This window comes from Hordeum vulgare, chromosome 1H (assembly GCF_904849725.1).
Source record: "Hordeum vulgare subsp. vulgare chromosome 1H, MorexV3_pseudomolecules_assembly, whole genome shotgun sequence".
In the NCBI taxonomy this organism is placed as follows: domain Eukaryota; kingdom Viridiplantae; phylum Streptophyta; class Magnoliopsida; order Poales; family Poaceae; genus Hordeum; species Hordeum vulgare.
This window is the reverse complement of record NC_058518.1, coordinates 498,663,145-498,735,233: the sequence shown is the minus strand read 5'-3', so window position 1 is coordinate 498,735,233 and position 72,089 is coordinate 498,663,145. Positions and strand designations below refer to the sequence as shown.

The following is a 72,089-nucleotide window of genomic DNA, read 5'->3' as shown; positions in this document are numbered from 1 at the left end:
CCATGGGTATCCAGACCCCGCTGATGGTTATTGGCCAGAGAGGTGTCTCGGTCATGTCTGCCTGTCTCCCGAACCCGTAGGGTCTACACACTTAAGGTTCGATGACGCTAGGGTTATAGGGAATTGTTATACGAGATTACCGAAAGTTGTTCGGAGTCCCGGATGAGATCCAGGACGTCACGAGGAGCTCCGGAATGGTCCGGAGGTAAAGATTGATATATAGGACGGATGGTTTCGGGCACCGGAAGTGTTTCGGGCATCACCGGTAACGTACCGGGACCACCGGGACCACCGGAGGTGGTCCCGGGGGACCACCGAAGGGGGGCTGCGACCCCAAGAGGTAAGATGGGCTAATTGGGGGTGGGAACCAGCCCCTAGTTGGGCTGGTGCGCCTCCCCAATCAGCCCATGGCGCAGGGGAAAGGAAAAGAGGGGGGGAACCCTAACTTAGGTGGGCCTTAGGCCCACCAGAGGGGTGCGCCACCCCTCCCCCTTGCCCTGGCCGCCACCCCTCTCCCATCTAAGGGCTGCCGCACCCCTTAGGGGTGGGAACCCTAAGGGCTGCGCCCCCTCCCCCTCCCCCTATATATAGATGAGGTTCGGGGCTGTTTGAGACACGGTTTAATCTCTCTCTCTCGCAGCCCTACCCTCTCCCTCCTCCTCTCTGCCGGTGCTTGGCGAAGCCTTGTCGGGAGACCTCGTCTCTCCACCAACACCACGCCGTCGTGTTGCTGGTCTTCTTCCCCAACCTCTCCCTCCTCCTTGCTGGATCAAGGTGCGGGAGACGTCACCGGGCTGCACGTGTGTTGAACGCGGAGGTGCCGTTGTTCGGCACTAGATCGGAATCGCTGCGAGTACGACTCCATCAACCGCGTTCTAGCAACGCTTCCGCTTAGCGATCTTCAAAGGTACGAAGATGCTCTTACCCCTCTCTTGTTGCTGGTCTCTCCATAGGAAGATCTGAATAAGCGTAGGAAAATTTTGAATTTATGCTACGTTTCCCAACAGTCGCTTCTTCCTTCGTTCCCTTGTGCTAGAGATTTTTGTAATGCACGCGGGAACAATAGGGGGAGCGATCATCACCTACGGTCGAAATAGTAGTGTGAGGGAGTGTCCACTAACATACACCACCATATCAGTGTGAGACAGTGTGCACCTTATACACCATGGGATATGAGAGTTTTTCAAGGAAGCCTCGACACACCAAAAATTAACCCATAATGATTTTTCATATACACCAATAGCTGTCGCCGATTCATAATTTTTGAATCATGAACACAGGAAATGTCGTCTCACGACGAGGGGATCCCTATGTGTGATTATTGCAGCGACCATCGGGGTATGTGCGGCAATCCTCACATGAGGACTAAAGATGGTTTCACATTTTCGGTTAAACTAAATAATGCAGTTAATCACTCGCATTTTGGTTGCTCAACTTGGGAAGCTCTAGGCAAGGCATATGGATTTCAGGAGGATATGGAAATAACGTTTGATCTTCGTCCTCATGATGATAATGAAGGTGGTATCGACATTTGGGTGGATGTCGATATGCTTCCAGTTTTACCTCTATGTGAGTTTGTCAACTATATTCGTTAAGTAATTTGCATTGTTTTTTTTAAATAGTTGGTTTCACCCGTACTTAACTTGTTTATTTTTAATTGACAACTTATTTCCTGTCTTCGAGTTAAACACGGAAGATAGTATACTGGACACACTACACTTATGGATCATATCTAACTTGGGAGGAGAAGGATTTTCTTGTGACCTTTGTTAATGGTTGCATGTCTACTAGGGACGAATGCATTATGCAGTTGGCCCAAATTATACATTATATATGCCACTAGTGCATAAGTTGAGGTCTGTTGACATTCGCGCAACTCTGTTGGTAAGAATTGCTAACTACACTAATATTATGTAAATTACAGTGCTAATTATGCTACTATTATGTAAATTGCATTGTTAACTAGGCTACTATTATGTTCTTTAACAGAAACTGCCGAATGATGTTGTGTCTCCATTGATGCTTGGTGAAGGCGAGATGGCAATTACAAGACGTATGTGTGTCCCTTTCATTTTTAAATAATTCATTGAAGACAAACCACAAGAAAAACTCCAAATTGAAGCATGGAGAGAAATAAAGAAGGATCATAAGCCACAAGTTGGACACCGTTGGATCTCTTTACTTCACCATGGAGAATTAGGTATTTTTCTGTTTTATAACATTTTACCTAGGAGAGAGGACTAGGTCCTATGACTTATATTAACTTGGCATGATCGATTGGGATGATCACTATTATGGTGTTTTTGTTGGAATTATGCCCTAGAGGCAATAATAAATGTATAGTTATTATTATAATTCCTGTATCAAGATAATAGTTTATTATCCATGCTATAATTGTATTGAATGAAGACTCATTTACATGTGTGGATACATAGACAAAACACCGTCCCTAGCATGCCTCTAGTTGGCTAGCCAGTTGATCAATGATAGTCAGTGTCTTCTGATTATGAACAAGGTGTTGTTGCTTGATAACTGGATCACGTCATTGGGAGAATCACGTGATGGACTAGACCCAAACTAATAGACGTAGCATGTTGATCGTGTCATTTTGTTGCTACTGTTTTCTGCGTGTCAAGTATTTATTCCTATGACCATGAGATCATATAACTTACTGACACCGGAGGAATGCTTTGTGTGCATCAAACGTCGCAACGTAACTGGGTGACTATAAAGATGCTCTACAGGTATCTCCGAAGGTGTTAGTTGAGTTAGTATGGATCAAGACTGGGATTTGTCACTCCGTGTGACGGAGAGGTGTCTCGGGGACCACTCGGTAATGCAACATCACACACAAGCCTTGCAAGCAATGTAACTTAGTGTAAGTTGCGGGATCTTGTATTACGGAACGAGTAAAGAGACTTGCCGGTAAACGAGATTGAAATAGGTATGCGGATACTGACGATCGAATCTCGGGCAAGTAACATACCGAAGGACAAAGGGAATGACATACGGGATTATACGAATCCTTGGCACTGAGGTTCAAATGAGAAGATCTTCGTAGAATATGTAGGATCCAATATGGGCATCCAGGTCCCGCTATTGGATATTGACCGAGGAGTCTCTCGGGTCATGTCTACATAGTTCTCGAACCCGCAGGGTCTGCACACTTAAGGTTCGACGTTGTTTTATGCGTATTTGAGTTATATGGTTGGTTACCGAATGTTGTTCGGAGTCCCGGATGAGATCACGGACGTCACGAGGGTTTCCGAAATGGTTCGGAAACGAAGATTGATATATAGGATGACCTCGTTTGATTACCGGAAGGTTTTCGGAATTACCGGGAATGTACCGGGAATGACGAATGGGTTCCGGGAGTTCACCGGGGGGGGGGGGCAACCCACCCCGGGGAAGCCCATAGGCTTTGGGGAGACACACCAGCCCTTAGTGGGCTGGTGGGACAGCCCCAAAGGGGCCTATGCGCCAAGGATAAGAAATCAAAGGAAAAGACAAAAAAAGAGGGAGGAGGTTGGAAGGGAGGAGGACTCCCTCCCACCAAACCTAGTCCAACTCGGTTTGGGGGGGGGGGGGGAGAGTCCTCCCCCTTGGCTCGGCCGACTCCTTGGGGGTCCTTGGACCCCAAGGCAAGGCCCCCCTCCCTCCTCCTATATATATGGAGCAATTAGGGCTGATTTGAGACAACTTTCTCACGGCTGCCCGACCACATACCTCCACGGTTTTTCCTCTAGATCGCGTTTCTGCGGAGCTCGGGCGGAGCCCTGCTGAGACAAGGTCATCACCAACCTCCGGAGTGCCGTCACGCTGCCGGAGAACTCTTCTACCTCTCCGTCTCTCTTGCTGGATCAAGAAGGCCGAGATCATCGTCGAGCTGTACGTGTGCTGAACGCGGAGGTGTCGTCCGTTCGGTACTAGATCGTGGGATTGATCGCGGGATTGTTCGCGGGGCGGATCGAGGGACGTGAGGACGTTCCACTACATCAACCGCGTTCTCTAACGCTTCTGCTGTACGATCTACAAGGCTACGTAGATCACTCATCCCCTCTCGTAGATGGATATCACCATGATAGGTCTTCGTGCGCGTAGGAAATTTTTTGTTTCCCATGCGACGTTCCCCAACAGTGGCATCATGAGCTAGGTTCATGCGTAGATGTCTTCTCGAGTAGAACACAAAAGTTTTTGTGGGCGGTGATGTGGGTTTTGCTGCCCTCCTTTGTATTTTCTTGATTCCGCGGTATTGTTGGATTGAAGCGGCTTGGACCGACATTACTCGTACGCTTACGAGAGACTGGTTTCATCGTTACGAGTAACCCCCTTTGCTCAAAGATGATTGGCAAGTGACGGTTTCTCCAACTTTAGTTGAATCGGATTTGACCGAGGAGGTCCTTGGATGAGGTTAAATAGCAACTCATAGATCTCCGTTGTGGTGTTTGCGTAAGTAAGATGTGATCCTACTAGATACCCTTGGTCACCACGTAAAACATGCAACAACAAAATTAGAGGACGTCTAACTTGTTTTTGCAGGGTATGATTGTGATGTGATATGGCCAACGATGTGATGTGATATATTGGATGTATGAGATGATCATGTTGTAATAGAAATATCGACTTGCACGTCGATGGTACGGCAACCGGCAGGAGCCATAGGGCTGTCTTTATACTAATGTTTGTGCTTGCAGATGCGTTTACTATTTTGCTAGGATGTAGCTTTAGTAGTAATAGCATAAGTAGCACGACAACCCCGATGGCAACACGTTGATGGATGATCATGGTGTGGCGCCGGTGACAAGAAGATTGTGCCGGTGCTTTGGTGATGGAGATCAAGAAGCACAAGATGATGGCCATATCATGTCACTTATGAATTGCATGTGATGTTAATCCTTTTATGCACCTTATTTTGCTTAGAACGACGGTAGCATTATGAGTTGATCTCTCACTAAAATTTCAAGACGAAATTGTGTTCTCCCCGACTGTGCACCGTTGCTACAGTTCGTCGTTTCGAGACACCACGTGATGATCGGGTGTGATAGACTCAACGTTCACATACAACGGGTGCAAAACAGTTGCGCACGCGGAACACTCGGGTTAAGCTTGACGAGCCTAGCATGTGCAGACATAGCCTCGGAACACATGAGACCGAAAGGTCGATCATTAATCATATAGTTGATATGATTAGCATACGGATGCTTACCACTGAAACTACTCTCGACTCACGTGATGATCGGACTTGGGATAGTGTAAGTGGATCATAAACCACTCAAATGACTAGAGAGATGTACTTTTTGAGTGGGAGTTTAGCATATAATTTGATTAAGTTGAACTCTAATTATCTTGAACATAGTCTAAGTCCACTTTGAATATATTTGTGTTGTAGATCATGGCTCACGCGACAGTCATCCTGAATTTTAATACGTTCCTAGAGAAAGCTAAGTTGAAAGATGATGGAAGCAACTTTGTAGACTGGGTTCGTAATCTTAAGCTAATCTTACAAGCTGGGAAGAAGGATTATGTCCTTAATGCTGCGCTAGGAGATGAACCACCCGCTACGGCTGATCAGGATGTTAAGAACGCTTGGTTAGCACGTAAGGAGGACTACTCAATAGTTCAATGTGCAGTCTTGTATGGCTTAGAACCGGGACTTCAACGTCGCTTTGAGCGTCATGGAGCATTTGAGATGTTACAGGAGTTGGAGTTTATCTTTCAGAAGAACGCCCGGATCGAGAGGTATGAGACCTCCGATAAATTCTATGCTTGCAAGATGGAGGAAAACTCGTCTGTCAGTGAACATGTGCTCAAAATGTCTGGGTACTCAAACCGTCTAGCTGAACTGGGGATTGAACTCCCGCAAGAAGCTATCACTGACAGAATCTTTCAATCACTGCCGCCAAGCTATAAAGGCTTTGTGTTGAACTACAACATGCAAGGGATGAACAAGTCTCCCGGCGAGTTGTTTGCGATGCTGAAAGTCGCAGAGTCTGAACTCCGTAAAGAGCATCAAGTGTTGATGGTGAGCAAGACCACTAGTTTCAAGAGAAACGGCAAAGGCAAGAAGGGCAATTCGAAGAAGAGCGGCAAGCCTGTTACCAATCCGCCGAAGAAACCCAAGGCTGGACCTAAGCCTGAAACAGAGTGCTTCTATTGTAAGGGTATGGGTCACTGGAAGCGCAATTGCCCCAAGTATCTGGCAGATAAGAAGGCGGGCAAAGAAAAATCAGGTATATTTCATATACATGTTATTGATGTGTACTTAACCAGCTCTCGTAGTAGTGCCTGGGTATTTGATACCGGTTCTGTTGCTCATATTTGCAACTCGAAGCAGGAACTGCGGAATAGACGAAGGCTGGCGAAAGACGAAGTGACGATGCGCGTAGGAAATGGTTCCAAGGTTGATGCAATCGCCGTCGGCACAGTGTCACTTCAGCTACCATCGGGATTAGTGATGAACTTAAATCATTGTTATTTAGTGCCTGCGTTGAGCATGAACATTATATCTGGATCTTGTTTATTGCGAGACGGTTACTCTTTTAAGTCTGAGAATAATGGTTGTTCTATTTCTATGAGTAACATCTTTTATGGTCATGCACCGAATTTGAGAGGATTGTTCATATTGAATCTTGATAGCGATACGCATATACATAACATTGAGACCAAAAGAGTTAGAGTAAACAATGATAGCGCCATATTTTTGTGGCACTGCCGCTTGGGTCATATTGGTGTAAAGCGAATGAAGAAACTCCATGCTGATGGACTTTTGGAGTCACTTGACTTTGATTCACTTGACACGTGCGAACCATGCCTCATGGGCAAGATGACTAAAACTCCGTTCTCCGGAACAATGGAGCGTGCAAGTGACTTGTTGGAAATCATACATACCGATGTGTGTGGCCCCATGAGCGTAGAGGCACGCGGCGGATATCGTTATTTTCTCACCTTCACTGACGATTTGAGTAGATATGGTTATGTCTACTTGATGAAGCACAAGTCTGAAACATTTGAAAAGTTCAAGCAATTTCAGAGTGAAGTGGAAAATCATCGTAACAAGAAGATCAAGTTCCTGCGGTCTGATCGTGGGGGTGAATATCTGAGTTTCGAGTTTGGTGCTCACTTAAGACAATGTGGAATTGTTTCGCAGTTAACACCGCCTGGAACACCACAGCGTAATGGTGTGTCCGAACGTCGTAATCGTACTTTGTTAGAGATGGTGTGATCTATGATGTCTCTTACAGATTTGCCGTTATCATTTTGGGGTTATGCATTAGAAACAGCTGCATTCACTTTAAATAGGGCACCATCAAAATCCGTTGAGACGACACCATACGAACTGTGGTATGGCAAAAGGCCAAAGTTGTCGTTTCTTAAAGTTTGGGGATGTGATGCTTATGTCAAAAAGCTTCAGCCTGAAAAGCTGGAACGCAAAGCGGAAAAATGCGTCTTCATAGGTTACCCAAAAGAGACAGTTGGGTACACCTTCTATCTCAAATCCGAGGGCAAAGTGTTTGTTGCTAAGAACGGAACTTTTCTCGAGAAGGAGTTTCTCTCGAGAGAATTGAGTGGGAGGAAGATAGAACTTGACGAGGTTGTCGAACCTCTCATCCCTCTGGATGGTGGCGCAGGGCAAGGGGAAACCTCTGTCATTGCAACGCCGGTTGAGGAGGAAGTTAATGATGATGATCATGAAACTCCAGTTCAAGTTTCTGTTGAACCACGCAGGTCGACGAGATCACGCGCTGCTCCAGAGTGGTACGGTAATCCCGTCTTATCAATCATGTTGTTAGACAACAATGAACCTGCAAATTATGAAGAAGCAATGGTGGGCCCAGATTCCAACAAATGGCTAGAAGCCATGAAATCCGAGATAGGATCCATGTATGAGAACAAAGTGTGGACTTTGGAGATACTACCTGAGGGCCGCAAGGCTATTCAGAACAAATGGATCTTTAAGAAGAAGACGGACGCTGACGGTAATGTGACCGTTTATAAAGCTCGACTTGTGGCAAAGGGTTTTTCACAAGTTCCAGGAATTGACTACGATGAGACTTTCTCTCCCGTGGCAATGCTTAAGTCCGTCAGAATCATGTTAGCAATAGCTGCATTTTTCGATTATGAAATCTGGCAGATGGATGTCAAAACAGCGTTCCTTAATGGTTTCCTTAAGGAAGAGTTGTATATGATGCAACCCGAAGGTTTTGTCGATCCTAAAAGTGCTAACAAGGTGTGCAAGCTCCAGCGATCCATTTATGGACTGGTGCAAGCATCTCGGAGTTGGAACAAACGCTTTGATGAGGTGATCAAAGCATTTGGGTTTATACAAGTGGTTGGTGAATCTTGTATTTACAAGAAAGTGAGTGGGAGCTCTGTGGCGTTTCTAATATTATATGTAGATGACATATTACTGATTGGAAACAACGTAGAGCTTTTGGAGAGCATAAAAGGTTACTTGAATAAAATTTTCTCTATGAAGGACCTAGGAGAAGCTGCTTACATTCTAGGCATTAAGATCTATAGGGATAGATCAAAACGCCTCATAGGACTTTCACAAAGCACATACCTTGATAAAGTTTTGAAGAGGTTCAAAATGGAACAGTCCAAGAAAGGGTTCTTGCCAGTGTTACAAGGTACGAGATTGAGTAAGACTCAGTGCCCAGCAACTGATGAAGATAGAGAGCATATGCGCTCCGTCCCCTATGCTTCAGCCATAGGTTCTATCATGTATGCGATGCTGTGCACTAGACGGGATGTTAGCCTGGCCATAAGTATGGCAGGTAGGTTCCAGAGTAATCCAGGAGTGGATCACCGGACATCGGTCAAGAATATCCTGAAGTACCTGAAAAGGACTAAGGAGATGTTTCTCGTGTATGGTGGTGACGAAGAGCTCGCCGTAAAAGGTTACGTCGATGCAAGCTTTGACACAGATCCGGACGACTCTAAGTCGCAAACCGGATACGTATTTATTCTTAATGGGGGTGCAGTAAGCTGGTGCAGTTCCAAGCAAAGCGTCGTAGCAGATTCTACATGTGAAGCGGAGTACATGGCTGCCTCGGAGGCGGCTAAGGAGGGTGTCTGGATGAAGCAGTTCATGACGGATCTTGGAGTGGTGCCAAGTGCACTCGATCCAATAACCTTGTTCTGTGACAACACTGGTGCCATTGCCTTAGCAAAGGAACCAAGGTTTCACAAGAAGAGCAGACACATCAAACGACGCTTCAACCTCATCCGCGGCTACGTCGAGAAGGAGGACGTAAATATATGCAAAGTGCACACGGATCTGAATGTAGCAGACCCGCTGACTAAACCTCTTCCACGGCCAAAACATGATCGACACCAGAACTGTATGGGTGTTAGATTTATTACAATGTAATTAACATGATGATGTGAGGGCTAGATTATTGACTCTAGTGCAAGTGGGAGACTGTTGGAATTATGCCCTAGAGGCAATAATAAATGTATAGTTATTATTATAATTCCTGTATCAAGATAATAGTTTATTATCCATGCTATAATTGTATTGAATGAAGACTCATTTACATGTGTGGATACATAGACAAAACACCGTCCCTAGCATGCCTCTAGTTGGCTAGCCAGTTGATCAATGATAGTCAGTGTCTTCTGATTATGAACAAGGTGTTGTTGCTTGATAACTGGATCACGTCATTGGGAGAATCACGTGATGGACTAGACCCAAACTAATAGACGTAGCATGTTGATCGTGTCATTTTGTTGCTACTGTTTTCTGCGTGTCAAGTATTTATTCCTATGACCATGAGATCATATAACTTACTGACACCGGAGGAATGCTTTGTGTGCATCAAACGTCGCAACGTAACTGGGTGACTATAAAGATGCTCTACAGGTATCTCCGAAGGTGTTAGTTGAGTTAGTATGGATCAAGACTGGGATTTGTCACTCCGTGTGACGGAGAGGTGTCTCGGGGCCCACTCGGTAATGCAACATCACACACAAGCCTTGCAAGCAATGTAACTTAGTGTAAGTTGCGGGATCTTGTATTACGGAACGAGTAAAGAGACTTGCCGGTAAACGAGATTGAAATAGGTATGCGGATACTGACGATCGAATCTCGGGCAAGTAACATACCGAAGGACAAAGGGAATGACATACGGGATTATACGAATCCTTGGCACTGAGGTTCAAACGATAAGATCTTCGTAGAATATGTAGGATCCAATATGGGCATCCAGGTCCCGCTATTGGATATTGACCGAGGAGTCTCTCGGGTCATGTCTACATAGTTCTCGAACCCGCAGGGTCTGCACACTTAAGGTTCGACGTTGTTTTATGCGTATTTGAGTTATATGGTTGGTTACCGAATGTTGTTCGGAGTCCCGGATGAGATCACGGACGTCACGAGGGTTTCCGGAATGGTCCGGAAACGAAGATTGATATATAGGATGACCTCGTTTGATTACCGGAAGGTTTTCGGAATTACCGGGAATGTACCGGGAATGACGAATGGGTTCCGGGAGTTCACCGGGGGGGGGCAACCCACCCCGGGGAAGCCCATAGGCTTTGGGGAGACACACCAGCCCTTAGTGGGCTGGTGGGACAGCCCCAAAGGGGCCTATGCGCCAAGGATAAGAAATCAAAGGAAAAGAAAAAAAAAAGAGGGAGGAGGTGGGAAGGGAGGAGGACTCCCTCCCACCAAACCTAGTCCAACTCGGTTTGGGGGGGGGGGGAGAGTCCTCCCCCTTGGCTCGGCCGACTCCTTGGGGGTCCTTGGACCCCAAGGCAAGGCCCCCCCTCCCTTCTCCTATATATATGGAGCAATTAGGGCTGATTTGAGACGACTTTCTCACGGCTGCCCGACCACATACCTCCACGGTTTTTCCTCTAGATCGCGTTTCTGCGGAGCTCGGGCGGAGCCCTACTGAGACAAGGTCATCACCAACCTCCGGAGCTCCGTCACGCTGCCGGAGAACTCTTCTACCTCTCCGTCTCTCTTGCTGGATCAAGAAGGCCGAGATCATCGTCGAGCTGTACGTGTGCTGAACACGGAGGTGCCGTCCGTTCGGTACTAGATCGTGGGATTGATCGCGGGATTGTTCGCGGGGCGGATCGAGGGACGTGAGGACGTTCCACTACATCAACCGCGTTCTCTAACGCTTCTGCTGTACGATCTACAAGGGTACGTAGATCACTCATCCCCTCTCGTAGATGGACATCACCATGATAGGTCTTCGTGCGCGTAGGAAAATTTTTGTTTCCCATGCGACGTTCCCCAACAGTTTTTATGACATTTTAACTTGATATGATTAAGATGATGATGAGCTATTAGATGATTAAGAGGATATTGAGTTCTTAGATGATTAAGAGGATGATGACTTGTTAGATGATTAAGAGGACGATAGGTTATATGACAAATATTAGATTAAAGTGGATGGATTCAAGTGACCAACTTGAATTAGAGAAAGATATGATGTTATAATTTGCAACATCATATTTTCCCTCTAACCCAACTTGATCACTTGCACCCATCCACTTTAATCTAAAAGTTGTTTTTTCATAATTATTATTCTTGTTCTATACTAATATGTATAACCGTGTGTAAATACAATATAAATATAAAAACGAAATATGCACGGTTTGTAGTGGCGCGGGTTAAAAAAGTGTGATGCTACTGCTAAAAGTTAGTTGTAGCGCTGGGTAACCGACGCTAGTGCTAAAAGTTAGTTCTAGCAACGCAGCGGTAGCGCGGCTGCCCGCGCTACTGATAGGCTTTTGATCCGCACTACTACTAGGGTTTTCCTCAGTAGTGCATGTGTGTCTGGAGGTGGCGCCCCTTACGTCTATTTATAGATGGCTCGGGAGTGTAGCTTCGAGAGGGGTTGCCCCCTCCTAGTGTCGACACAACAAGGGGAGGAGGGTCCTACCAGGTTCCCCTCCCCTCTAAACCATCTTCCTGGTTTGGCCCCGAAAGCTTTGGGGTGGGGGTGCATACTGGCAGCTTGGCCCTATACCCCATGTGGTTGCTACCCCTTGGGAAAGCCAAGGGTGCTTCCCACTTTGGAACATTCTAGAAACTTCAATAGTCTTCCAAATATCTTTTGGGACTTCCGAGACACGTCCGGAATCATGTGGATATTCCTAGAACCCGTGGAACATTTTCAGAAGGGATAATTAGTTTTATTTGCCTAGTTGGACCCCAACCATTTGTCTTTGCCTAACTTAAAACAATACCTTAGTTATACCCAACCGTCATTGCTTCTCTTATGCTTTTGTCTTTTGACTATTTAAACGCCATTTTTAGAACTTCATAACAAATCCATATTAACTCAAAAAATACAAATAAGATATCAAAATGTTAAAAACATCACTTATTTGTGCATCTCATTTCCATTCATGATTACAATCTTGTTTAAGCCACACGAGGTTACTAATATTATTCATGTTATTAAACCTAATAAGGTATGAGCAACACTTGTGTCATGAATACAATCAACCTAGCCAACGATGCTAAATAGGTGTCATGTCATCTTACAAATCCCTTTTCCTTGTGTGCTCGAGTCATCAAGGCAACCTTGGATGTGCAAAATGCTGAAGCCGGGCTTGAGCACCGTACAATATGCAAAGGAAATTGATGTCCTTAAATTGGGTTTAATCACAAGGTTCGGGAATGAAGTGGACACTAATATTTGTGACCTAATTGCATAAAGGTACCACAATTACGGTTGGGTTGAGGAATTAGTACCGGTTTTCAATTTGTATGCAAATCAGTATCGGTTTTGGGTCCAACCATCACCAATTTGACCGATCCTCACACATTTTTGACAATAAACCTGACTGATGGGCCCCATTCCCTGAGTGCTTCCCTACAGGACACGTGTTAATTTTTATATAACTCGCTTTTAGGTTTTTATTTTTATATATTTTTTAAACACACTACAACGCTGATGCTCATATATACCCACATATATTTAGGAAAATACACTTTGGTTCCTGATTGTATATGCACTCTATACACTTTATAATAATTAATTCAAAAGTCAAAATAGCTTTGAAGTATTTTTAGATTAAACTTGACTTTGTTTTGCACTAGTATATAAACTTTTAAGATAAAAAAATCAACGTTGACTTCTGGACAAAAAAGAAAAAAATTATCTGCTATTATAGGTCATTATTCACACTATTTTGATCTAAATTTGTCTTTTCTGAAAAGAAGTCAAAGGGTAAATTATTTTTGTTGAATAGTGTAAGGTCAAGTTTAGTGGAAGGTCAAGTTTATTCTAAAAAAATCAGAGTTTTTGGACTTTTTGTCGAGTTGCTAAATTATTTTCCATATAAAGTGTATATACACCCAGGTTCCAAAAGTTTCCCTCCAATATATTTATCCCTATGAATACAGACATGTACACCTTATTTTAACAAGAACTTTTGAGATACTCAGCTCACACTATATCTTGAGATCGCCGAGGTCATCACGAAGGTAGTACAAAGCAGATACTCACATATACGCACATAGACTTATCCGTATGAATATACACATACACGAGAGAGGCGTTTTGGAGGACGCGCGTCATGAAGCTCGGAATCTCAGTCATCTGCTCGCTCTTTGGGATATGTGTATCGTGTATTTTCAGTTTTATACTAGCGTTAGTTAACAGGAAATACAGAGGTGCCGTGGGGTAGTGTCTTAGGTTTCTACATGGGCTGTCGCTGGGTTATATCACTACTGGCCGCATTTAAGATGATAGGAACGGCTGCTTACATTTTGATGCTGTTCGTCGTGCCGCACATCTCCTTGGCTGGCACACTAGTTGTCTAGTCAGCGCCTATATGACAGTGAAGAAAATATAGCACACCATACGTTGTTTCTTTCTTTTTAGTTGGCTCTGTTTCTATTTCTGTAGCAGACTGCACATGTATGTGTGAATGATTCAAAAGGAAAAATGTGCATAAAAAAACTTCTTTCCCGCATATATTTTTTGAAAGACAAACAATTAGTCTTATATATAAACAAGCGAAAAAAGGTCATGTATGGCAAGAATAAAACTATTCACATATTTATAGAAAATCATGCAGTTTTGAAAATTTGGTCACATATTACTAAAATACACAAAGAACACTTTATAAAAATACAAGCTAAACAATTTCCAGATACACGGCTTACATTTTTTTAATGTGCAGTCGAGTTTTTAAAAAGAATACAATGAACATTCTTTAAAATACATGCTGAACATTTTGTAAATGTGCGCAACGCAAAATTATAAAATGCGTGACTAATATTATTATTTTTTCACTGTACATACATTTTACATGTATGGTTCATGGTACTAGTCTCATGATGGTTGCTCGAACCAGCCATTTGTTTTTTGTTCACTGTTGTGCGTATTTAGGAAAATGGATTTTACATGTGTGTTTCTAGTTTGAATATGAATACTTATCATATAGTGTAGTCATGAGACAAATACTGTCTGAATTTTATTTTTCTTTTTGTAATTTACTAGTTCATTAGAGGACGATGATTTTAGCTGGGCGCCACCGGCGGCACCAAATCTCAAGATGCACTGAGATACTTTCTTCCGATGCAAATGGAGCAACCGGTCAACATGGAATTTGCAATTTTATACATGGACGCCGGTTGAATGGCGAATTGCGAACAACATTTGTTAGTTTTACATGAGTATAATTTACAAAGATATAAATTGCTCGCTCATGAAAAAAACTATATTTTGGATGTTATGCTGATTAGTTTCATATTTTCTACGCAGATCATCATGATCATTTCAAAAAGTCAAAAAAGGTTTTCTTAGTCAACTAGCCAAACAAATTCTAAAGGAAAAATTCCGAAAAAATTCAAAGGAAAGTGCAGTTAATGCATTTATACCGTGTTGATGAATCAACTAACATAAGTGATTATGCAGCATCCATTAATAAATAAATAAATAAATATGCACCATCCACTAAAAAATAAATAAATATGCACCATGAGGCATGAGTTGATCACGCTAGGTTCAATGTGTGGGGTGAGATATAGAGCTTTTTCTATATGTGATGTGCTTGCACACCAATACCCATCGCTGCACTGGTTGGCACGTGACGCATGTGCCGTGCATGTACAACAACAAGGACTCGGGATGGGCTTGCGTGTAGACTTGCAGAGGTGCGCTGCACTGTGCATTGTCACGAAACACGGCATAAAATGAATACCTGACAAGGTGAATACATGCAATAAATATGGTGTATGACCTGATCACGAAGCATGTTGGCGGCCCAGATACCGAGCTCCATGCAGCTCGAGCGCCATCAGGCATTTTCGCACATACACACTCTATCTTTATCAAAACCTTTGAGATACTAAGCCGACACTACACCTTGAGATCGATGAAGTCACCACATGTGTTTTTGTGGTTGATGGGGATGTATCTTCACACTGAATGATTATCACTAGAGAAACTTAAATAAATCCGAGAAAGCAGGAGCATCGGTGCCAACACAAGAAAACGTAGATGCTCACATACAGTCACCCCTATAAATGCACCCACACACAACTTACTCCAGAATGTGAAAGTTAGCCACAAATTTCACAAAATCATAAAAACTTATAAAATACCGAGTTGATGATAATGGTGTGTCTTTCATCCTCCGCTTCCAGCCATCTGATATGCATTGAACATACGTCATATGAGGTTGTCTTTTGCAAAAAGCCCATGGTGACTTTGCTCCACATTTATAGAGAATCTTTTAGGGTGTGTTTAGTTGCATTCAATACCTAGCATGACTGTTCCCACCTAAGACATGGTCAGTGTAAATATGTTGAGTAGATGCATTTGCTGTTGTTTGGTAGTAATCTATGTGTTGATACATGCTGAGGTGAGACTTTGTTTGGTAGGCTACACCTAAACATACATGTTGGACTGAGACTGTGTTTGGTAGCATGGCTCGCACCTACTTCATCGACCTTCCTCCCGATCCCCTCTGCTCGCACCTCCTCCACCCATGGCGTCGCCCAACCTCCACCAACCACACCCCCACCACCTCCCGCCGGCAACCTAGAAACCCCGCGCCGCCCATCAGGTTTCTCCCCTCACCCGACTCCAACCCACTCCCACATGTGCCTCGATCCATGGCGATGGATCCGGGCGGATCCAGCCCTGCAGCGCCCCTAGGCGACGGGAGCGAGCAACAAACGTCGCTGACCCGGCGTGTCCTCGTCGGAGACACCTCCTCCGCCCACTATGTTGGATCCTATCACGGGGACGCGGTGGAGCGGCCACTTCCCACTACCTCGTCGTGATGGGATGGATGGCAAGGTAGTCCATGGCAGGGTTGGGCGGCGAGGTAGATCAGGGGCGAGGTAGACCAGGGCGGCGGCGGCAAGGTACATGGAGGAAGGGGGTCGGCGGGGAAGCACATCAGACGACAACAACCATTGGTTCATGGGAGAGAGGAGGGGTGCGAGGGGGTGGCTGCTAGATCGGGGAGGGGAGGCGGAGCGAGGAAACAATGCGGGAGTAGAGGTCGTTCGATCCAAAGTGGGTTGGGGAGAGATTTCACGTGGGTCGAACCCAACATAGCTGTGCCCAGCTCGCCTGTATGGGCGAGCTCTCCTTAGCATAGCTGGGGGCCTTTTTTGCATCAGTTGGACTATGTTGAGGAGAGCCCATACACTCTGCCAAACACCCAAAACTGGGTTGGAGAGGGAAATTTGACCCTCATGCATCCTTCGTGCAGGCTACCAAACAGGCCCTTAGTATCTCTAGACCAGCATCAGCTGCCCCCACCTCATCCAATCAAATAAGGAGAATACACTTTCTATGAAACCTAACATATAATTAGTGATACATCCAAATCAGTTATTCTTTAAATTTTGTGAACAAGTTTGAATATACTCACAACTTGCTACGCATGAGCACTTTGTGAATCTCAAAAAAGCACAAAGGAATTGTATTGATCTCCCATCCAGCAAGTGACTTGCGAGGGGGGGGGCGTGTTTCCTCATGTATGTATACATGTCAGTGATGTCCCTCAGACAGGGTGGCCGTCTTGAGAAACTACAACCGGCCTTCTCCAATGCCCCCTATATGTCCGGCCTTCAGTGACCGGTCAGAAAATTACAACCCAATTGTTCACCTCAAACCGGTCCTATTCGTCATGGGATCACCTCCCACTATTGTTAATGGAACTATTTTGACCTTGGAAGATGTAATGTGTAGGCTTGACGCTATTGAACATAGAATTTCTCCTAATGCACAAATTGAGGGGTTAGACCAAAAGCTTCATAATCATATTACTCAATTTGGTTCACGGGTAGGAATGACTTTGAAAACTTTAAAGGAGAAAACTACTATTATTAACGAGTGACTAGAACAAAGTATGAGTAGGATTGATGAAATGGAGGAGGTTATTGATAAATTAGGTTCCGCTTTCACACCCTCCAAAATTAATGGTGGTACCTCTCGTAGTAAAATTACCAATTTTAGGTATGTTCCTAAGTACATTAGTACTCCTCCTATAAAAAGGGACGAAGATCTTAACATGATTAGTGTGCATCCCGACTTTATAAACTTGATAAAAGATTCAATTTTCAAGTCTCCTATGGTTTTCGATATTCGTGGTTGTGTTATTGAGGCGCTTGATGTCAAAGATGACAACACTTGATCATATGCATTATGCCGAGCTAGGGGCACAAAACAATAGCGCTTGTTGGGAGGCAACCCAATAGTTATCTTATTTTTTGCGTTTTACTTTATGCTTAAATGTAATGAAATGGTTATTTACAGTGTAATTATTGTGTTTTTGTGTTTAAGTTAGTTTTTGTGTTAAGTTAAACCTTTGGGATTACTTGTATGATTAGTACAATTGATACGATGTAAAAACAGAAACTGTGACATCCAGTGTAGAATTTTATGATTTTACTAGAACGTCTTTTTAAGTTGAATGTTTTAAATAATATTTCTATAAAAATTCCTTAGGTCGTTCTAAGTTTTCAGAATTTTTGGAGGTACATAAGTATAGGTTCATTATGGATTAGTACAGATTGTTCTGCTGTAGACCGATTCTGTTTTTGCTTGCATAGTTTGCTTGTTTTGATGATGCTATGAATTGTATCGGGGGTATAAGCCTTGGAGAAGTAAGAATATGGTATCTATTATGCAATAATGAAATATGAATCAATTTACAACAGTACCTAAGTAGTTGTTATGTTGCTTATACTAACAGATCTCGGGAAGTTTTGTTGAGTTTTGTGTGATTGAAGTATTCAAGTTTTGGTGTTATCGCGATGGACAATGGAATAAGAAGCATCAAGAACCTAAGCTTGGGGAATAAGTCACCCAAGGTAATATTCTAGGAATACTCAAGAGTCTAAGCTTGGGGATGCCCCGGAAGGCATCCTCTTTTTCATCTCAATTCATGAGTATGACACTTGAAGCTAAATTTTATTCATCACATGATATGAGTTTCCTTGGAGCATCGTTTGCTTTATTTTTATTTTTATTTTTCCACAATAAAAATTTTCTGGACATACCAACTTGAGAGATATACACATCTATCATGATTTGTTAGAATACTCTTTGTGCTTCACTTATATCTTTTGATCTAAACAATTGTTCTAGTGCTTCACTTATATCTCTTTGAGCATGGTGGCGTGTAGATTTTATAGAAATATTTGAACTCTAGTTCCTCACTTATATTTGTTTGATAGTTAACTAACAACAGCGGTAATTTTCATGGGTCATAAACCTTGTCCAAAAATAATAGGTATTCAATTGATGATAATCAAAATCATCATGTAGAAAATAAGAGAAATTGCAGTTAATGATATTGATGTGGTAATATGAAAAAGGAGTGAGTGCATCATTATTGATTTGAAGGAGTAGCGGTACTGAGAGATGTGAATTCCTTGATTCTCTGAATATTAAAAAGGCATGGTGGGGATGTGTGAGCATTTCTATTCCTCGTTGAAGTCCTAGTGTTGTTTCGAGTTGGGGTCGCGCGATGGTTAACTCCTCCCAACCCTTTCCCTCGTGGCATGTGGCCAGTGCTTTAATTTGGGATGAAACTAATAAAAGTTTGCAATAAGTATGTGAGTTATTCATGAATAATGTGAACATATGCAATCTTACCTCATCATACTTAGCTTGCCTCTTTGATACCGTGCATTTCCCATTTTCACCTAGAGGATTGGTGTGAACTTTGCCGGTGCATCCAAACCCCATGGCATGATATGCTTTCTGACACATAAACATTTCTTTATCATCTTCAAAACAGCCACCATACCTACCTATTATGGCATTTTCATAGCCATTCTGAGATATATTCCCATGAAAATTCCACCGTTACATCATATGACTAGTTCATTCATCATCATATAGAGCTAACATAGCATTTTTTGCAAAGCCACCATTCATAACACTTCTGGATACATGTCACGCTAGATCATTGCACATCCTGGTACACTGCCAGAGGCATTCATATTGAGTCACATCGAGCTTTCATGAGTTGTAAGTAAACACGTGTGATGATCATCATTATTAGAGCATTGTCCCAGTGAGGAAAGGATGATGGAGACTATGATTCCGCCACAAGTCGGGAAGAGACTCTGGACGGAAAATAGATATGGGGGTGGCCAAATGAGCTCACCAATAAAAAAATGAATGGGAGAAAAAGAGAGAAGTGACTTTGCTACTATCCCTTACCACACTTGTGCCTCAAGGTGGTACCATGTTCCTCATATAGAATGTCTCATGATATGTCACCTTCATATGCTAGTAGGAATCATATTATCATTATTGTAAAGTTAGCTTGCATATTACGATGACGGGCTTCCTCAAATGCCCGAGGTCTTCATGAGCAAGCAAGTTGGATGCACACCCCACTTAGCTTCATTTGACATTTCATACACTCACATCTCTAGTGCATCATTTGCATGGAAATCCCTGCTCCTTGCATTGACATATACCGATGGACATCTCCATAGCCCGTTGGTACGACTACTTGATGTGAGACTATCTTCTCGAATTTCACCCATTTGATGTCTACCACCATGTTCTATTCCACCATATGCTATGTCCATGGCTCACGCTCATGTATTACGTGAATAATAAAAGGTTGATTCACTTTGAAAAAATATGATCCAATTGCCTCACTTTAGGACCGTGGTGCTTGACATTTGTATTAATGCGGTGAAATGGAGCCATGCCTTGCCATTCACTAAGATTGATGGGGGTAAATATTCTTTTAGGATTGTATACTTTGAAAGATTGATGATTTTGCTTCTTGTGCTTATAATTATTACTATGTTAATGTTTGTTAATTCATCATTTCTCAATCAGCATACATTCTAAATATTACATATTGGATAGCATGTCACATCAAAAATTCTGTTTTTATCATTTACCTGCTCGAGGACGAGCAGGAATTAAGCTTGGGGATGCTTGATATGTCTCCAATGTATCTAATTTTTTTGATTGTTCCATGTTGTTACATTATCATCTTAAGATACTTTTGGGTCATAATGCACCAATATATATTATTTTTGAGAACCAACCTATTAACCTAGTGTCCAGTGCTAGTTGTTGTTTTCTGTGTGTTTTTTGTTTTGCAGGTTTTCAGTACCAAACAAACTCCAAATGCCACAAAAAAATTGGTGATTTTTTCTGGACCAAAAGAAGACCTGGAAGCTTCGGGACGAGACCTAGAGCTGCACGAGGAGCTCACAAGGCACAAGGCGCGCCGAGGGGGGTCGACGCGCCCTGATGCCATGTCGACTCCGTGTTGCCCCTCTTGCCCCATCCTCTGGCCTATAAATTCTATAATATACCAAAAACCCTAGAAGCATCCATGAAACACTTTTTACGCTCCCCAAGTTTCTGTTCCACGGTGAACCCATCCGGAGCTCCATTGCGGCACTCTGTCCAAGAGGGGATCAATAACGGAGGGCCTCTTCATCAACCTCGGTGCCCTCCTGATGATGTGTGAGTAGTTCACATCAGACCTAAAGGTTCATAGTCAGTACCTAGATGGAAATGTCTCGCTCTCTCTCTCTCTCTTGAACTTCAATACAATGATCATTGCATCTTCACTTTGATCTATCCGATGTAATTCTTTTGTATGGTGTGTTTGTTGGGACTCGATGAATTGTGGGTTTATGTTCAGATTATTCATGAGAAGTGTTTGAGTCTTATCTGAATTATTATTGCTCTTATTTGCATGATCATCATAGCTTCGTAAATCTATCTGATGTATTGAATCGCTTTGGCCAAGTAATTTGATCTCTCTTTAGTGGTAGATGTGCATTATAGTGGGTTCAACCTAACGAGTTTCTTTATCCCACTGAGAAAAGGAGACAAGTTGCATCTTCGTGTTGGTGCCACTAAGGATAAAACGATGGGGTTCATTCATATTGGTTGAGTTTACTTTGTCTACATCATGTCATCGTTCTCCAAGCATTACTCTGTTGTACTTAATACTCTAGATGCATGTTGGATAGCGGTCGATGTGTGGAGTAATAGTAGTAGGTGCAGGCAGGAGTCGGCCTGTTTGTTTATGGATGTGATGCCTATATACACATGATCATTTCCATGCAAATCGCACAACTATCTGTTGTTCTATCAATTGTCCAACAATAATTTTCTTACCCACCATATGTTACTTTCGTGAGGGATGGCACTAGAGAACACTATGGCCCCCGGGTCTATTCACTTATGTATTTAGAAAACTTCTAATTTCCTTGTTGCCTTCTCTTACCTTTTGTTTTAGTTACTATTCTCAGCAATTATCCACCTAACTCACTTGCTTGCAAATAACAAGAAGAAGGGGATTGAAAACCCTCTTGCCCATGTTGGGTGCAAGTCCTTTGCTCTTTTGTGTGTAGCCACTGAAGACGGTTGGGGATTGATATTCCTATTGTTTCGATGAACCTTGGTTTATTAAACGAGGAAAATACTTACCCGCATTGTGTTGCGATAACCCGTTCCTCTCCAAAGAAAACCCAACGCAGATAACAAGCATCAACTGCTTATAAAAATGCCATGGGAATGTCTTCATACAAAATGGTCTCTGGAAAAGCATGCCATTTACCTCTTTAGTTAGAACACAAAGCTTATTGGACAATTAAAGATTTTAACTATGGTTTCAAACTTGTCGATGAAAAGAGGTTATTTTATATTAGCCCCTTAGATGAATGGAGGACCCAAGCCTGTGAAAATGCCATGTTGTTCAAAGAAATGGTTAAAAGATGGCATGACAAAAGAATCCAAAAACGAGAATTTAAAATTGGTGATCTAATTCTTTTGTACAATTCTTGTTTCATGCTTTTTGCAGGAAAACTTCTCTCCAAATAGGAAGGACCATATATCGTCGAAGAAGTTTATCCCTCTAGAGCCATTAAGATCATAAACACCGACGGAAAAAACCGAGAGTAGTTAATAGGAAAAATATTAAACATTATATCTAGGGTATGCCCATTAGTGTGGAAGCTAAAGTCATTCAAGTGATGACACCGGAAGAACACATAAGAGAGACCTTCTGGAATGCTGTAGAACCCTAAAATGGGGTTGGTATGTGATACGGTAAGTAAACCGACTCCAAAAATTTCATAAAAATATTTTTTCCAGTTTTGGAATATATGAGAAATTAAAAAAATAAAACCAACTGAGGCGACCCATGAGGGAGTACCAAGCCAACATGGCGCGACCACCCCCATGGGCGTGCGATGATGGCTTGGGCGCGCCTCGTGTGCCTCCCGGACTCCTTTTTCTTCCTGTACACGTATTCTAACCTAGAAAAGTTCATTATGTATACTCATGTATGTTTCGACCACCATATCACAAGTTTCTCCTCTGTGATTGTTTCGAGTTGTTTTTCTATCACGACTCATAACTCGGTGAAGCAGCCATGGCATCCTGAATTCTCCAAAAGAGGCATCGCATAGTCCGGCCTTCACCGGGCAAACACCTTATAGAAACATCTCTTATGAGTTGTCCTCGAGGGAGGAGTATTAGCCAGAAGTTCCAAAAGATGCTATGAGGAAGGATCGGGAAGAGACTGAAGGATCCAAGAGGAATTACGCTAACCCCCTCTTTGAGGATTCCGACAAGTGAGGTATATAGTTACCTTTTCTTGATGATATCTCTTTACTTGAAATTGATGCACTAGATGCTATGGAATACATATGCGCTTCAAATACAACACTTGCCCATGAAGTTATTTAGCTAGAGGAACACAACCATGCCCTTCGGAGGATCATCAATAATCTAGAGTATTTGCTTCTGGAGGATAAACCCACTAAATCATCATCACCATCACCTAAGAAGGACACTTGAGTACAACGGTATGGGCACCACCTCTCGCTTGTTTCAAGCTTGGGGGAGGTACCCTGTTATCGTATCACCATCACTTTTACATTATCATCTATCTCAGTTCGATCCTTTGTAATTTCGTGATCTAGAAGAATAAAAGTTTAGTATTTTTTGCGTAGAGTGTTTGTTTTGTGATCTATCTCCCTATAACCGAGTGTGAGAGCTATATAATAAAGATTAGTTCGAATTTGCTTGCTCTACTCTCGTGCATCATCCATACCAACGAAATAGAAAAATTATATGCTAATACCATATGGAGTAATGACTTCAGATAAAATAAGTATATTTAATAAAATTTGTTGGGAGTTAACAAACATCGTATTAGTCATTGGTACCATCCATGCAAAATTATGAAAGAGGAGAGTAGATTTACATACAAATATACTATCTTGGATGTCTTCTATGATTGTGAGCCCCCATCAAATATTTTCTACATGATCGAATAGTTGATGTGGGACAAGAAAGACAACATCATGAGTTATGTTTGTTTACATTCACATAGAAGTTATAATGTTATGGACCCTCTAACATGTATTGATTTTATAGGATCTTATGCTAGCCAAAAATTCGCACCAAGTAGACATACTACTTGTGTATCCAAAACTCTTAAACCCAGTTCTTTTTTTTGCCACGAGAGTCCACCATACCTACCTATGTATCGAATAAGATCCTTCAAGTAAGTTGTCATCAGTGCACAAAGCAATAAAAATTCCTCCTAAACATGTATGATCTTTTATTGTAAGGGAAAATAAGTTTTGTCTGATCTTGTGATGGCAAAGATATAAAATGATAGACTCCATAATAAACGTTGCTATCATAAGGGGAAATATAAAGTGTCATTCATTTACAAAAAGAGATTACACATCCTAAATGAAATGGCGCATGACAACCTCTGCTTCCCTCTGTGAAGGGCCTATCTTCTACTTTCGTATATTTACTTTTATGCAAGTGTCAATAATGTTAATCCCTACACCAACCTACTAACTCTTTAGTTTGCAAGCATTATGTGTTGGGGAAAGATCCAGATATATATATCCAGTTGGATGTAGTGATCATGAGTCATTACTATTGACATTATCCTTGACGTAAATAAGTTGGGTGGCAGAAACAATGAATCTCATATCTTCCTATGTATCCAACAAAAATGTTTGCTCCAAAAATATGCATTGAGTGTTAGCGATCATATAGAAGACTAAATGATGGTTGAGTGTGTGAACTAGCCAAAATAAAAGCTTTTACATAGACTCTTCTCTCAAATATGATGAATTGTGATTGTCACAATGACTAAGAACATAGTTTCTTGGTTGTCACTAAAGTTTATGCTTCCTACTCCAATATCTGTGGATAGATTTTTACTTGCTTATGATAAGTTATATGATGAAAACATGTTGTTATGTTAATATTCCTGATGCTCTCATGTTCTAATTTTGTTTTTAACGAAACCTATATCTCCAATTATGTGGTCATTATTATCGGGTTTGACTTTCACTTGAGGACAAGGAAGGTCTAAGCTTGGGGGAGTTGATACGTCAATTTTACATCATGATTTCTTATTGATATGTATAGTATTTTTTATTTTATTCCCTCTTATTATGAAATTCTAATGCCTTTCCTCTCTTAATTTACAAGGTCCAACACAAGGGGGAAATTGCGTGAAAACAGGAATTCTGGAAAAAAATTGAAATTTCTGGTCTCCAAGTGACCTAAAACTTCATGAGGAAATTTTGTGGAATATATCTAAATTATTGGAGCCAAGAAGTACCAGAGAGGGGGCCGCCGATTGGTGCCAAGCCAACAGGGCGCGCCCACCCCCTGGGCGCGCCTTGATGGTTTGACAGGCCCATAGGTGGCCCCGGCCTCCTCTTCTACTATATGATGGGTTCTAACCTAGAAAAAACAAGAAGATACTTTTAGGACAAAGCATCGCCATATCGAGGAGGAAACCTGGGCAGAGGCCCTTTTGCCCTCCGGTACAGTGAGTATGTGGGGTAACTTCCCTTCGGGAGGGGGAAATCGAAGCCATCGTCATCACGAATGCTTGATCCTTCGTGGGAGTACCAATCTTCACGAGCACCATCTCATCTCAAACCCTAGTTCATCTCTTGTATGCAATCTTTGTCTCGAACTCTCAGATTGGTACCCGGGTGCTACTAGTATTGTTTATTACATCTTGTTTGTTGATGCTTGTTGGTTTACTTGGTGGAAGATAATATGTTCAGATTCTTTATCATATTTATTATACCTCAGATCTTGAATATGGCGATAATTTTTGAGTAGTTGCTTTTTTTCTCGAGCACATGGGAATAGTCTTGGTATAAGTAATCATGTGAAGTTAGTATTCATTTGATATTTTGATGATATGTATGTTGTTGCTTCCTTTAGTGGTGTCATGTGAACGTCGCCTACATGACACTTCACCATCTTTGGGCCTAAGGGAAGGCATTGTGGACTAATAAGTAGATGATGGGTTACTAGAGTGACAGAAGCTTAAACCCTACTTTATGCAATATTCCGCAAGGGACTGATTTGGATCCACATGTTTCATGCTATGATTATATTTATCTTATTTCTTCTTTCATAGTTGTGGCAGCCCGAGACCGACGCCCCAGAAGATTCCCCTTTTCTTTCCATTTCCGTCGTGTGGTTATTTTATTTGTCGCATCATCATCGCAGCATGCGCATCATCAACATTGCATCGGCATCCCGTTGCCGCGAGTTTTCAAAACTTGCATCCGTTGTTAGTTGCCGGTTCTCGTCGTTGTCCGTTCTCAGCCCGACCGCACTCGCACGCGCCCGCGGCATCGTCAAACCCTGTTTTAAAAGTGTGTTGATAACTTTCTCTCATCGGGTTGAAACTTGGCATGCGGTATTAATTAGTTATAGGTAGGCCGCGTGTCAAAATTCGTCGCGATCGGAGTCCGTCTAGTACCCGAACGGTTGACCGTAGCGGCACCGTCTTCGGTTATTCGTCGGACGGTTGTCGGTGATTTAAAAATCGTTGCCACGCCGCCCGTTTTCCCTCTCGCCTCCGGATAACTACTCTACACGGACATTTAGTCCGTCCCGCGTTTGGAATTATTTGAATCCGACCGCGCGGTTGAAACCGGGGCGGAACTTCGCTAAACCAAGCCCCCCATTTATCTATAAATAGACCCCCGTGTATTTTTAGGCAGCTCCCTCTCCTCTCTCCTCAAAAACCATGCCCCCTGAAACCCTAACCCACTCTCTCTCATCCTCCCACCCTCCTCTGCGCAGCCGCCGGGCCTGCGAGCCCACGGCAGGCCCGCCCGAGCCTGGTTCGTCCCCGTCGCGCCAGCCGCCTCTGCCAGAGCTCCAGATCAGGGAGGAGCCCCGATCCAGAGCCCCTGCACCCCGTCGCCGCCGGTTCCTCGACGGGGGACTGCCACCCCGCGACGGCCACCGGACCAGCCGTCAGCTAGCCTCGCCGGTCAGCGCCTCCCGTGGCGTGCCGCTCGCTGCCAGGAGTTGCGCCCCCGTCTCGCGCCACAGACCAGGTCCCCGCCATGGATCCGGCGATCCCCGTCGTCTTCGTCATTCCGGTCGCAAGAGCTCCGCCCGCCACCAGGAATGGACGGATCCGGCGATCCCCGTCGGGGATCCGCCTTCCCCCGCCTGCTCGCCTCCCTGGCCGGAGCCACTCGCCGTCAACTCCCGCCGCCATGGCCTCGAGGCCCCGCTCCCAGGAGGAGACGGGAGGACGACGAGGTGCCAGCGCCCCCCTCGTCCCGCTCTTGGGCCCCCGAGCTCCCCTCGAACCAATAGCCCCACAACCGGCCTCCTCCCGCAGCGCTCCAGAGGCCCAAGCACCCCGCCGACCTGGCCCATGGCCAAGGTGAGTATCCCCGCCGTGGCGAGTTATGCTAAATTGCGTTGCCTCTCTTTAGGCCCGTAGATGGGTTCGGACCAATAGGTTAATTTGGAGTTTTCGAATTAGATAGATTTCAGGAAATATAAATATATTAGATTGCCCGTAACTTTTATTCCGTAAGTCGGATCGCGACGTGTAGCATATGGTTTTTGTGTAGTTTTGCGCGTAGAATACGATTTTGCAACTTGCATAATTGTTTGACGTTGTTTGACATGCCGAATGCATAGTTTACGTGCTGTTCCAATAGGATTCGCCCCGTATTTATTTTTCGCGCGTGTCCGGGTTGCTCGAATGTCGTAGTAGAAATGTTAATGTTTTAGGAAGCCCTTTGCCATGTATTTTAGAGTAGCCGTTGGTATTTTTGCATGTATGTTTCCGACGCTAGTATATTTGACCGTGTTTAGGATATTATCTCGCATTTACGTGCGGCGATATTATTGTTGTGCAACCCCACATGTTTTATATGTTTTCGGGGTAGAAAAATCCATAAGATTTTTCTGTGTATTTAGTTTTAGCTTTTGAGCAAGTTAGTTCGCGTGATATTTTGCCATGTTGCTCTCTTGTCTTTTTTGTAGGATTTATTTCGTGCTTCGTTTGAAGTTGTCAACTAGAGAGTTGCCCTTTGATGTTTAGTCTAGCCCCTGGTAATTTTTGTTGCAATATAAATCCATGTTTAGGTGTGGTTTGCTTGTTCTTTACTTGCTAGGAAATAGTGTTCTTTTAGGGATGCTGAAATATTTCTAAGTCTGGAATCTCTTATATATTGTTGCTGTCTTGTCTTGCTTCTATCTTGTGATCTGTAGCTCTTTTGAGGTTGGTGCAATGGAGTTAGTTGTAGACTTTGGGATTCTCTAGCATGCTGTGAATTTTCATGTCATTTGGATTCTTGTAGCTTATGGTTTTGTTGCTGTCAATATGCCATCAGATCGAAAATTGCAGCTTCATAAACTTCTATTTTTCACTAAGTCTGAAATAGTGTGTGAGAAGCCATTTTGTGACTTCTTTTCCTAGTGATCCATGTTCCGATGCTAGTTGTTGTTAGTTGTATGTTGTAGTGCTTCTAGCCCTCTATAGTGTAATGCCTTGGTTGAATATATATGAATTGTGTAGCTCGTAGTTGTGGGGTGTAGAAAATGCTATGTGACTGTGTTTGACAGTTTGTAGTGATATCTTGTTTTGCTCGTAGTTGTTGAACCGTAGCTCCGTTTTGATCGTGTCCTATATGAAACTTGCTTAGAATTTCGTGTAGTTTCATTTTATCTTGATTGCTGTATGTTTTGAAGTGCTCGTGACCGTCGTTACACACATATTGCATTCATGCCATCATATCTTGCGGTGTCCGTATCTTTTGATCCGTAGCTCCGTTGGAGATGTTCTCTATGTGTAAATTGCTTGTAACGACGCGTAGAATCACGTAAACCTATTTATTTTTCCGTTTAACAAACATTTAAACGTGTTAATTCAGATCTGGACAGAATTGTAAATTAACATGTGAGGTCGTTTCGGAGATGCTATATGTCATTTTCGACCTCATTTAAAATGCCTAGATAGGTAGGTTAATTATGCTTCACCTCTTGCCATGTTTAACCACATTTAATATTTCCGTGTACCTAATCGGGATAGAACTAAATAACTCGTATGTGGAGTTTCGTCAATATGCAACTCGTTGCATATTGAACTTTACTTAATGTGTAGGTTTGATTGTGTAATTTATCATGCTGTGACTTGCATGTATTCGGCTGCTCATGCATCATATGTGTTGTGCTTCGTGTGGTGAATATCGTGTGTTGATTCTTGTTTATGGTTTCCTTCGTCTCGATAGAGTTCCGCAAGCGTGTCGGATTGTGAGGACCCGTTCGACTACGTCGGTTCGTCTGCTTCACGGAGTTATTCATCTTCTCAGCAAGATCTCAGGCAAGATAACCATTTCCCCAGATACCATAACTATCATTGCCATGCTAGTTTTATCGCTTCTATCGATTATGTCTCGTTGCCTACCACCTGTTAAATACCAGCCTCTCAACAATGCCATGAAAACCTTCAACCTGTTTACAACCTAGCAAACCACTGATTGGCTATGTTACTGCTTGCTTAACCATGTTGTTAGCATTGCTAGTTGCAGGTGCAGTTGCTTCCATGTGATAACATGGGTTCCTTGTTATATCACCCTATTAATGCTATTTAATTTAATGCACCTATATACTTGGTAAAAGGTGGAAGGCTCGGCCTTTCTAGCCTGGTGTTTTGTTCCACCTTTGCCCCCTTAGTTTTGGCTACCGGTGTTATGTTCCATAATTGAGCGCTCCTAACACGATCGGGGTTCTTATGGGGACCCCCTTGATAATTCGTTTTAGATTAAAGCTGATCTCGCAAGGCCCAACTTTGATACTACATTTTCCTAAACACCTAATAAAATTGCATTGGGACTTTCTGGACCCCGAGGATAATTTAATCAACCCCGGGCCAGTGCTCCTCATGAGTGTCGGTCCCACCTGAGCGATGTTCGGCGCCCCCCTAGTCACCCAGGGTTTTAGCGATCCCGACGTCTAGCTCATCCGTCGTGTCCTGAGAACGAGATACGCGGCTCCTATTGGGATCGTCAACATGTTGGGCGGCCTTGCTGGATTAGTTTTACCTTTGACGAAATATCTTGTGCATCGGGATTCAAGTGATGCTTTGGGTAATCTTAGAGTTGAAGTTTTCCACTAAGGAGTCCGATGAGATCGCGAGCTTCGTGATCGAGGATTTCTATGTGGCTTGTGGTAATTTGTGATGGACTAGTTGGAGCACCCCTGTAGGGTTAAATCTTTTCAGAAAGCCATGCCCGCGGTTATGTGGCAACGTGGAAACTTTGTTAAACACTTGTTCTAGATAACTTGAAGTTAACTTAATTAAAACTGGCCAACTGAGTGCGTAACCGTGACTGCCTCTTTCGTGAGTTCCTTCTCCGATCGAGGACATAGTGGGGTTATGTATGATGTAGGTAGGTGTTCAGGATCATTCATTTGATCGTCAGTAGTCACTTCCGCTATGCGTAGATCTTCCCCCTCTTATTTCTTGTACTCGAAAGTTTAGCCACCAAATATATGCTTAGCCGCTGCTCCAACCTCACCACTTAACCTTACCTCACTCATTAAGCTTTGCTAGTCTTGATACCTTTGGAAATGAGATTGCCGAGTCCCATGTGGCTCACAGATTACTACAACACCAGTTGCAGGTACAGGTAAAGGTTACTTGACGCGAGTGCGTTGATTGTTCATTTGGACTTACTTCTTATTCTTCTTCATCGATCTAGGATGGGTTCCAGACCGGCAGCCTGAGATAGCAAGGATGGACGTCGTTCTTCTTTTCTCGTTTTTTTTCGTCGGTAGTCGGACCCTGCTCTTCTTCATGATGTTTATGCATTGTACTGATGTGACTCTGATGTAGCTTGTGGCGAGTGTAAGCCAATTCTCTCTCTCTCTCTCTCTATATATATATATATATATATATCTTCTTTTCAGTACATGCACTTGCAAGGATATCCATTCTTGCGACACGACGAGATGCGCTTCTATCCCTCACGAGGCCCTCGTGCCAAATTGAGGATAGGGTCGCATCTTGGGCGTGACAAGTTGGTATCAGAGCAGTACCGACCTAGGATCCCCCATGATTGATCGAACTTGGCCGAGTCGACTCTAGTGAAAAACTACTTTGAGTCTAGTTATATATCGGAGAGTAGGATTCTTTTTTCTCCTCTTCTATGCTCTGGTGAGGAATCTTGACGTAATAATTTATTCTACTCCTCTTCTCACTCAATTTTTATTTAGGATCACGCGGATATTCTTGGAATCTATATGATGTCGATGTGATGGAGTTTTGTCTTGGTGCCTCGTGTCTGACTTGATTTCTTCCAGGGACTTGAGCTCCAGGGGATTCTTGAGCACATCGTTATCATTCAGATTTCTGAGTATCTCAGAACGAAGGATGTTTGTAATTTCTTCAATACTAGTAGTGGCGAGATAACCCCGATGTCCTAGTACTGGTGCAGATTGTTCGGGAGTACTGCCATACTTTGTATCGTTGTGATCACGAGGGTCTATAGTAGATGAAGGTCCAAGATTCTGGTTGTGTGTTGACAGACGCGATACACTGGACGGGTTAGTATAGGAGTTGTGTGATATATTACTCCTTGTATCCGTGTACCAGATTGCATGACCAGAAATTTTGGGAATGCTTAGGTGGGAATTCAAGTAGTTACTTATAGGACATTCTTCCAACAAATGCATGATGTTAGGTTGGGGTTCGACATCAAGTGGATTCGTTTGTTGACGGTCGACTTACAGCGGTTCTCGTTGTGTCTTATAGAGTCCTTGTAGCTTGCTATGACTCGGGGACACTTCGTACATCGGGTGCACTGCCTTGCACTTGATGGCTACTATAAGGTTCGAGCCCGTGCGATCCTGTCCACGAAAATATCAAACGAAATCTTTGTCATGAGTTTGTTCTGGCTTGTTTCGTAAGCCTCGCCCTTTGTTTTGTTGGAATATGGTAATTCAAGTTGCTTCGATGTCAAGTGGTGATTTCAGATCTTTTCTAAGTAGTGTTCTCATATTCATATGAGAGTGCTAATCGTTTGGCTTAATCAATTGTCTTATCAATACTTGTCAACCGGAGTCGTCATGTTAATTCTTCTGCAACCGGTGTGCTTCTCTTCTGTCAATCATATCCTTTCCGAATTCTGCAAGATCATTCTCTCATTTATTCCGGAGTTCAAGCCATCTATTCCAAGTTGTCTTTTCTTTTCCCCGCCCTCCCACCCTTTTCTTCAGTGATTCAATGTTCATCCAAGGGTCTCTTAAATTGTTGCTTCCGCGATCTTTTCTTTTCTCTTATCAGGTGGTTCATTGTGAAGATTCTCATGAACTTCGTGGTCATATTTATTCAATCTTGTTGTCTTTTCCGGTGAATTCAGTTCAAGGTATCCGTGTTCATCATATCCTTTTCGTCCTTGTAATTCTTACCTATGTTGGAAATTCTTATGAGCCTATCTTGCTATTCATTCCTCTTTTTTTTCTATCCTGAGTGTTGAAGATATCTCGGAAGTTTTGTGTTTTAAATTATTTTAATTATTTCGAGGTGCTAACCTCATCTAGTTCTCTTCACACCGGTGCAATATGTCTCTCGTAAGCAATCTTTTCTAACGGTGGTCTCTTTGAGTGGGCCCATAACCCACAGGTTTTTACCAGGATCTTATTTGGCTCTTTTAGTCTTTCCTGGAAATCTCTAATTCTTTCAACTACGACGTAAGTATGGATTTCATCAGTGAGATTCCCTCTTCAAGATCAATTTGAATTGTTTCTCGTCTTTGGCTCAACCTTTCTTTCTTCGTTATTCCGGAGTGTCTCAGTATTCTTAGTGTTTTATCTCGTCATCATTCTCAGCTTGGAAGTCTGAAGGAGTGTTTCTCTCAAATCTTGGTCCATTCTCTTGGAGATTCGTCATTTCAGCCTTGTGCCATCATCTTAATTGTTCCCAATCATGAGTAATCCCTTTCTTGCTATCCGGTGCTTTCTGAGTTGTTTTTATTTCTCGTTCCTCGGAAGGCCATCATTTCAGAAGACTTCTTCGTTCTCAGCTTGCAGCTTTCGTTCTCTAATTCTTCTCAATTGTTGTCTCTTCGTTCGTCTCTCGATTATCCGGTGCCTTGTTCTAGTTTTCTCTCAAGTGGCTCATGATCTCTTCTTTATCAGGTATCTCCATTATTCATGGTTGCCTCATTCATTTCAATTCTCACCGGTGCCTCTTTCAAGATTTCTTCTAGTTTGTGCTCATATCTCTCCTCAATCATTTCAAGAAGATTAAGTGGTTTGCCAAAATCCGTTGCTTGTCATCTATTAAACTTGATGAAGGATAAGCATAACATACTTCTTATTCTTGTTCATAGTAATCTGAATTCTTCTTCCGGAGTGGCACATGATATCAATTCATTTCTCAAGTGCTTATCTTTCTTTTCCGGAGTTCCAATTTCTTTTAGTATCTCCTTGTGAGGCGTCATCTAATCTTGGTAAGGTCATAATCTTATTCTTTTCTACCTTCATATATGTGCATCATTCATTTGTATACGGAGGTCCTTCAAGGTGGTTCATCAAGGTTTCAATCCATTCTAAGGTGTTCTTCAAGATTCTTGTGATAGTAGTTGTCATTCTCTTATTCTTTCTTTGTTCCCAATGAGCTAGTTCCGATTCTATTGTTCTGGAGGCATTGTGATGTTGCTCTTTTGGGTCAATCATGTTGTTCTATCAAGATCATGGTGTTCCCTTGTTCTATTTAGTTGTTTGTTGTGAATCTTGTCTATTTCTCCCATCTTATCGAATTTTTGTCCCATTTTCCTACCGAAGTGTTGCCGAAATTTTCCATGAATTCTTGCTTGTTTCTCATATGATTCTTCATCTCTTTGCAACCTTCAAGGATCGTTGGTTTGACTCGTTTGTCAAAGGAGCGACTAATTTTTACCTCTTGTTCTTTCTCATCCTCTCCCCTTTCATTCTTGGATCTCGGGGCGAGATCCTCTTGTAGTGTAGGAGAGTTGTGGCAGCCCGAGACCGACGCCCCATAAGATTCCCCTTTTCTTTCCGTATCCGTCGTGTGGTTATTTTTATTTGTCGCATCATCATTGCATCATGTGCATAATCAACATTGCATCGGCATCCCGTTGCCGCCAGTTTTCAAAACTTGCATCCGTTGTTAGTTGCTGGTTCTGGTCGTTGTCCGTTCTGAGCCCGACCGCACTCGCACGCGTCCGCGGCATCGTCAAACCCTGTTTTAAAAGTGTGTTGAAAACTTTCTCTGATCGGGTTGAAACTTGGCATGCGGTCTTAATTAGTTATAGGTAGGCCGCCTGTCAAATTTCATCGCGATCGGAGTCCGTCTGGTACCCGAAAGTTCGACCGTAGCTGCACCGTCTTCGGTTATTCGTCGGACGGTTGTCGGTGTTTTAAAAATCGTTGCCGCAACGCCCGTTTTCCATGTCTTCTCCGGATAACTACTCTACACGGCCATTTAGTCCGTCCCGCGTTCGGAATTATTTGAATCCAACCGCACGGTTGAAACCGGGGCGGAATTTTGCCACACCTAGCCCCCCATTTGTCTATAAATAGACCCCCGTGTATTTTTAGACAGCCCCCACTCCTCTCTCCTCGAAAACCGTGCCCCCCGAAACCCTAACCCACTCTCTCTCTCCTCCCTCACTCCTCTGCGCAGCCGCCGGGCCTGCGAGCCCACGGCAGGCCCGCCCGAGCCCGACTCGTCCCTGTCGCGCCAGCCGCCTCTGCCCGAGCTCCGGATCGGGGAGGATCCCCGATCCAGAGCCCATGCGCCCCGTCGCCGCCGGTTCCTCGCCGGGGGAGTGCCACCCCGCGACGGCCACCGGACCCGCCGTCGGCTAGCCTCGCCGGCCAGCGCCTCCTGTGGCATGCCGCTCGCTGCCAGGAGCTACGCCCCCGTCTCGCGCCAGAGACCAGGTCCCCGCCATGGATCCAACGATCCCCATCGTCTTCCCCATTCTGGTCGCAAGAGCCACGGCCGCCACCAGGAATGGACGGATCCGGCGATCCCCGTTGCGGATCCGGCTTCCCCCGCCTACTCACCTCCCTGGCCGGAGCCACTCGCCGTCAACTCCCGCCGCCATGGCCTCGAGGCCCCGCTCCCAGGAGGAGACGGGAGGACGACGAGGTGCCAGCGCCCCTCGCGTCCCGCTCCTGGGCCCCCGAGCTCCCCTCGGCCCACTAGCCCCGCAGCCAGCCTCCTCCCGCAGCGCTCCAAAGGCCCAAGCACCCCGCCGACCTGGCACATGGCCAAGGTGAGTATCCCCGCCGAGGCGAGTTATGCTAAATTGCGTTGCCTCTGTTTAGGCCCGTAGATGGGTTCGGCCCAATAGGTTTATTTGGAGTTTTCGAATTAGATAGATTTCACGAAATATAGATATATTAGATTGCCCTTCAATTTTATTCCGTAAGTCGGATTGCGACGTGTAGCATATGGTTTTTGTGTAGTTTTGCGCGTAGAATATGATTTTGTAACTTGCATAATTGTTTGACGTTGTTTGACGTGTCGAATGCATAGTTTTACGTGCTGTTCCAGTAGGATTCGCCTTGTATTTATTTTTCGCGCGTGTCCAGGTTGCTCGAATGCCGTAGTAGAAATGTTCATGTTTTAGGAACCCCTTTGCCATGTATTTTAGAGTAGTCGTTCGTATTTTTGCATGTATGTTTCCGACGCTAGTATATTTTACCGTGTTTAGGATATTATCTCGCATTTACGTGCGTCAATATTATTGTTGTGCAACCCCACATGTTTTATATGTTTTCGGGGCAGAAAATTGGATTTTTCTGTGTATTTATTTTTAGCTTTTGAGCAAGTTAGTTCGCGTGATATTTTGCCATGTTGCCCTCTTGTCTTTTTTGTAGGATTTATTTCGTGCTTTGTTTGAAAAAGTGTTGAACTAGAGAGTTGCCCTTTGATGTTTAGTCTAGCCCCTGGTAATTTTTGTTGCAATAGAAATCCATGTTTAGGTGAGGTTTGCTTGTTCTTTACTTGCTAGGAAATAGTGTTGTTTTAAGGATGCTGAAATATTTCTAAGTCTGGAATCTCTTATATTTTGTTGCTGTGTTGTCTTGCTTCTATCTTGTGATCTGTAGCTCTTTTGAGGTTGGTGCAATGGAGTTAGTTGTAGACTTTGGGATTCTCTAGCATGCTGTGAATTTTCATGCCCTTTGGATTCCTGTAGCTTATGGTTTTGGTGCTGTCAATATGCCTTCAGAACGAAAATTGCATCTTCATAAACTGCTATTTTTCACAAAGTCTGAAATAGTGTGTGAGATGCCATTTTGTGACTTCTTTTCCTAGTGATCCATGTTCCCATGCTAGTTGTTGTTAGTTGTATGTTGTAGTGCTTCTTGCCCTCTATCGTGTCATGCCTTGGTTGAATATATAGGAATTGTGTAGCTCGTAATTGTGGGGTGTAGAAAATGCTATGTGGTTGTTTTTGGGAAATTGTAGTGATATCTTGTTTTGCTCGTAGTTGTTAAACCGTAGCTCCGTTTTGATCGTGTCATATATGAAACATGCTTAGAATTTCGTGTATTTTCCTTTTATCTTGCTGGTTGTATGTTTTGAAGTGCTTATGACCGTCGTTCCACACATATTGCATTCATGCCATCATATCTTGCGGTGTCCGTATCTTTTGATCCGTAGCTCCGTTGGAGATGTTCTCTATGTGTAAATTGCTTGTAACAAAGCGTAGAATCACGTGAACCTATTTGTTTTGCCGTTTAACAAACATTTGAACGTGTTAGTTCAGATCTTGATAGAATTGTAAATTAACATGTGAAGTCGTTTCGGAGATGTTATATGTCATTTCCGGCCTCATTTAAAATGTATAGATAGGTAGTTTAATTACGCCTCACCTCTTACCATGTTTAACCATATTTAATATTGCTGTGTACCTAATCGGGATAGAACTAAATAACTCGTATGTGGAGTTTCGTCAATATGCTACTCGTTGCATATTGAACTTCACTTAATGTGTAGGTTTGATTGTGTGATTTGTCATGCCGTGACTTGCATGTATTCAGATGCTCATGCATCATATGTGCTATGCTTCATGTGGTGAATATCGTGTGTTGATTCTTGTTTCCGGTTTCCTTCGTCTCGATAGAGTTCCGCAAGCGTGTCGGATTGTCAGGACCCGTTCGACTACGTCGGTTCATCTGCTTCACGGAGTCATTCATCTTCTCAGCGGGATCTCAGGCAAGATGACCATTTCCCCAGATACTATTAATATCATTGCCATGCTAGTTTTATCGCTTCTATCGATTATGTCTCGTTGCCTACCACCTGTTAAATATCAGCCTCTCAATAATGCCATGAAAACCTTCAACCTGTTTACAACCTAGCAAACCAATGATTGGCTATGTTACTGCTTGCTTAACCATGTTGTTAGCATTGCTAGTTGCAGGTGCAGTTGCTTCCATGTGATAACATGGGTTCCTTGTTATATCACCCTATTAATGCTATTTAATTTAATGCACCTAAATCCTTGGTAAAAGGTGGAAGGCTCGGCCTTTCTAGCCTGGTGTTTTGTTCCACCTTTGCCCCCTTAGTTTCGGCTACCGGTGTTATGTTCCATAATTGATCGCTCCTAACACGATCGGGGTTGTTATGGGGACCCCTTCATAATTCGTTTTAGATTAAAGCTGGTCTGGCAAGGCCCAACTTTGGTACTACATTTGCCTAACCACCTAATAAAAGTGCATAGGGACTTCCCGGACCCAGAGTGTTGGTCCCACCTGAGCGATGTACGGCGCCCCCCTGGTCACTCAAGGATTTAGCGATCCCGACGTCTAGCTCATCCGTCGTGCCCTGAGAACGAGATACGCGGCTCCTATCGGGATCGTCGACACGTCGGGCGGCCATGCTGGATTAGTTTTACCTTTGACGAAATATCTTGTGCATCGGGATTCCGGTGATGCTTTGGGTAATCTCAGAGTTGAGGTTTTCCACTAAGGAGTCCGACGAGATCGCGGGCTTCGTGATCGAGGATTTCTATGCGGCTTGTGGTAATTTGTGACGGACTAGTTGGAGCACCCCTCCAGGGTTAAATCTTTTCGGGAAGCCGTGCACGCGGTTATGTGGCAACGTGGAAACTTTGTTTAACACTGATTCTAGATAATTTGAAGTTAACTTAATTAAAACTTGCCAACTGAGTGCGTAACTGTGACTGCCTCTTTTGTGAGTTCCTTCTCCAATCGAGGACATGGTGGGGTTATGTCTGACGTAGGTAGGTGTTCACGATCATTCATTTGATCGTCAGTAGTCACGTCCGCTATGCGTAGATCTTCCCCTCTTATTTCTTGTACTCGAAAGTTTAGCCACCAAATATATGCTTAGCCGCTGCTCCAACCTCACCACTTAACCTTACCTCACTCATTAAGCTTTGCTAGTCTTGATACCTTTGGAAATGAGATTGTTGAGTCCCGTGTGGCTCACAGATTACTACAACACCAGTTGCAGGTACAGGTAAAGGTTACTTGACGCGAGCGCGTTGATTGTTCATTTGGAGTTGCTTCTTCTTCTTCTTCATCATCGATCTAGGATGGGTTCCAGACCGGCAGCCTGGGATAGCAAGGATGGAAGTCGTTCTTCTTTTCTCGTTTGTTTTCGTCCGTAGTCGGACCCTGCTCTTCTTCATGATGTTTATGTATTGTACTGTTGTGACTCTGATGTAGCTTGTGGCAAGTGTAAGCCAATTCTATATATATATCTCTTCTTTTCAGTACATGCACTTGTAACGATATCCATTCTTGCGACACGACGAGATGCGCTTCTATCCCTGACGAGGCCCTCGTGCCAAATTAAGGATAGGGTCGCATCTTGGGCGTGACAATAGTTGAGGATGCTTGCGAGATGGGGTAATCATAAGTAGGTTGTTTGCTCAAGTAACAACAACACCTAAGCGTCAGTCCACTCACATACCAAATCATCAAAGTAACGAATCTGACTCAACTCAACATGAAGAACATGACTAGATGGAAACTAACAAGTGTCATCGAGGGTGTTTTTCTTTATAAGAGAACTTTTAGGCTTGTCCTTTGCTACGAAAAGGATTGGTTCACCTTGTTGCACACTTGTTACTTGTTACCAACTATCTTCCTACAAAATTATCTATCATTGTTACTCACAGCACCTGCACAGAATACCATGCTGACAACTGCTTATCATTTCCTTCTGCTCATCGTTGGGCTTGATACTCTTACTTATCGAAAAGACTATGATTGATCCCCTATACTTGTGGGTCATCAAGACTCTTTCTTAGCGCCGTTGCCGGGAAGCGAAGCGCCTATGGTAAGTGGAAGTTGGTAAGGAAAGTTTTTGTATGCATGATGAAATTTGTTGTTGCTTGTTACTAAGGAAGATAATCCTTTGAGGGGCTTGTTTGGGTATCTTCACCCTAACCAGAAGTGGAAAAAGTTGCTCCTCAACCTAGTGAACCTACCGAAAATATTTACTATGAAATTCCTTTAGGTATGTTAGAGAAACTGCTAGCTAATCTTTATGTAGGAGATGGAACAACTCATCCTCATATATATATTCTGATGAATAGTTATTCTTCATCCCTCCCCCTTTTTAATATCAATGCACCATAATTTTACGTTCCGTAAATTTTGTCTTATTTCAAACGTAAAAAAAGACTGTAAAAACATATAATCAACGTAAAAATATTTGATGACACGTAAAGTTACAAACATACAAAAAAAGTGTAAAATCTACAATAAATTCAATTATTTACTGGTCTTGTGACCTATATTTTTGTTTTCTTATTTCAAATTTCACGTAGTGATTCAATATAAATTTAATTATTTGTATTTCAAATGTAATTTATTTATAAATTGATTGTAAGAGATTTTTGGAAGTTTTATCCGAGCACAAGGTTAAGAAGAATGTTTTCCCTTTATCTTTAAAGGGAAATGCGTTGATTTGGTATAGGCTATTGGATGATATTGGAACATGGGGCTGAATTGGGCCACCTTGCTGCACACTTGTTACTTGTTACCAACTATCTTGTACATAACTATGTATCACTGTTACTCAGAACACTTGGAAAGAATGCCTTCGTCAAAACTGCTTATTATTTTCTTCTGCTCATCGTTCGTTTCAACACGTACTTCTCGAAAAGACTACGATTAATCCCCTATACTTGTGAGTCATCAGAGCTCTACTCAAAACGAAAGGTTTTCATGTGAGTTATTACTCCTATCCCCTTTGTACTGAGCACACTAAGGAAATAACCATGCATCTTCTATGAAATTGCAATTCTACTTTAGAGTTGGGATACCATCACCAAGACAGATTAAGTGACACTTTTGCATATGAAGACTATATTATTGCTCAGAAAGTTGCCTACTTAATGCAATCTTGAGATCCTCATTTCTGGAGCTTGGCAAATTTGGATAAGATGCAATGACAAAATTTTCAGAGGCATTGTTCAATCATTTGGGTAATGGAGATTAAGTCTCAAGGAGGATCCTCTTCCATTGGTACACAATATTAATGACAGTCATGCTGTCAACCTTTGAGATAATCAAAATGATCCCCAGAGCTGGAATTGGATAACCGGTCTTCTCCTTGTTTAGATAGTAAGGCTCCTCCTCCCTCCCACTGTAACATATTGTTTATACTTATTCAATGAAAATCACCATAGAACTTTGGTTCTATTCTTTCAGTAATGTGAATGAAAGAAGCATGGTCGCCTACCTCTTGCGAGTATTCCGCAGGTAATGTTCATTATAATTAGAATGGGGAAAATATGAGAACAAATGGGTAGTCGGTGCATTAGGTTAAATCCATGGTGTCATTCTACCGCATCATCCTCGCCGTCTTATATCTCCCGTTCGACCGTTCTGTTACCAGTCACATTCATGGTACGTGCACACGACACATCTACGCGGGGTTTATAGAAGAAGAAAATAAAACTATTGATGTTCCAACGACAGGGCAATGATCATGATCATCCTGTTAGTTTTCCCCTTCCCGAAGAGGCAAATAAGATATTTGTAAACAAATAATGAAAAAGGAAAAAAGTAGGTTCTTCCTGTTAAAAATAAATAATCCTTGCGGTTATTAGGGGATAATCCCTGGTCCTTCTCACATGTGCGGTTGCACACTTTCAACAACCGTCGTGGTGGTTCCTAAAACGACATCTCTCTAAGCCATCGCATCCCCGAAGGCGACTATTCCATGTTTATAAGTGTTCATTCGTCATCAGTAAACAACAATTCACTTTAAATCTTTGTCTATTGTCTTACTCACTTTACTTTAGAGCACTTCCAACCGAATAAAATTCTTGAGAGCAAAAACCCTACTGCTTCGATGACCGGGGTGATGACCAATCCGTTTCCTTCGATTTTCTTGAAAGGGAAAATGAGATATCATGTCGAAACAAAAAAAGAGAAACTGAAATTGAAATTCACGAGAGCAAGGAAGAGAAGGAATCTGCATCCACTGTACCCTCGCGTCGCCCCCGCCCTGGACGACTCGGGGGCTTTCAACCCTAGGCACGCCGCCGCCCTTTCTTCCTCCACTCCTCGCCACCGTCGGGTGACGCTGCCGAGTGAAACCCGCGTGGCAGGCGGCAGCGGCGGGGGACTCCCTCTCCCGGCTCCCCTTCCTCCACAGGCGGCGGATCTAGGCGGTTGACGGCGGTGTCCTGTGGCGATCGTGGTCGGGCGCGAGAGGTCAGGCCTCGGCAAGCGGTGGCGGAGAGCGGGGTGCTCGGCGGCGGCCCTCGGAAGGCGGTGGCGGGCGCTGGTCAAGCGACGATGCTCCGGCGTGTGCAGGTGGTGGTGGCCCCTGTGCGCGGTTGGCGGCTCCCTCTTTGACCCGGATGGCGTGGGGGTGGCGGTGTGTGTGGCTGCGGTCCTCGCTGGTTGCTGGTGGCCATGGTGTTGCTTGTCCTCGACCACGATCTACTCCGATCTGCAATGGATCCGCACCTGATGGCTTCTTGCTGGTCTTGGGTGCTGGCCTTGCAGATCCGGTGGTTCGAAGGGTTCCGGGGGAGTCCCTTGGCCGGTGCGGTGGCCACTCCGAAGGCAGCGCCTTTGGGTGTTGTTCCCCTTGTTGGAGGCTTCGGAAAGGATCCCCTTCCTTCCACCCCTCCCAGGAGCTCAGGTGAAAACCTCAGATCCCCTTGTTCCAAGCGACGACGACACCGCGGTGGCGTTTTCCTTCTTGAAGGCGTTGCTCGGGGGCGGCTCAAGTGGCGATGGAGGTGGCGGCTATTCGATGTCGGCGCATTTTGGCCAACTTCATCTTGGAGGTTGTGACGTCAGCGGCGCTCGTCTGGTGGAGCAACGGTTTTGCTGTTTGCGTCATCAGGATCGGGACGCTCCAGGGGAAACCCTAGATCCGGGTCTTCCTGGATCGGACGATGATGGTGTTTTATCGCCTTCCCTCCTGGGGGCATCATTTTGGAGCAACTGCTGGCTGGAGGAATGGTGGAGCGGTGCCTCATCTCACACATTGATGGCGGCGGATATCGGCGGCATGGCGCTGTGGGGACTCGGCGACCGATGCGTGGAGAAGGACTCGCGTAGGAGGAGGTAGCTGTCTGGCGTCATGGCGGCGTCAATGGCAGAGTGGCTACAGAAGGTAGAAGCCTCAATATCTGCTCTGAAGATGGACCGGTGGAAGCTGGCGGCGACACCACACGAGTGCGTCAGATCGGTTTTGTGCCCTACACCCAGTATGTGGCAGATGGCTTGACCGGCTATGTTGGGGCTCCCGGTTTTTTATGTTAGGATTAGGTAACTTGTCTGGGTATGTGGCCAGCTAGCACCCCTTCATTATATGGATAGGAGTAGCGACAGCTGTTGCGAAGTTGACGGATTGAGACATATTGTTGTAATACTTTGTAATATCCTCGAGAATAATCAATAAAATGGCCGCATGCATCTTCCAGATGCAAAGGCCGGGGGTCATCCTCCTTTTTAAAAAAAGAGCAAGGAAAAGTCTTTTGTGTTGGATTTAGTCTCACATCGGTTGTGGGAGGAGACATAACACGACTTATAAGGGTGAGGATGTCCCCTCCTAATAGGCTAGTCTTTTGGGGGGAGAGGGTCCAAGGCCTGTCATAAGTCAGTGTTGCTCTCCGGTTGGGCCCGTTGACGCATGTGGGTCGGAAACGCTGGTGTTAGCAGACCCAGGATTGCGTAGCAGTGGTATCAGAGCCTAGGTGCCCGGAATAAATCTTGGTGGACTCACGGGTCGTCGGTCATGGTAGATGGGCTCGAACGCTGGTGTTAGCGGACCCATGGGTGACCGATGTGTGAGGGGGAGATTGTTGGATTTAGTCTCACATCGGTTGTGGGAGGAGACATAACACGACTTATAAGGGTGAGGATGTCCCCTCTTAATTGGCTAGTCTTTTGGGGGGAGAGGGTCCAAGGCCTGTCATAAGTCGGTGTTGCTCTCCGGTTGGGCCCGTTGACGCATGTGAGTCGGAAACGCTGGTGTTAGCGGACCCGGGATTGCGTAACAAGGCCTTGTTAGAATAAATCCGAGGTACGCGGTCGATCCACCGAGGAACAAGCAATCACAACACGATGACAACACCGAGATTTGTTAACGAGGTTCGGCGAACTCGCCTACTCCCCGGGGCAATGACTACGGGCGCTCCTCCCCGAGATACCGCAACACCGGCCACCCGGGCGTCGGCACAAGCCGCCGGCTCCCCCTTGCGAGCCTGTCGCTATCTAGTCGTCATTGGTTACAACGTGGGGTGCCTCCTCATATATAAGAGGCCAAGGGTACGACGTGTCCGACTACGAAACTCCATGTATCCTACCCACACTACAACACCAAGTCCATATGTAACCCAACTCGTACATCAATATTCGACACAACTCTAACAAACTCCACCTTGGCGAATATGTTCCACCACTTTGAATTTGTCCGTGCATCAAACTTCCATGTACTCCAGACTTGTGTTGTCTTCTTCGTAGCTTACCGAGAGCTACCCGACGAGTCTGCCCCAAACCCGCCGCCTCCGTGGGAAGTTGTTGCTACTCCTGCAACTCCAGTCTCCGTGACTCCACCTGCAATAGTGCTTCCTCGCAACTTGTAAAGATGCGAAGCCGTCCTCGCTCCAATCATCAAGGTCACCTGATCTTCCATGATTTCCATGGTCTTCTTATCCCGATCACAACGGAATACCATACCAACATCATGAAGAACTCCAAGCGAAATTAGATCCCTCCTTAGCCCCGGCACATGCCTGACTCCCCAAAGCATCCGCTCAACTCCGTCAAACATCTTGATTTTAATGTCACCTACTCCAGCAACACGATAACAGTGTCATCGCCCATATAGGCTAAACCAAAATCACCAGATTTGTACGAAGAGAACCGCTCCTTGTTGGGTGTCGCATGAAAAGAGCAAGCTGAATCCAACATCCACGCTTCACTTTTGGTTGACCGCCTGTCTGATACTACACGTTCATCACTACTGCTGTCTGAGTCATTACCATGAATTGCCATATTAGCACTTGACCCACCATTGAGCTCTGGACAGTCCTTTTTAATATGTCCCCTCTGCTTACACTTGTGACACTGTATTTTCTTTTTCTTTTTCTTGTTCTTCCCTGCCTCATATCCCTTCCGCCAATCTTCACCCTTGACTAGCAAACCTTCACCATTAGAGACTTCCACCGCATTCTTCTTTCTCATATGATAAAATAGCAAGGCCGCAGTAATATCCTCATTCTTGACGGTCTACTTGCCGTGCGTCAAAGTAGTGATCAAATGGTCAAAGGACGATGGCAATGAACAAAGAAGCAGAATTGCCCTATCTTCGTCGTCAATCGTTGCACCCAAGCGTGCTAGATCCGTCACGACTTGATTAAAGGCGTTCATATACTCCACAAGATCTGACCCCTCCTGCATCTTCATCCCATATAACTTTTGCTTCAGATACACCTTGGTCATCGCAGTCTTGGACATAAATTGACTCTCCAGCTTCTCCCAGATCTTCTTCGGCGAATTCTCATCCATCACATGATAAATAACCTGGTCCGACAGACACAACCGTATAGTTCCTGCTGTCCTCAACTGTAACTCCTCCCAGTCCTCAGCCTCCTTCTTAGCTGGATTGGCTTCCTGCAACAACACCTTCAAACATCCCTGTTGTGCCAACAAATCTTTCACCCTTGTCTGCCATAACACAAAGCTTCCGGTCTCGTCGAACTTCTCCACCTCAAACCTGGTACCCACTGGCGCCATGGTTCTTTGTACGGCTGACTGTGTGAAAAAATAATCCGAGCTTCCACGCAAAGCCAAGTACACGAACTTCGCATACAAATACTCTCATGTGTAGTAGCTACCAAACACAACTCACGATGCTAGCTTTGTGCTTTGCCTCAACCCTTGCTTTTGATGGATGTGTAGTCCCTCATGGATTTTCTTCTCTTCCCGATTGATCTGCTCTTGCTTTGTCTCTGGCAGCTTGTGCGTCCCTCCGGCTCCTTTTAATGCAAGCGCACGGCCAGCAGTCCGACCTGGATACGATGGAGAGCAAGTTTCTCCAGGGACTCGGTCCCCTTTTGTTTCCAAACAAACCTCACGTACAATGCCTAGCTGTACACGGCCCGGTTCAAAACCGCCTCTGCGTATACCACTTGTAGCTGTACACGGCCCGGTTCAAACCGCCTTCAGCTTTCGCACAGCATCGGCTTGCCTGACGTGTCGCTTGTTGTCGATCCCATCTCGCCGAGTCGCCACGTGAATCTCACCATGAACTCGTCGAGCTGATTCTCTGAATCTATGTGGCGACCCGTCGTAACCTTGCTCATGAAACCACTTGTTAGAATAAATTCGAGGTACGCGGTCGATCCATCGAGGAACGAGCAATCACAACACGATGACGACATCGAGATTTGTTAACGAGGTTCGGCGAACTCGCCTACTCCCCAGGGCAATGACTACGGGCGCTCCTCCCCGAGATACCGCAACACCGGCCACCCGGGCGTCGGCACAAGCCGCCGGCTCCCCCTTGCGAGCCTGTCGCTATCTAGTCGTCATTGGTTACAACGTGGGATGCCTTCTCATATATAAAGGGTCAAGGGTACGACATGTCCGACTACGAACTCCATGTATCCTACCCACACTACAACACCAAGTCCATATGTAACCCAACTCGTATATCAATATTCGACACAACTCTAACATTTTATTTCCGTTTAGACCGAAAAACAAAATCGGCGTGGATGCATCACAGACGCGCTTGAACCGTACGGTTCCAACCAACCGCCTGGTCCATGGCCATGGTGGCACTTCCCTCCTCTGTTGCACACATAGTGCGTGCATCCGCGTAGCTTACCTTGACACTCTTGCCACGTCACTTCCCTCGCTGGTCCAAACTAACTTAAGTGATCAACTCGTTAACCCATTGAACTATAAAATGGATGGAGGAGCATCCATGCTTCCTCGTAGATACATTAGCTAATGATGTAAGTGTTTTTTCACATGAAATATAAAAGCCGTCAGGCTTTTTCCGTTCAAAAAAAAAAGTGATCACCTCGTTCGTTAGTTGGTTATAGTTAGTTAGTGCAGCTCATAATCGATGCCCATGTCGCCTATATATCCGAGGCCGTCACACCCCATCACATGACCACAACTGCAAACGTTCCCCTGCTCCTCACTTCTCTTCTGCTCCTGCTCTGCTTCACTTACATATCGGTGCTCTGCGAGATCGTCCTGCTGGCCATGGTGGGGGTCACGGTGCCTATCTCCGTGGACACGATCCCGCTGGTGAAATGTGCACATGCCGCGGCGGCCGCGGTGCCGAGCGTCGACCTGTCGGCGCCGGACGCGGGGGCTGCCGTGGCGGCCGCGTGCCGCCGCGTGGGCTTCTTCAGGGCGACCAACCACGGCGTGCCGGCGGCCCTGACCGACGCGCTGGAGGCCCGCGCCGAGGCCTTCTTCGCGCTGCCGCACGAGGACAAGCTGGAGGCGTCGGCGCGGCCCTTCGGCTACGGCAGCAAGAGCATCGGCTGCAACGGCGACGTGGGCTGGCTCGAGTACATCCTTCTCTCCGTCGGGTCCGGCTCCGTCGCCGCCGCCTGCCTGCCGCCGTCGCTCCGGGCGGCGCTGGAGGAGTACACGGACGCGGTCCGCGAGGTGGGAGCGCGGGTGCTGGAGCTGATGGCGGACGGTCTCGGCGTGGCGGAGGAGCACCGCGGCGTGCTGCGGCAGATGGCGGAGGCGGACGGAGCCGACGAGATGGTGCGCGTAAACCACTACCCGCCGTGCCCCTGCCCCCTGGCAGCTGGGCAGCGCGGCGTGACGGGGTTCGGGGAGCACACGGACCCGCAGATCATCTCCGTGCTCAGGTCCAACCGCACCGGGGGCCTCCAGATCGCGCTCCCGGACGGCCGCTGGGTACCCGTGGCCCCCGACCCCGATTCCCTCTTCGTCAATGTCGGGGACTCCCTCCAGGTAGGCGCTACCACACCATGCATTACCACTCGCTTCACTTTGTTACTTACCTTTGCCGCCTACCCCATTCGTCTACCTGGGATCCATGGACGCCCACGCATGCATGCAGATGTGCGCTTGCATGTTTTGGTCCGGTTGGGCATGGCGCATTATTTAGCTGTGGTCCGTGCCGTGCATGTCCCTCCCCGACCCACCACCGGGGTCTTGTCAACGACCCACCACCGATAACTCATTGCCGTGCGACCACCTGCACACATGTACCACCAGACTGTTTTCACACGCATGCATTCTGATGGGATTCGTTTTCTGGGTGCATTTCAGGTGCTGACGAACGGGCGGTTCCGGAGCGTGAAGCACCGGGTGGTGGCGCCGGCGGAGGGGCAGCAGCCGCGGCTGTCGGTGATCTACTTCGGCGGGCCGGCGCCGACGCAGCGGATCGCGCCGCTGCCGGAGCTGATGCGGGAAGGGGAGCAGAGCCTGTACAGGGACTTCACCTGGGCCGAGTACAAGAAGGCCGCCTACAAGTCCCGCCTCGGCGACCACCGCCTAGGCCCATTCGAGCTCCCCGCCGCCGAAGAACCCACCAGCTCCGACAAGCACTGCGGCAGCAACGCCGTCCAGCTGCCGGCGCCGGCGCCCCTTCACGTGGCACGAGTGCACTAGCTAGCTTAGTACTCCTTAATTAGTAGTGATCTTTTTTGTGCATGTTTAATCAATGTAATCTAATCTATATGCACCCAGACATGGTACTACGTGGTAACTAAAAGTGGTAGTTGTTGTGACACGCTTGGGATGTTGGGCAGCCCAAAACTGGCATGGCACCGAACCGTCCTGCCGGCAAAGAAAGCCGGCCTTTGTAACTTCCACTAGTAGCAGTATCACTGTATCAGCAGCAGTTCCACGTAGAGTCGACGCAGACGCTCTCCTTTGTTCGTTGCTCGGTTTTCACCGGCAGGCAACGGCACGCCGCACGCCTCTGCCCGGCGTACCGTGAGTAGCTTGGCAGGCAGCATGATTAGTTAGCATACTGGCACGTAATCAACGATAATTGTGTGCTTCTCCGTAGAAAGAAAAGGGGGGCTGCACCTTGCACCCGTTGCGTGCCATCTACGTACCTGGACACTGCGGGTCACTCGTCACTGCTCAGTGTTCACGTACGTCGTGTACGTCCTGCAGAATCAGCCCCACGACCACGAGCCTCACTTTGGTCTCACACGGATATGCTATCTGTTTGCATTGCACCGTAGGCAATCGCCAGCCTCCTACCCTGAAGGCAACTCCAACGGGCGACCGGACGGATATGAATTTGTCCGACTTATATCCGTTTGGTTTGTACTTTGGTCTTGGCCCTTTTCCTACGGTTGGCATGCCTCCCCGTCTTCACAGCTAGCTGCTCCAGCGTCAGCTGTTTCTTGGGCTCATCAGGGCCCGGTGCGGACGGTCACGGCGAGGATGGGTTCGGCTTCGGTCGGGACGGCAGCGGTGTGGGTGCGCTGGCAATGAAGATGGGGTGGGGCATTAGGTTTTGCGGGTAGAAGGGGTGGAGTGTAGATATGTGGGTGTCCACAGCGTGTCAGCACAGTTGTAACCCCATCGAAATTTCGTCTGGAAATGGGTCGAAGCGAACAACACAATGCACGTTCGTACATTTACGAGGACGCACAGACAGAAATGGACACATGCTGACGAACCATTTGAGTTGCCCTAATGCCGGTGCGGATTTGGAATATAGGGCATTGCCTTTACAATATCAGAATCATAATTCCACGACTTTTCAGTCCACACAAATCACTTCGATTCTACATTTTGGTTAGTAGAGTCGACATTTTACGATCTTTCAGATTCTAGGTTGTGATCCTATGATCGGAGCTCCGATCCAATTTTAGAATCACTACGCTGACAAACTCGGAGTATCTACAACCGGACACCCTATAACCGGATCTCTATAATGGCAATCATCCCTCAAAAGTTCACGTCCATAAGCATCTCTCTCAAACCAAATCCTCGAATCCATACTTATATCATGCAACATTACAGTTACACACGTAATTGAACACACACATGACTTCGGACCATCAAAATATGACATGTTCTATTAACTACTCGTGACACGACAATGGAAGAAGTTCATCCACGACCACCCTTACCCTTGTCGTATTCAATGCGAAAGTAGCGGTCGAAGAGGCAAAACGGATCAAAACACATCTCCTTATAGCCAGAGTTGTCCAATCGGTCGCAATCCTCCTCCTTCTCCTCTTTGGAGGCGGTCTGTCCATGGCATGGACAACCCGACATTACTCTCGTACAAGGGCGTGTGACGTCCTTCTTTGCTGCTTATCAATGATGTGGGGCACGAACGGCTTCCTCGTTGATGTCCAAGGCGACTTGCAACACAGCCTTAGCGGCTTTGGCATCTAGGTTGTCGCGCCTTGTGCCTTACATGGCGGGCAGACCGCTCCTCCTGGCCAATTGGGTCGTGACATATTCTGTCTTTGACCTTCAGCTCGGAGCCCGGCATTGCAAAGAGGAGGTACCATCGAAAGGGGCTACGTCGCCAATCCAGGGTTGGGCCGTTAGGCGGTAGCCATCGCGTAAGGTGAGGACGCGGTCACGCTCCGCGAGCCACCAACCCTGATGAATCCAAGGGTCATTTGCGCAAACGCAATTGGTTTCCACCGGATTGAATCGGACTGTGGTCAGGCACACTCTTCCTATGGTGGCGGAGAACCAGGGTAACGGCCATCTCCTCCTCGTCCCCGTATGGGATGAGGTTCTAGTGGAAGTATCACGAGATCTCGCAGTCGAATCTTCTGCCTTTCATGTGATGTCTACTATGCAACTTTATTCTTGTGGACGTTATTAGGCCTCCAAGTGCAGGGTTTCCTAGGACAACGGCAAATTTTCCTCAAGTGGATGACCTAAGGTTTATCAATCTGTAGGAGGTTTAGGATGAAGATGGTCTCTTTCGAACAACCTTGCAATCAAATACAAGAAATCACTTGTGTCCCGAACACACCCAATACAATGGCAAATTGTATAGGTGCACTAGTTCGACGAAGAGATGGTGATAGAAGTGTAGTATGGATAGTAGATATAGGTTTTTGTAATCTAAAATATTAAAACAACAAGGTAGAAAGTGGAAAACAGGGAGCAAAACATCGTATAAATGCTTGGAAATAAGGCCTAGGGTTCATACTTTCACTAGTGTAATCTCTCAACAATGCTAACATAGTAGAATCATAGTATCATCCCTCAATGTGCAACAAAAAATCACTCTTCATAAATAGAGGAGAACATAAGATGAAATTGGTGTAGGTAGTAGAACCACCTCAAAGTTATTATTTCCGATCAATCTTTTGATCTATTCCTATAAGTGTCACAAACAACCCGAGAGTTCATGCTAGAATAACATCCATGATACATATCAATCATCCCTAATGTCATCTAGATATACCCCAAAGTCACCTCAAGTATCCTTGGGTTAATTATACGACATGCATCAAATAATTTCAGGTTCTTCATATTCGATCCAACACAAAGAACATCAAAGGGTACCCCAAGATTTCTATCGGAGAACGTAGTATGAAAACGTGCAATCAATCCCTATGCATATATCCCCAAGGTCATCGTAATCCGCAAGTTGATGTCATAACATATATATCAAGTGAATCAATAGAATACCCCGATGTCATTACCGGTATCCATATGCAAGACATGCGTTAAGTGTTCTCAAATCCATTATTCAATCAATCATAACGAGATATCAAAGGGAAAGGTTCAGTTCATCACAAGAAGGTAGCAAGGGAATAACATCATATGATCAAACTAGATTAACAAAGCCAGTGATACATTAAGATTGTGTCATCTCAAAAACACAAGAGACAGAGAGAGAGAGACACACACACACACACAGAGAGAGAGAGAGAGCTACTGGTACATACCCTCAACCCCGAGGGTGAACTACTCCCTTCTCGTCAAGGCCTCCGCCGGGATGATGAAGATGGCCACCGAAGATGATTTTCCCCCTCCAGCAGGGTACTGAAACGCTCCAGAATTGTTTTTCGTTCATACAGAGAGTTGCGGCGGCGGAGTGAAAGTTCTCTCTTTATTTCTGAGGGTTTCTGTGAGCCTGTTTGGGACTGCTTTGCTCCTTCAAATTCAGCTCTGCTCCAGAAAAGACAAGCCAAACGGGATAGCTCCACGATATACCGCTCCACAAAAAAACTAGAATCTGGAATACAACTGCAAAGTTTTTATGAAGCTCTTTAGAGGGTGCTCCAAAAAACTTTAGAAGCTGGAGTTGGGAGGAAATTACCCACCACTGCCACCGGTAAGTGGATACCCCTTCATTTCTTTCCCCTCAACCAATCAAATAGATTCTTTCCACCAAATTTTCTATTCTTGAAGCTGGAGCTAGATGGAAGCCAAACATTCTCTTGATAGTGGTATAGCTTCTGCATAAAACTGCTCCAAAGTGAATTTAATGGAGTGAATCTGATTTTAATGAATTGAAGCAGTTGGAATCATACTAAACAGAGCCACGTGGCCCCACAAGCCATCATGCTAAACGGTACAAATCCATTTACTTGCAAGAATCTAAAGTAACCATGCATGATTTATAGAACAATATACGTTAAATAAATCGGTAAATGAAGTAAAAGTGTGATTTTTAGAACTGTGTACACCATTTTTTGGATGCGAGCTCCACCACAGTGTCGTTTGACAAAGACGATGTATGATTGAGGAGGGGAAATAAGGCTATCTTCAACTCTATTCCCTAAAGTAGTCTGCGCACTAGTCCTGACTTATTTGTGGATATGGATACGGAAGACGGCCATCCAATCCTGCTCTTTAATTGTCCGCCCTTGTTTTAAGTCCACTACACTCAAAATAATATGAGAAATAACACAATTCATTGTAATTTTAGAAAATTAAAGTGTGGTGTCATATCATACGATAACAACCAAAAAGAGGCGACGTTCATACCGATAACAAGTTCCAGTCCAGCAGTTTTGTGAAGAAAAAAAACATTTTTCTCTTGCAGACCATCTGTCCGAGCCTCCTTGCTACTCAGCCGCCGAGTCCTCCTCACCAACCACCTCCAACCGCCTCCACCTCAGCCGCCTCCATCTCGTGTGTCAAGCGCTTCAACATCATAACACGTACGACCCACATCATCGTTGCATCGGACCCAACTCATCCATCCTCATGTTCAACATTTATGTATCCTCCGAAGCAGACGAGCTTAACCTTACACTCTTTGACCTTGGTCTTCTTCTTTTCGAGTTTGATTTTCTTTTCGGTCGCCGCCATTCAAGATGTTAAATATCCCAGCCTTATTTTCCTACTACACGTCATAGCGCTTGACACATGCCCCGCCCGTCGCCCCTGCCGCCCTTCTTTTGCCGCGGTGCCTCCTTGTCATCATGTGCCTTCTTTTGAGGCGGTGGGTCAGTCGTGTCCCCAAGTTGATCTTTCAGGCAACTCCTCGTAAGGGTTCATGTTGCGGTGGAAGGCGAAAATCACAAGAATTGGGTGTAGAACAGCGACGATCCAAGCGGAAAGGCTAGGGAAATCACAGGTTTTGACAGGAAACAGAGTGCCAACAGCTAAACATGCGCACGCTCCGCCTAGATTTCGGATGGACAGGACGTGTCGGGCTCCACGTGGCGAAGATATATTTAATCGTAAAGCCCCATGGTTTTGCTCGCGGTTTGCGAGAAAACGGACGCGTGGATGAGTCCCTGGATAAATACGGATTCACGGTGAAGGGTAAAGTGTGTCCCGACAGCTCTGTGTGAAAGTTTGCGGACGTTTTAAGGGTGTGTGTTGGATATGCCCTAAAATCTATTTGGCATCATAGCAAGAGAGCCCGTGTGTTGCAACGGGAGATAAAATAACACACGCTTTGAACGCAATATATTTTCACATGGCATCACATTTGTGTTGCTGACGATGGCTTTAGTGCTCACACAACGAAAACGTGTTTGAATGTACAGTCACTCGGAATAAGATGAGAAATATGTTGTTTCTCCCCACGAGGTTTTTTAAAGGTGTGCATGTGTGGTTAACGATGTTTTCTTTCCTCTCAATTTGGTTTTAATTTAATGGATGTTTATTGCAATTCGTATCGTCGCTGGAAAGAGAGAAAAAAATGGAGCGTACACTACAGACTAAGTTTGCACCAAAAATAATATTTAAGAAGTATTCAACAGCTAAAAATAACATCCTATTTAGATTCTACATGTTTTTTTAATCAAATTTCATATATAACATGTTAAAATCAGAGTTACGGTTTAAAAGATATGAATAATTTTGTTTTAGATAAAATTTGGATTGATTAACTGAAAAGTTAGGTTTTTTTGTTAAAATACGGAGGGCGGGTTGATTACCTGAAACATCAGGGGGTTTTCCGAACAATGCAAAAAAAGATTCGTATTCTGACTTAAACCGGACTGCGGGTTGATTACCTGAAACATGAGGGAAGTTTTTGAAAAATGAAAAGAAAACGATTCGTTTTCTGACTTAAATCTGAACTGCGGGTTGATTTCAGAAAACGTCGGGGGCTTTTATGTAAAAGTGGCACGATGGACGGCAGAAGCAATCGACGCTTTATTATTAGGGATAGACTTACCAGCTGAGATATGGAATCATTATGTGACTTGGCCTTTGAATTGATCTCTTTAGCAACATGCAACACCAAACAAATGCCTTGTAAGGAAGAAAATAGCTCAAATAACATCGTCAACATTCGAACATCATGGCTAAAATAATCACATGCAGCATTGCACAATTGCACTACACGCTAAAGCTCTAGCCGCCCCAGTGGTTCCAATTAATTCCAAATACTATAACATGCATAGTATATTCTGTTCATACAGGTTGTAGAAATCCATCAACCGTTGCTCCTTTTAGCTTGTTGAGCTGTCCACGGAGTCCGAGAATATGATAATCTAAATCTGCAAATCAGTTGTTGAGCTTGACGAGGCAGCTGGCCTAGCCGTCGGCCCTTCCCTGCAGAACAGAGAAGTGGGGGAAATATTAAGATGAAAATGGACAGCATCCACCTATTCTTGTATCAAAGTTAAAAACGCAATCGAACTCCGAAGTACTACCTCTGTAACTTTTTATAAAACGTTTTTGTTTCATGTACAATTATTAAAAACGTCTTACATTTTGTTACGAAGATTGTACTGCATACAGTAGGGAGTAAAAATGGGGGGTGGGGCAAAAGAAACACATAACTCATGTGTTGTCCACAAGAAAAGCAGAAAACTGAAGAGCAAAGCCTATGCAATACCATAACACAATTTCGTGAATTGTAAACATAATCGGAAATTCGCAGCCACACCCCCCCCCCTCCCCGCCCGGCGACCCATGGACCATAGGAGCTGACTGCCGCCATCTCGTAAAATAACATGGAAGGGACGATCACGAAAGGGCGGTGTAGTGCATTGTTTCCTTCTCCTCCCACCCAACTTTCTTTGTACTTCATCTCCTTCAATATCTTATCCCCAATTCCCCATGTACCGATCCTTGGATCACCAGGTCGTTAAAGCTGCCCACTGCCATCTCATAAATTGACACGGGAGGGACGATCTCGAAAGGGCAGTGTAGTGCATTATTTCCTTCTTCCAGGTTTCACCGTTTGGCAGTGGTGGTGGCGTGGATTGGAACCTTGGAAGACAAATGGCGTGGAGGTTGCTTCTTTGCACAGTCCAAGGTCTAGTCTGCGGTCCTTGTTCGAACCACGGTAGATCAGACGGCTGAGGATTCACCTGTGACGTCGCTCAGCTTGAACCATATCACCGGGGAGGGTGGAGAGGCAGACTTTGGGCCTACCTGTCGGGACTATGCAGAGAATATACACATACTCCTACGTGTTTCACGTTCATCAGTAGCAGCATGGACAATGCAGGACTTCAATGACCGACAATCAATAGTAATTTGTCAAACAAAAACAATCAGCGGTACTATCTGAAATCGTGGAGCAAGACCACAATGTTCACAAAAGACACTTCTGCAGGCAGGGTAACATAACATCAGTAGAAGGGATAGAATACGCACGACCAGCAGTCATGGATGATCTCCCTCTGTTTAACCTGAACATGGATAATATGTTCATAGACTCACAAGGCACGTCTCATCGGAGAATTAGTGACTTTCAGTTTCACCGGTTAAAACTGTTTGTTTCAGTTTCAGCCTGGTCTACTGCTATTGCTGGAAGCAAAATGAAATTCAATCAAAGATATACTACAAGCATACGGGATGGATATGAATCCACAGATCGAACAACGGGTTCAAGATGATACGCACCACAGCAAATGTCGCCAATCCGACTAAAATTGATGGTGATGTAGGGTGCACCTTCCTTTGACTGCATCTCACCTGCAATCAGCCTACTTTGTACTACAAGCATACAACCTCAGAAACGGCTTGGGCTAGTGCTCTTGCAGGAAGCAAAATGAAAATTCAATCGTAGACATCAGACAACACATTGAACGAACATGACAGGATGGATATGATGCCACAGAATGAAAAACCGGTTCAAGGTGATATGGATCACAACAAATGACAACGCCTATCAAACTACACACTGGCAACTCCCAGTTCATCGTCGACACGCAAAGTATACCACAACTGTATGTATAATGCATGCTAGGCCTCGACGAGCGCCTCCAGCATGACCGACTTGGGGTTCACCATGGGCGGGCCCTTCTCCCGGCCCTCGAGCTCGTCGACGCCGAAGGTGATGAGCCTATCCCAGTTGCCGCCCTCGAACAGCACCCCCACCTTCCCATCGGTGACGCGTTGCACGATGCCGCAGTACATGTGGTACGCGTTGTTGGGGTTCTTGACGAGCACCACCATGTCGAGGAGGAACAGCGGCAGCTCCGGCAGCCTAGGACGCCCCGTCGGAACCACGGCGGAGGACGCTTTCCCGTCCGTCTGGGCTCTCTTGGGAGGAGGAGGCGGGTTCTTGGCGATGAAGTCCTTGAGCCCGACCTCGCCGGCGGGGAAGCTGCCCGTGAGGCCCATCATCTCCTTCTCGAACGCGTCCAGGTCCATCGCTGGCGGGTCCGACTCGGCACTTCCCGACGAGAAGTCTCCCGAGGGTGTGGACGGAGGTGGTGAGGGCGGGGTGGGCGAAAGGACCTCCTTGCGGATGCCGACCTCGCCGTTGCAGAGGCTGCGGCCACCGAGAATTTTGGAGAGGCGGAAGGACGCGGAGGGAGGAGGGGCGGGCAGGCGGATGCGGTGGGGATGCAGCGGCGGGGGCCGAAGGAAGGAGGGGTGGTGGGCGTGGGTGCCATTGGAGGGGATCCGGAGCGAGCGTGTGTGGATAAGGCGCTGAGAGCAAAAAGGGATGTTTCTGTAAAGTGAGGACTGCGGGTTGATTTCTCAAAAAACAGAAGGGTTTTTATGCAAAACTGGCGCGGCGAAAATTTTAACAGAAACGATAGCCTCTTTATTATTAGGTAAAGACATGTTGAGTCAATAAAACTCCCTTTTATCTGAAAAATGAAAAAGAAATCAGCGATTATGTCCTAGTCGGATTGGTCAATTTCGATCCCGGACTTGAGATGATGGATCAAATTATTGGACGCACGATGCCAATTACTAGCAAACGCTGTAGTGTAACAGGCTTCAGCCACCTGTTGTCAGTTGGAAATGTAACAGCCGCCGTTCAACACGATTGTGTAAAGCAGCTAGTCAGCAACCCCATCGATATGCAGGGAGTAGTTGATTAAGTTATCGGCAACCACCGTCATCTGGCAGCCGACCGTACCGGCGACAGTCCCAGTTAATCACGGAGGTCCCGTGCCTCCACGGGATAAGGACGTGATCGAATCTATTGTCCTAGCGGCAGGAGTAGAATAGTAGTATACTGTATTGTGCCATGCATGGGAAGAAGTCTTGAGCTTGTGTGGATAGGAACACGTACGGGCAACAATGGAGTTGGTGGAGAGAATTAAAGAATGGTGTACATCACACAGCAGGTCAGGACTCAAGACAGGATCGGAGTGGGCGAGTGGGTACGTGGGATAGATATAAACGTGATCGAAATGTGCCTGCATCTGGGGTTGGTGTCTAGGAACACTGTGGTGTCTAGGGATGCCTGTATATGTGGCTGTATCTGGGGATGTCGATGATAGATCGATGGCCAAATCGATAGGCTCGTACAAAACACGATGCATGTTCCTCTAGAGCCACAGGTCGATCGCTCGTCGACTCGCGGCTCCGGCCCGGATCTACTAGTGGCTCATATTCCAGTTGCATGCCCACGCCGGGACCGCCGGCCGTCGCATCGGCATCGATCGGGCAGCGCATGCAGCCGCCCGGACGGGGAACACACCACGCACGCACGCCGATCAGGCGGTTTCTGTGCCAGATTGGCGATGGAACAACCATGATCGATCTGGATCTGCGCCTAGTACGTACTGTACGACGCGCGTAGAGGCAGGCAGTGCGATCGATCTCCCCCCGCTGTCACGTACGTACGTACCGATCAAACGGGAAGACGGCCCGACCGGATCGAGCAGGACAAGACGTCCCTCGATCGATCGGACAGGGAAAATCTGGTTCGCCACGACCCATCTGCGTCCACGGTTAGTTCGATCCATGAGCTGGTTATCCCTTTCAACTGCCCGTTCTCAATTTCTAATCCACCCAAGACCATGTATGTGCAGGCTGGTGGGACCGCATCCTATGTGATGGGCTAACCGAACGCGTCTACGAGCCATCATATCCTCATCATATTTGAGATGGATAAGAGGGTTTGCGGACAGCTCGGACGTATATATAGAGATGATATGTGGGGTTCGGTTCGGTCACCTTTTTCTTCTATTTCATGTTCGGTCATCATCGGACGTGTCCGCACATGTATGAGGGGTCATTCGAGGCGTCCGGCTGTAGATACTCTAACGGGACTGAGCAACCCTTTCTTTTGCTCTCACGAGGCTCCTGTACACTTCTTAGTGTATGAGCCGGAGGATCTCAATCCTTATATTTTTCACCTTATCTATCAATGCAATGATACATTCCTAACTTTATTGAGAAAAAAAAATGAATTGGTCATAGGTAGGTCGAGTGAGTGTCGATCGAGGGGCTCTTGGTCATACGGTGGCTATCGGTTACGTGTATAGTCATGGATTCGAATCCTACATAATAAGACTATCTATAACCGGATGCGAGTATCCGCCCCAAACATTTGATTGGCTTGCGAGGTCAGTGGTCGGACCAAAAACAGGTATCCCATATGCAACCAAAATGTTCGGACTGACCGACAATCTAATGCCGAATTCATATATTGGACAGATATAAGATACTCGGACACGTCTAACACTAACCGTAAGGGACCGCACCAAATCGGTTGAACACGTCCACATCGTTGTCAAACTTGTCCTCTTCCTCCAACCTTTTCTGTCTCGTTCGCACAACCATCACTGTAGATTTGTCGGTATCGCTAGTATGCCATCGTTACCAACCCATAGTGTTGTCATCAGAGTTCCTAATCCATAACGCCGCCGACCGTCACGCCACTGGACAACTTCGTCGCCATCGGGCACCGTCCCGACGCGTGCAACTCCTCCGCACCCACCACGTGCTATGTGTGTTTGATGAAATGTTTGAGCCATTTTTTAATTGTTTTGGTCATTTGTAGGTCAACAATGGATTCTTCATCGAATGATGCATATGAAAACATAGACCTTGATGAATTCATATACAAAGATTCATCGAATCGACGGGTTTGAAGGACGATGATGCTTAAATGATGATGATGATGAGCACTCAACAAGAATTGGAGAAGCAAGAAGATCATGCACTGAACTTCAAGGGTTGATATTAGGGCTGGAGAGTTGTTCTCTCTAATGATCCGTAGTTATATCAGAGAGAATGGATTTTTTATTTAGATTGTCCATTCCATTCATGCATATAAATTTTGGGGTGAATTTGAAGGTTTCTTTTGAACTTTGTTGAATTTGTATTCAAATTAAAAAAAATACCGTCACTCATATTTGAGTTTTGGTTCATAATTCAAATAAATATACAAATTAAGGGATCAAGTGCAAAAGTTCAATTCAACTATGATTTGGAAATGCATCTAAATAAATGACATAAGATAAATGGAACTCAAACTTTATTTGAATCATGAATAATACAAAGCTGATATTACTAAATGAATAAAAAACTATATTGATTATTATGAATAAAATTACAAAATCCTTGGCTAGGTCCCCTGTGCGTTAGGAGCCAAGGGTGCGTGCGTGTCTTCGACCTGTCTACCTCGATAAGCTGGTTATCCCTTTCTGTTGGGGAACGTCGCATGGGAAACAAAAAATTTCCTACGCGCACGAAGACCTATCATGGTGATGTCCATCTACGAGAGGGGATGAGTGATCTACGTACCCTCGTAGACCGTACAGCAGAAGCGTTGGGGAACGCGGTTGATGTAGTGGAACGTCCTCACGTCCCTCGATCCGCCCCGCGAACAATCCCGCGATCAGTCCCACGATCTAGTGCCGAACGGACGGCACCTCCGCGTTCAGCACACGTACAGCTCGACGATGATCTCGGCCTTCTTGATCCAGCAAGAGAGACGGAGAGGTAGAAGAGTTCTCCGGCAGCGTGACGGCGCTCCGGAGGTTGGTGATGACCTTGTCTCAGCAGGGCTCCGCCCGAGCTCCGCAGAAACGCGATCTAGAGGAAAAACCGTGGAGGTATGTGGTCGGGCTGCCGTGGAAAAGTCGTCTCAAATCAGCCCTAAAACCTCCGTATATATAGGTGGGAGGGAGGGGACCTTGCCTTGGGGCTCAAGGAGCCCCAAGGGGGTCGGCCGAGTCCAAGGGGGAGGACTCCCCCCCCCAAACCGAGTTGGACTTGGTTTGGTGGGAGGGAGTCCCCCTTCCTTCCCACCTCCTCCTTTTTTTTCTTTCTCTGTTGATTTTCTTCTCCTTGGCGCATAGAGCCTTTTGGGCTGTCCCACCAGCCCACTAAGGGCTGGTGTGCCACCCTCAAGGCCTATGGGCTTCCCCGGTGTGGGTTGCCCCCCCCCCCCCCCCCGGTGAACTCCCGGAACCCATTCGTCATTCCCGGTACATTCCCGGTAACTCCGAAAACCTTCCGGTAATCAAATGAGGTCATCCTATATATCAATCTTCGTTTTCGGACCATTCCGGAAACCCTCATGACGTCCGTGATCTCATCCGGGACTCCGAACAACATTCGGTAACCAACCATATAACTCAAATACGCATAAAACAACGTCGAACCTTAAGTGTGCAGACCCTGCGGGTTCGAGAACTATGTAGACATGACCCGAGAGACTCCTCGGTCAATATCCAATAGCGGGACCTGGATGCCCATATTGGATCCTACATATTCTACGAAGATCTTTATCGTTTGAACCTCAGTGCCAAGGATTCATATAATCCCGTATGTCATTCCCTTTGTCCTTCGGTATGTTACTTGCCCGAGATTCGATCGTCAGTATCCGCATACCTATTTCAATCTCGTTTACCGGCAAGTCTCTTTACTCGTTCCGTAATACAAGATCCCGTAACTTACACTAAGTCACATTGCTTGCAAGGCTTGTGTGTGATGTTGTATTACCGAGTGGGCCCCGAGATACCTCTCCGTCACACGGAGTGACAAATTCCCAGTCTCGATCCATACTAACTCAACGAACACCTTTGGAGATACCTGTAGAGCATCTTTATAGTCACCAATTACGTTGCGACGTTTGATACACACAAAGCATTCCTCCGGCGTCCGTGAGTTATATGATCTCATGGTCATAGGAACAAATACTTGACACGCAGAAAACAGTAGCAACAAAATGGCACGATCAACATGCTACGTCTATTAGTTTGGGTCTAGTCCATCACATGATTCTCCTAATGATGTGATCCCGTTATCAAGTGACAACACTTGCCTATGGCCAGGAAACCTTGACCATCTTTGATCAACGAGCTAGTCAACTAGAGGCTTACTAGGGACAGTGTTTTGTCTATGTATCCACACAAGTATTGTGTTTCCAATCAATACAATTATAGCATGGATAATAAACGATTATCATGAACTAAGAAATATAATGAAAACTAATTTATTATTGCCTCTAGGGCATATTTCCAACACTTTCAACTGCGTGTTCTCAATTTATCATCCATCCAAGACCATGTACACGCCTGGTCTAAAGCTGGTGGCAAAGGGCTCCAAGCTATGCTCCATGTAATGTTAGGTGTGTTCTAAGAGCATCTACAACCCGACATTAAAAATATGACCCCTTAAATATTCACGACATAGTTACATTTTTTATTTTTCTTTTTTATATGTTTGATCAGTTACACGTGATTGATGAAGCGAAAAAGAGAAAAAAACAATAATGAATAAAGAAAAAAAAGTGGTTAGAGGTGGGGCCGCGTCCTACGTGACGGGCTAACCGGGCGCGTCCGCGTGCCCTCATATCCTCCCCATATTTAAGATGGATATGAGGGTTTGTGGACAGCTCGGACGTATAGGGATGATATGTGGAGTGTGGTTCGGTCACACTGTGACATCCTCGACTTTTGCTACAGTGATTATTGTAATTAAGCTACAGTGATCAACAGCTAATGATGCCACGTCATCGGATTCCCATCTCAGACCCGCGTTGATTCGAGTTTTGTCCGGATTCAAAATTTGAAGACAAACGAAGAGTACGTTATGAGTTCATTGCAAATATTAAAAGAATATATATGTAAAAAAAAGGAAAGTATTAAAGAAATAATAATGATAAAAGAAAGAAAAGAAAACTGAAAGAAAGAAATAATAAAAAGGAAAAAGGTAAAACAAAACAAAGCAAATCAAAAAAAAAAGCAACCCCAACCGGCCCAACTGGGCTCAAGGCCCAGCCGGCCCCCACCCCCATCCCGCAACCCTAGCCCCCCGTGGCGGTCAAGCCACCCCCCACGCCAACTCCCTCCCCCCCCTGTGCGCCGCCGCCAGCCACCCCCCTCGTGGGGGCCCCACCCCACGCACGACAGCGCCCCCCCACTCCCTCGTCTCGGCCCCCCCATCCCCACCGACACTCCCTCCCCCACGAACCGAGCCCCATCCCACGCCAGATCCCATCCCGTCGCCCCCCTCCTCTCCACCTCGCCTCCTCTCCCAGATCCATCCTCCTCCCTCCTCCCACGGCGGCCCCCCTCGGCCCCCCTCACCACGCCGGCGAGCCGCCCCCCCACGGCTCCTCTCCTCCCCCGGCGGCCCCGCCCCTCACGGCCTCCTCGCCTCCCCCCGCCGGCCTCCTTCCCGTCGGCCCCCTCCCTCCCTGGCCGGCGCGCCACCTCCTCCCGCGGCGAGCCCCGGCCGCCCCTCGGCCTCCTCCTCCCCGCGGCGAGCCCCGGCCCCCGTCGGCCATCTCCCGCTCGGTCCGGGAGGGACCGGGCAGGGAGACATCACCAACTCACCGGATCCGACCAGATCCGACCGGCCCCCCCTCGCCGGCACGTCACCACCATCGTCACCGTCACCGTCACCGCCTCCACGCCGTCTCCACCGTCACCTTCGTGCGAACTCCGGCTTCACCGGGCCGTCACGTCACCGTCGGTGAGCCCCTCCTCGGGCTCCTCCCACCTTGTCGTTCTCCTCGACGTCCCGGTTCCGTTCCGGCAAACGGGGCCTCGATCCGTCGACGGTGGACTCCGGTAGGAGGATTTGAGTATTTGGTTCCTCTAGGTTGTGTTAGCAGAGAGTTGTTCTGTGTTAACACACAGATGAGTGTTGAGAGAAAAAAAATGAATAAAAACAAATGTTGTATTCCGTATGTATGTATGTATGTATTCGATACCCGTATTATGTATGTATTTGCGTATATAGGCATGTGGAGAGATACGACATTTGTATGTTTATTTATTTGTGATTTAAAATGTGTATTTGGCCTTAGGTCACTTACCGGTGGGGCCAATGCACCCGCTGTCTATGACAGGGAGGCCCCACGCGAGAGTTAATATAAATTATAAAAATAATGTTTTTCTTAAATAAATAAATATATATATATATATTTAGTTAAAATAATTAATTAGAATAATTAGAGTATGACACGCGGGTCCCCCACTAGATTAATCTGATTAATAAATAATTAATCTTAATAAAAACTTGTGCCTATGACGTTCGGGACCCGCTGGTCAGTTGACCGGTCAAAGGTTGATGTCAGCCTGACATCGCGATGATGTCATAATAGGATTTTATTAAATCTTTTAAATCTGTTTTTAATTCCTAAATAATTAATAAAACTTTGAAAATTAATATTAAATAATCCGTAAGTCAGATCAAAATATTTTCAACATGAAAGTTGATCAGCAAAACGAGACGAACCCGGATACACGGCCCGTTCGTCTGTCACGCGTCCCTAGCATAGCAAACATGGAACTTTTCCATCGTTTCCAGTATAATCGGTAGTAGCCCGAGACCCGGAAAATATCGTCACATATTCTTCCGAACCGTCTATGACGGATGTTGCTGCGTTAGCCCATGTCTAGCCTGCATCTTTTCATGTCATGCTTTGTGTTGCATCGGTGCTATTATTTATTGTTTCTTCCCCCTCTTCTTACCGGTAGACCCCGAGACTGACGCTGCTGCCGGGTACATCTCCGACCCTGCCGATCAGTCCTTTGCCGCAGAGCAGCAAGGCAAGCAAACCATCCTTGATCATTCCTATATCGCCTATGTCTTTCTTCCTACTGCTTGCATTAGTATTTTGCTACTGTTGTAGTTAGCTCCTATATCTGATGCATAGCCTGTTTTTGATGAACTGCTACTTTCAGTCCTGTACCTTTAATATGCTTAGTATAGGTGGAGCAGTCATCCCCTCTGACCCCGTAGCTCAGTTGCCCCGCTTGTTTTCAAATCTCGATCTCTGATCGACGAGCCAGACCCGACACAGCACGTTCACCCCCCTTCGTTGTACGACGCTACAGGGATACTGTCGGGTACCGAGGGTGACACCTCGCTAAGTACTCCTGATGATATCTCTGTAGTATAGCTAGTCGGTCGTGGTTATCGAGGGTGATTCCTCTTTCACCATTCCCGATGACGTCTCTGTCGTGCCACCCCGCGAGTGTGGGACCCCCGAGGGTGATTCCTCTAAGCCCACCTTGACGGGTACATCGTTCGGAATCCAACGAGGGTGATACCTCGGATTCCCCCGATGTTACAACCACACAGTTACTCGACCATGTTACTGGGATCTTCGGTGATTAGTTGTAAGACGGGTGGATTCCTGCGAGACCGTGTTGTTGGCCTAATTAAAATGTTAATGGATTTGGGTATTTGATATGGGTTGGTCGGAGACCTTTTCGCACTAACCGGCTACGCGGGAAGAATTATGGGTACTCGACGTCGCGGTATCAGCCGAAGCTTTTCAGATGCCAGCAGTGTAGCGGCGCGCGCCCGAGTGGTCCCGAGATGCATCGCGCTTGTGATTAAGGGATGCTAGGACTGACGTCGGCCGCCCACGCCACGTGCAGGAGCGTGAAGGGGAACTGGGCCCATGAACCCTTTGTGCTTAGGATTTAGACCGGCGGGCTGGCCTCTCTGATTAGTCTTAGGTGGGGCTGCGACGTGTCGATATTCCGAGGCCGGGCAGGACCCAGAAAAGTATGTCCGGCCAGAGTGTTATCGAGCGTGACGGGACATGTGGTGCACCCCTGCAGGGATGAAAATTAACTATTCGGATAGCCGTGTCCACGGTTACAGGACGACTTGGAGTTGTGCCCCGATCTTTTACAACTACAATTGTTACTTAACTGGAATTAGTTTGCCTCGGGATTGCTTCCTCGCAGGGAGTCGAGGGAGGATCTTTAGGCGTGACCTCACTTTAATATTGCTGCAACAATATGACTATTATTGTGTTACCCCTGTTCTACTCTCGTCTATTGCTGCAAGACCCTGAAGATGCTAGTCTTCGATAGGACTAGGCCTTCTCTCTCTATTCTCGCATTGCTGCAGTCAGTCCACATATACACCCCCCTTCTTTGATACTGATGCATTATTAGGTTAGTTCTGATGTAAGACTTGCGAGTACTTTGGATGAGTACTCACCGCTGCTTTGCTCCCGCCTTGTTCCCTTGATCCGTTTGCTGCGACCAGATGATGAAGCCCAGGAGATGGAGGTCCCCGCCACCGACGACTGCTACCCCGACGGTGCCTAATACTACGTGGAGGCCGCTGATGATCAGGAGTAGTTAGGAGGTTCCCAGGCAGGAGGCCTCGCCTCGTTCGATCGATGTATCTTTTGTGCTAGCCTTCTCTAAGGCACCCCATGTTGTTTTATGTCTGTACTCAGATATTGTTGCTTCCGCTGACTCGTGTGCTTATCGAGCTTTCGTATTCTAGCCCTCGAGGCCCCTGGCTTGTAATATGAAGCTGATGTTATTTCATTTGTGTCTAGAGTTGTGTTGTGATATCTTCCCGTGAGTCCTTGGGTTTGATCGTACGCATTTGCGTGTATGTTTAGCGTACGATTAAGACGAGGGCGTCACACACACTTTCCTTCTCTTTCATGTCCGGTCACTCATCGAACGCGTTCGCAGATGTATGAGGGGTCATTTAAGGCGTCCGGTTATAGATACTCTAACAGGACTGAGCAACCCTTTCTTTTGCTGTCGAGAGCCTCCTACACACTTCTTAGTGTACGAGCCGGAGGATCTCAACCCTTGTATTTTTCACCTTATCTATAAATGCAATGATACGATCCTAGACATTATTGAGAAAAAATATATGAATTGGTCATAGGTAGGTCGAGTGAGTGCCGATCGACGGGCTCTTGGTCATACGGTGGCTATAGGTTACGTGTATAGTCATGGATTCGAATCCTACATAATAAGACTATCTATATCCGGACGCGAGTATCTGCCCCAAACATGTGGGTGGCTTGAGAGATTAGTGGTCGGATCATAGAAAGGTATCCTAGATGCAACCAAAATGTTCAGACTGAATGACAACCTAATGGCGAATTCATATATTGGACGGATATAAGATGTTTAGGCACGTTTGTCACGTCACACTAACTGTAAGGGATCGCATCAAATCGGTTGAACATGTCCTCATCCTTGCCAAACTTGTCCTCTTCCTCCCATCTTTTTTGTCTGGTTCGCAAAACCATCACTGTAGATTTGTCGCTATCATTAGTATGCCATCGTTACCAACCTAGAGTGTTGTCACTAGAGGTCGTAATCCATAATGCCGCCGACGTTGACGCCGCTGGAAAAGTTTGTTGCCATTGGGCGTCGTCCTGACACGTGTAACTCCTCCGCATCCACCACGTGCTATATGTGCATTTGATGAAATGTCTGAGCCATTTTTAATTGTTTTGGTAATTTGTGGGTCAACAATGGATTCGTCATCGAATGATGCATATGAAAACATAGACCTTGATGAATTCATATACAAAGATTCATCGAATCGACGGGTTCGAAGGACGATGATGCTTAAATGTTGATGATGATGAGCACCCAACAAAAATTGGAGAAGCAAGAAGAGCATGCACTGAACTTCAAGGGTTCGATAGGGCTGCAGAGTTGTTCTCTCCAAGACCCGTAGTTATATGAGAGCGAATGGATTTTTTATTTATATGAGAGCGAATGGATAACAAACGATTATCATGAACTAAGAAATATAATGATAACTAATTTATTATTGCCTCTAGGGCATATTTCCAACAGTCTCCCACTTGCACTAGAGTCAATAATCTAGTTCACATCACGATGTGATTCCAACGAATCCAACACCCATATAGTTATGGGGTCTGATCACGTCTTGCTCGTGAGAGAGGTTTTAGTCAACGGTTCTGAAACTTTCAGATCCGTGTGTTCTTTACAAATCTTTATGTCATCTTATAGATGCTGCTACTACGTGCTATTCGGAAATGCTCCAAATATCAACTCTACTATACGAATCCTTTTCACTACTCATAGTTATTCGGATTAGTGTCAAAGCTTGCTTCGACGTAACCCTTTACGACGAACTCTTTAACCACCTCCATAATCGAGAAAAATTCCTTAGTCCATTAGTTACTAAGGATAAATTTCGGCCGCTGCTAGCGATTCAATCATGGATCACTCTTTGTACCTCTCAACAGACTTTGAGTCAAGGCACACATCAGGTGCGGTACACAGCATGGCATACTTTAGATTCTACGGCTAAGGCATAGAAGACGACCATCGTCTATTCTCTTTATTCTGCCGTGGTCGGGTTTTGAGTCTTACTCAAAATTCACACCTTACAACGCAACCAAGAACTCCTTCTTTGCTGATCTCCTTTGAACTCCTTCAAAAACTTGTCAAGGCATGCATTTTATTGAAACTTTAATTAAGCGTTTTTGATCTATCTCCATAGATCTTTGATGCTCAACGTTCAAGTAGCGCAATCCAGGCATTCCTTTGAAAACTCCTTTCAAACAACCTTATATGCTTTACAGAAATTCTACATTACTTCTGAACAACAATATGTCTACCACATACACTTATCAGAAATTCTATAGTGCTCCCACTCACTTCTTTGGAAATACAAGTTTCTCATAAACCTTGTACAAACCTAAAATCTTTGATCATGTCATCAAAGTGTATATTCCAACTCCGAGATGCTTGCACCAGTCCATTGAAGGATCACTGGAGCTTGCATACTTGCTAGTATCTTTAGGATCGACAAAACCTTCTGGTTGTATCACATACAATGTTTGCTCAAGGAAACCGTCGAGAAAACAATGTTTTGACATCCTACGTGCAATATTTCATAAATAATGCATCAACAACTAACATAATTCTAACAGACCTTTAGCATCGCTACGAGTGAGAAAGTCTCATCATAGTCAACTGTTTGATCTTGTCGAAAACATCTTTGCGGCAAGTCGAGCTTTTCTTAATAGTGATTTATCACCATCATCGTCTGTCTTCCTTTAAAGATCCATCTTTACTCAATAGTCCTCTGACCATCAAGTAGTTAATCCAAAGTCTACACTTTGTTTTCATACATGGATCCTCTCTCGGATTTCATGGCTTCCAGCCATTTGTCGGAATCCGGGCCCACCATCGCTTTCTCCATAACTCGTAGGTTCACTGTTGCTCAACAACATGACCTCCAAGACAGGGTTACCGTACCACTCTGTAGTAGTACGTGACCTTGTCAACCTACGAGACTTGTAGTAACTTGATCCGATGCTCGATGATCACCATCATCAGCTTCCACTTCAATTGGTGTAGGCACCACAGGAACAACTTCCTGCGCCCTGCTACACACTGGTTGAAGTGTTGGTTCAATAACCTCATCAAGTTCTACTACCCTCCCACTCAATTCTTTCGAGAGAAACCTTTCCTCGAGAAAGGATCCGTTTCTAGAAACAAACACTTTGCTTTCGGATCTGAGATAGGAGATGTACCCAACTGTTTTGGATATCCTATGAAGATGCATTTATCCGCTTTGGGTTCGAGCTTATCAGACTGAAACTTTTTCACATAAGTGTCGAAGCCCCAAACTTTCAAGAAACGACAGTTTAGATTAAACCTTAGTCTATACTGTGTCATCTCAACGGAAATACGTGGTGCCCTATTTAAAGTGAATGCAGTTGTCTCTAATGCATAACCCATAAACGATAGTGGTAATTCGATAAGAGACATCTTAGTGTGCACCGTACCAAATAGTGCGTGGCTATGATGTTCACACACATCATCACACTATGATGTTCCAGGTGGCATGAACTGCGAAACAATTTTCACATTGTCTTAACTGCGTACCAAAACTCGTAACTCAGATATTCATTTCTATGATCATATCGCAGACAGTTTATCCTCTTGTTACGACGAACTTCACTCCGAAACAGAATTGAACTTTTCAATATTTCAGACTTGTGATTCATTAAGTAAATACTCTAGTATCTACTCAAATCATCATTGAAGTAAGAACATAATGATATCCACTGCGTGCCTCAGCACCCATTGGACTGCATACATCAAAATGTATCACTTCCAACAAGTTACTATCTTGTTTCATCTCAATGAAAACAAGGCCTTGCTCATGTGGTATGATTTGCATGTCACTAGTGATTCGAAATCAGGTGAGTACAAAGATCCATCAGCATGGAGCCTCTTCATGCAATTTATACTAACATGACTCAAGCGGCAGTGCCACAAGTAAGTGGTACTATCATCATTAACTCGTATCTTTTGGCACTAATATCATGAACATGTGTAACACTACGATCGAGATTCAATAAACCATTGAAGGTGATTATTCAAGAAAATAGAGTAACCATTATTCTCTTTAAATGAATAATCGTATTGCAATAAACACGATCCAATCATGTTCATGCTTAACGCAAGCACCAAATAACGATTATTTAGGTTTAACACCAATCCCGATGGTAGAGGGAGCGTGCGACGTTTGATCATATCAACCTTGGAAACACCTCCAACACGTATCGTCACCTCGCCTTTAGCTAGTCTCCATTTATGCCGTAGCTTTCATTTCATGTTACTAATCACTTAGCAACCGAACTGGTATCCAATACCCTTATGCTACTAGGATTACTAGTAAAGTACACATCAACATCATGTATATCAAATATACTTCTTTCGACTTTTGCCAGCCCACTTATCTACCAAGTATCTAGAGTTGCTCCGCCTTAGTGACTGTTCCCCTCATTACAGAAGCACTTAGTCTCGGGTTTGGGTTTAATCTTGGGTCTCTTCATTAGCGCAGCAACTGTTTTGCCGTTTCATGAAGTATCCCTTCTAGCCTTTCTTGAAACTTAGTGGTTTTGCTGACCATCAACTATTGATGCTCCTTCTTGATTTCTACTTTCGCAGTGTCAAACATCGCGAATCGCTCAAGGATCATTGTATCTATCCTTGATATGTTATAGTTCATCACGAAGCTCTCACAGCTTGGTGGCAGTGACTTTGGAGAACTATCACTATCTCATCTGGAAGATTAACTCCCACTTGATTCAAGCGATTGTCGTACTCAGACAATCTGAGCACATGCTCAACGATTGAGCCTTTCTCCTTTACTTTGTGGACAAAGAATCTTGTCGGAGGTCTTGTACCTCTTAACAAGGGCACAAGCATGAAATCACAATTTCATCTCTTTAGAACATCACTTATGTTCCGCGATGTTTCAAAACGTTTTCGGTGCCTTGCTTCTAAGCCATTAAGTATTTTGCACTGAACTATCGTGTAGTCATCAGAAATGTATATGTCGGATGTTCACAGCATCCACAGATGACGCTCGAGGTGCAGCACACCGAGTGGTGCATTAAGGACATAAGCCTTCTGCGCAGCAACGAGGACAATCCTCGGTTTTACAGACTTAGTCTGCAAAGTTTGCTACTATCAATTTTCAACTAAATTTTCTCTAGGAACATATAAAAACAGTAGAGTTATAGCGCAAGCTACATCATAATTCGCAAAGACCATTAGACTATGTTCATGATAATTAGTTCAATTAATCATATTACTTAAGAACTCCCACTCAAAAAGTACATCTCTCTAGTCATTTGAGTGGTACATGATCCAAATCCACTATCTCAAGTCCGATCATCACGTGAGTCGAGAATAGTTTCAAGTGGTAAGCATCTCTATGCTAATCATATCAACTATATGATTCATGCTCGACCTTTCGGTCTCATGTGTTCCGAGGCCATGTCTGCACATGCTAGGCTCGTCAAGCTTAACCCGAGTGTTCCGCGTGCGCAACTGTTTTGCACCCGTTGTATGTGAACGTTGAGTCTATCACACCCGATCATCACGTGGTGTCTCGAAACGACGAACTGTAGCAACGGTGCACAGTCGGGGAGAACACAATTTCGTCTTGAAATTTTAGTGAGAGATCACCTCATAATGCTACCGTCGTTCTAAGCAAGATAAGGTGCAAAAAGGATTAACATCACATGCAATTCATAAGTGACATGATATGGCCATCATTACGTGCTTCTTGATCTCCATCACCAGAGCACCGGCACGATCTTCTTGTCACCGGCGTCACACCATGATCTCCATCATCATGATCTCCATCAACGTGTCGCCATCGGGGTTGTCGTGCTACTTATGCTATTACTACTAATGCTACGTCCTAGCAAAATAGTAAACGCATCTGCAAGTACAAACGTTAGTTATAAAGACAACCCTATGGCTCCTGCCGGTTGCCGTACCATCGACGTGCAAGTCGATATTAACTATTACAACATGATTATCTCATACATCCAATATATCACATCACATCGTTGGCCATATCACATCACAAGCATACCCTGCAAAAACAAGTTAGACGTCCTCTAATTTTGTTGTTGCATGTTTTACGTGGTGACCATGGGTATCTAGTAGGATCGCATCTTACTTACGCAAACACCACAACGGAGATATATGAATTGCTATTTAACCTCATCCAAGGACCTCCTCGGTCAATTCCGATTCAACTAAAGTTGGAGAAACTGACACCCGCCAGTCATCTTTGAGCAACAGAGTTACTCGTAGCGATGAAACCAGTCTCTCGTAAGCGTACGAGTAATGTCGGTCCGAGCCGCTTCGATCCAACAATACCGCGGAATCAAGAAAAGACTAAGGAGGGCAGCAAAACGCACATCACCGCCCACAAAAACTTTTGTGTTCTACTCGAGAAGACATCTACGCATGAACCTAGCTCATGATGCCACTGTTGGGGAACGTCGCATGGGAAACAAAAAATTTCCTACGCGCACGAAGACCTATCATGGTGATGTCCATCTACGAGAGGGGATGACTGATCTACGTACCCTCGTAGACCGTACAGCAGAAGCGTTGGGGAACGCGGTTGATGTAGTGGAAC

At 45.3% G+C, this 72,089-nt stretch overlaps 1 protein-coding gene across 1 annotated transcript; it reads left to right on the top strand.

The window, feature by feature from the left end:
* Nucleotides 1-46,342: 46,342 nt before the first annotated feature.
* On the top strand, nucleotides 46,343-48,031 carry LOC123419338 (gibberellin 2-beta-dioxygenase 3-like). The gene is made up of 2 exons (XM_045107148.1): nucleotides 46,343-47,249; nucleotides 47,571-48,031. Exons 1-2 carry the CDS (start codon nucleotides 46,419-46,421, stop codon nucleotides 47,910-47,912), a joined length of 1,173 nt encoding a protein of 390 aa, XP_044963083.1. The 5' UTR covers nucleotides 46,343-46,418; the 3' UTR covers nucleotides 47,913-48,031.
* Nucleotides 48,032-72,089: the final 24,058 nt, after the last annotated feature.

Coding starts and splice junctions, on each gene's coding strand:
- LOC123419338 (XM_045107148.1), top strand. CDS start 46,419: ATGACCACAACTGCAAACGTTCCCCTGCTCCTCACTTCTCTTCTGCTC. Junction 47,250..47,570: donor ATGTCGGGGACTCCCTCCAG/GTAGGCGCTACC, acceptor GGTGCATTTCAG/GTGCTGACGAACGGGCGGTT.